The sequence below is a fragment of the Dermochelys coriacea genome, chromosome 13 (assembly GCF_009764565.3).
Source record: "Dermochelys coriacea isolate rDerCor1 chromosome 13, rDerCor1.pri.v4, whole genome shotgun sequence".
Lineage (NCBI taxonomy): Eukaryota > Metazoa > Chordata > Testudines > Dermochelyidae > Dermochelys > Dermochelys coriacea.
Window position 1 is genome coordinate 34,580,693 of NC_050080.1, and position 71,657 is coordinate 34,652,349.

General features: G+C 47.2%; 4 protein-coding genes across 4 annotated transcripts; 2 read left to right on the forward strand and 2 right to left on the reverse strand.

The window, feature by feature from the left end:
• Positions 1-9,432: 9,432 nt before the first annotated feature.
• LOC119842324 (olfactory receptor 5V1-like) lies at positions 9,433-10,171 on the forward strand. The gene is given in 2 exon segments (XM_038370289.1): positions 9,433-10,098; positions 10,100-10,171. Coding segments are annotated over 2 exon segments (738 nt in total).
• A 2,582-nt stretch (positions 10,172-12,753) lies between these two features.
• On the reverse strand, positions 12,754-18,863 carry LOC119842219 (olfactory receptor 10A4-like). Its single transcript, XM_038370119.2, is given in 7 exon segments — positions 12,754-12,761; positions 13,408-13,662; positions 13,665-13,914; positions 15,472-15,487; positions 18,118-18,238; positions 18,241-18,718; positions 18,720-18,863. Coding segments are annotated over 7 exon segments (1,272 nt in total).
• Positions 18,864-25,059: 6,196 nt separating this feature from the next.
• On the reverse strand, positions 25,060-26,001 carry LOC119842322 (olfactory receptor 6N1-like). Its single transcript, XM_038370286.1, has one exon. The coding sequence runs from the start codon at positions 25,999-26,001 to the stop codon at positions 25,060-25,062; it is 942 nt and encodes a 313-aa protein (XP_038226214.1).
• Positions 26,002-53,775: 27,774 nt separating this feature from the next.
• On the forward strand, positions 53,776-54,677 carry LOC119842323 (olfactory receptor 11L1-like). The gene is given in 2 exon segments (XM_038370287.1): positions 53,776-54,592; positions 54,595-54,677. Coding segments are annotated over 2 exon segments (900 nt in total).
• Positions 54,678-71,657: the final 16,980 nt, after the last annotated feature.

Genomic DNA, 71,657 nt, shown 5'->3' on the forward strand with positions numbered 1-71,657 from the left:
TCCCTGGCTTTTAACAAACTTACCATGACTGCTGCCCTGTGATTCTGGATAAAAAATACCATGACAAATCTGCAGCCCTAATTATTAATAGTGTGCCTGGCTGTGCCACAGGTGAGGTTTGTCTGTTCCCAAGAATGGATCGGATGTTTCACTCTGGGGGCCTGTCTGCCCACGTAGCCACAGAGGGTACAGCTACCGAGCAAATAATCCCCCCTGGCACCGAGTCTCAGAGCCTGGGACATCTGACTGGGTAATGCAGGGCTCACACTAAGAGGGGGAATAGGACAATATAGACTTTATTGGGCTGTACCCTCGCACCCACTCTGGGTTTCCGAGCCTGGGTCCCTGCCGGAGTGGGAACTTCTACACTGATGTTTTTAATCCTGCAACGTGAGCTCTGTCATCCCGAATCAGTGGACCCAGGCTCTGACGCTCGGTGCTGCAGGCTTTTTATGTGTGTTGAGTTACTCGGAGAGAGGAAACCATTTCCGAGAGCTGCCTAGAAGCTTCCACTTTAGGACCATGAAAAGAGAAGTCCAGAGCCTGTGGCTTTAATGGCTCCTGCCAATTCTTGTGGGGAGCACCCAAACCAGTTTCAGCAAACCCAAACCAGTTTCAATATTTTCAGCCAAAAATTGAGAAAAAATTAGCATTTTTTTTGTGTAAAGCCTCTGGAAATTAGTAGCCCCCATCCCCGTGAAAAATCAAAACAATTACAGGAAAGCAGATACTTCCCATGAATATTTTCATTGTTTTTGAAAACCCAGATTTTCATTATTTTTTTTAAAGGGTCAGTGAACATTTTTCAACCAGTCCTACCCATAATGTACTAATAAGTCTAGTGATATTTGCTAATGGGTAAAGGAATATAATGGGGCAGAACCCCAGCTCACGTAAATCAGTGTAGCTCTGTTGAATTTGATGGATCAGATCCATAGCTGGTGTAAATGCAGCTACACTGGTCCTGGCTCCATTTGTGAGTCTGCTGGGTTTTCTGTTGTACATGTATCTACTTGAACATCTCTGTACTTGTGTGTTTCTATTTGAGTCTCTGTATGGAGAATGTGTTTGAGCGGAATTTTTTTTTTGTGACTAAAAGGGCTTCACTGAGAATATGGGTTTTGTGTAGATGTCACTCTCTAGGTTTGTTGTGTGTGTATATGTGTATTTTTATGTATTTTGTGCTTGCATCTGTGTGGATACAATGGAATAAATTCTGTTCTCAACTGCACTAGGTATCTTGATAATTTGTTTCAGTGTAAATGAAAATTATGCAACGTAAATAGAAATTTGTGGCCTGACCAGTTGCACAACAACAACAAAAAATTAACAAGGAAGTGCACATTTTGTAAACAGATACACACCAAAGTACACACATTGTCAAATGAAACATAATTTTCCATTAACCCTACACAACAAACACTGCACCCACAGTAATAATACAATCACACAAAAATTTACAAACACACAAACCCTACTCAAGTATACATGGTACACTGAACTTTTAATGACAGGTTTCAGAGTAGCAGCCGTGTTAGTCTGTATTCGCAAAAAGAAAAGCAGTACTTGTGGCACCTTAGAGACTAACAAATTTATTAGAGCATAAGCTTTCGTGAGCTACAGCTCACTTCATCGGATGCATTTGGTGGAAAAAACAGAGGAGAGATTTATATACACACACAGAGAACATGAAACAATGGGTTTATCATACACACTGTAAGGAGAGTGATCACTTAAGATAAGCCATCACCAGTAGCAGGGGGGGGAAGGAGGAAAACCTTTCATGGTGACAAGCAAGGTAGGCTAATTCCAGCAGTTAACAAGAATATCAGAGGAACAGTGGGGGGTGGGGTGGGGGGGGAGAAATAACATGGGGAAATAGTTTTACTTTGTGTAATGACTCATCCATTCCCAGTCTCTATTCAAGCCTAAGTTAATTGTATCCAGTTTGCAAATTAATTCCAATTCAGCAGTCTCTCGTTGGAGTCTGTTTTTGAAGCTTTTTTGTTGAAGGATAGCCACTCTTAGGTCTGTAATCGAGTGACCAGAGAGATTGAAGTGTTCTCCAACTGGTTTTTGAATGTTATAATTCTTGACGTCTGATTTGTGTCCATTCATTCTTTTACGTAGAGACTGTCCAGTTTGACCAATGTACATGGCAGAAGGGCATTGCTGGCACATGATGGCATCTATCACATTGGTAGATGCGCAGGTGAACGAGCCTCTGATAGTGTGGCTGATGTGATTAGGCCCTATGATGGTATCCCCTGAATAGATATGTGGACAGAGTTGGCAACGGGCTTTGTTGCAAGGATAGGTTCCTGGGTTAGTGGTTCTGTTGTGTGGTGTGTGGTTGCTGATGAGTATTTGCTTCAGATTGGGGGCTGTCTGTAAGCAAGGACTGGCCTGTCTCCCAAGATCTGTGAGAGTGATGGGTCGTCCTTCAGGATAGGTTGTAGATCCTTGATGATGCGTTGGAGAGGTTTTAGTTGGGGGCTGAAGGTGATGGCTAGTGGCGTTCTGTTATTTTCTTTGTTGGGCCTGTCTTGTAGTATGGCTGACTTAGAACAACGCTTCCTCAGCTCTCGTCCCCTAATGCCCCTACTCTACTTGCGCTAAATTGATGACATCTTCATCATCTGGACCCATGGAAAAGAAGCCCTTGAGGAATTCCACCAGGATTTCAACAATTTCCATCCCACCATCAACCTCAGTCTGGACCAGTCCACACAAGAGATCCACTTCCTGGACACTCCAGTGCTAATAAGCGATGGTCACATAAACACCACCCTATATCGGAAACCTACTGACCGCTATTCCTACCTACATGCCTCTAGCTTTCATCCGGATCATACCACTCAATCCATTGTCTACAGCCAAGCTCTACGATATAACCGCATTTGCTCCAACCCCTCAGACAAACACCTACAAGATCTCTATCATGCATTCCTACAACTACAATACCCACCTGCTGAAGTGAAGAAACAGATTGACAGAGCCAGAAGAGTACCCAGAAGTCACCTACTACAGGACAGGCCCAACAAAGAAAATAACAGAACGCCACTAGCATCACCTTCAGCCCCCAACTAAAACCTCTCCAACGCATCATCAAGGATCTACAACCTATCCTGAAGGACGACCCATCACTCTCACAGATCTTGGGAGACAGGCCAGTCCTTGCTTACAGACAGCCCCCCAACCTAAAGCAAATACTCACCAGCAACCACACACCACACAACAGAACCACTAACCCAGGAACCTATCCTTGCAACAAAGCCCATTGCCAACTCCATCCACATATCTATTCAGGGGATACCATCATAGGGCCTAATCACATCAGCCACACTATCAGAGGCTCGTTCACCTGCACATCTACCAATGTGATAGATGCCATCATGTACCAGCAATGCCCCTCTGCCATGTACATTGGTCAAACTGGACAGTCTCTACGTAAAAGAATAAATGGACACAAATCAGATGTCAAGAATTATAACATTCAAAAACCAGTTGGAGAATACTTCAATCTCTCTGGTCACTCTATTACAGACTTAAGAGTGGCTATTCTTCAACAAAAAAAGTCAAAAACAGACTCCAACGAGAGACTGTTGAATTGGAATTAATTTGCAAACTGGATACAATTAATTTAGGCTTGAATAGAGACTGGGAGTGGATGGGTCATTACACAAAGTAAAACTATTTCCCCATGTTATCCCCCCCCAATCCCCACTGTTCCTCAGACGTTCTTGTCAACTGCTGGAAATGGCCCACCTTGATTATCACTACAAAAGGTTTTCTTCCTCCCCCTCCCCGCTCTCCTGCTGGTAATAGCTCATCTTAAGTGATCACTCTCCTTACAGTGTGTATGGTAACACCCATTGTTTCATGTTCTCTGTGTATATAAATCTCTCCACTGTATTTTCCATTGAATGCGTCCGATGAAGTGAGCTGTAGTTCACGAAAGCTTATGCTCAAATAAATTTGTTAGTCTCTAAGGTGCCACAAGTACTCCTTTTCTTTTAATTTTTTTAGTTCCTACCTTTGCTATTTATTTTTTCTCTCTGTTCCTTTTCTATTTGTTTTATTTCTCCCCTTTCCATTTTCCTCTTTTCTAATTTATTTTCTTTTTCTCTTAATTTTGTTCTTCACTTTTTTGCTTTATTTTTCCTTCTTTCTTTTTTTTCTCTTTCTTCAGTTCTCTCCTTTCATTTTCACCCTCTCATATCCTTTACTTTTTTCTCTATTCCTGTTTTTAACTTTTACTTTCAGTTACTATTTTTTCTTTCTTTCCTTATTTTTAAGGCTAGTCCAAACATTTGTATCAAAGCTGGCTTCTGACAAAAGATTGGGTTTTCAAGTAATAAAAAATTGTGCTAAGTGTCTGCTTTCTGTGGACAATTTTTGACTTTTCATTGAGGAAATAAAATTTCCTCTCTCCCTCATACTCTCAAAACAATTAAACATTTCCACAGGGAAACAATTCCATCCAAGTTTGCTCTTTTTTAATTTTTTTGTCTAAAATTTTCTCTCTTCCACTTTCTTTCCTCTTCTCTACTCTTCCGTTTTTCTACTTTTCTTTTCTCCTGTTAATCTAACACATTGTTCCCTATTCCCACCATCTTCCCTCTGCCCCAACATAGATAGCTCCTATGTAACCAAGCAGAACCAAACCACCGTGACTGAATTCATCTTCATGGGCTTCCTCTACCCCCATCATCTGGAAATGCCTCATTGCTGTTGGCTTCCTGGCCTCTTACCTGCTGATCTTATCTGGCAATATCATGATCATCACCATCATCCTCTTAGAGCGTCACCTTTACAGCCCCATAAACTTCTTCCTCTGAAAACTCTGAATGTTCTCTGTGTGTGTATATAAATCTCTCCTCTGTTTTTTCCACCAAATGCATCCGATGAAGTGAGCTGTAGCTCACAAAAGCTTATGCTCTAATAAATTTGAACTTTTAATCTATCTATCTATCTATCTATCTATCTATCTATCTATCTAGTTGTGACATTCTATACCTTGGGTGAACACCCAGCGCCCCCACGTTCATCCTTATAATATGATTGTGTGGGTATCTAATGCAAAGTTTGTCATGTCGGGTGTCTTCAGAAGGCTCATGATGTACTGAGCATTGTTGTTATCATAATGTTATAATAATGTCATAGTAATGTTATAGGTTGTAATTTCATGTATATAGTTATGAGGCTGAGAATGTGTCCTCATGGCTTAAACCAAGCCCAGGTAAAAACTCTCCAGAATCAGAGGGGCAGTTCACACCTCATCAGTGCATGTATGGGACAAACCCAGCCCAGCTTCACAGGGACAAAGGACACTGGTCTAGGCAACAGCAAAGGATCTGTTGGACTCTCGAGTGAGACACCTCCCTTCCTTTGGTCAGTTTTGGACTGTGATGGAGGTAATGCTCACCTGACTCTGAAGGGGGGGGGAGGGCAAATCCAAGAGGGAAGAAAGAACATGATAAAAGGGAGAGACGTTTGCCATGCTCTTCCTCTCTCTTCCATCTCCATCTACAGACATCACCACCAAGCTACTGAAGCGCTGATCAAAGGGGAGACTCTAACTGAAGAGCAACCAACCAGTGTGTGGTGAGAAGTAGCCAAGTTTTTTAGGGCATTGAAAGTGTAAAGATCAGCTTAGAATGTGTTTTGCTTTTTATTTCATTTGACCAAATCTGACTTGTTATGCTTTGACTTATAATCTTGTAAAATCTATCTTTCATAATTAATAAATGTGTTTGTTTATTCTACCTGAAGCAGTGCATTTGGTTTGAAGCATGTCAGAGACTCCCCTTGGGATAACAAGCCTAGTACATATCAATTTTTTTGTTAAATTGATGAATTCATATAAGCTTGCAGCGCCCAGCGGGCAGAACTGGACAATGCAAGACAGAGGTTCCTAGGGTTGTGTCTGGGGCTGGAGATATTAGCTAGTGTCATTCAGTTGCAAGTAGCTGGGAGTGGCTTACATGCCAGGGGCTGTGCGTGAACAGCCCAGGAGTGTGTGTGTGGGGTGGGGGGTTCTCACAGCAGAGCAGGGTAAGGCTGGCTCCCAGAGTCAAGGATTGGAGTGACCTAGCAGATCACCGGTCCAGATAACACCAGAGGGAAACATCACACTATTATATTACTTTTTCTTTCTTCCTGTCTCTCTACATGGTTACCAGTGGCCTGATACAAAGCCCACTGAATCCTATGCAAGGATTGCCACTGAGTTGGATAAAGGCAGTGGAGAGCAGTGTGTCCTCGTGGAAGGGATGCGAGGCCTGCTCTGTGAGCTTGGTTATGTCAGGTCACCTCTTTATGCCTTAGTTTTCCCATTGGTAAAATAGGGATGATGTCTCCTACCTCTTTTGGAATGTACTTTGTGAGATTAGATGAAAGACACTCTATAAATTCCAGGTATTAATATACAAGTTTCATCACCAATGTATCTGAGTGACTCATATTCTGTAAAAACAATGAGGAGTCCGGTGGCACCTTAAAGACTAACAGATTTATTTGGGCATAAGCTTTCATGGGTAAAAAAACCCACTTCTTCAGATGCATGGAGTGGAAATTACAGATACAGGCATAAATATACTGGCACATGAAGAGAAGGGTTCTCCTTACAAGTGGAGAACCAGTGCTGACAAGGCCAATTCAGTCAGGGTGAATGTGGTCCACACCCAATAACTGATGAGAAAATGTCAATACCAAGAGAGGGAAAATTGCTTTTGTAGTGAGCCAGCCACTCCCAGTCCCTATTCAAGCTCAAATTAATGGTGTTAAGTTTGCAAATGAATTGTAGCTCTGCAGTTTCTATTTGAAGTCTGTTTTTGAAGTTTTTTTGTTGAAGGATGGCTACTTTTAAATCTCTTATTGAATGTCCAGGGAGATTGAAGTGTTCTCCTTCTGGCTTTTGTATGTTACCATTCCTGATGTTGGATTTGTGTCCATTTATTTTTTACATAGAGACTGTCCAGTTTGGCCAATGTACATGGCAGAGGGGCATTGCTGGCACATGATGGCATATATCACATTAGTAGATGTGCAGATGAATGAGCCCCTGATGGTGTGGCTGATGTGGTTGGGTCCTTTGATGGTGTCGCTAGAGTAGATATGGGGACAGAGAAGGCAACGGGGTTTGTTACAGGGATTGGTTCCTGGGTTAGTGTTTCTGTGGTGTGGTGTGTAGTTGCTGGTGAGTATTTGTTTCAGGTTGGGGGGCTATCTGTAAGTGAGGATTGGCCTGCCTCTCAAGATCTGTGAGAGTGAGGGACCGTTTTCTGGGATAGGTTGTAGATCGCTGATGATGTGCTCAACAGGTTTTAGCTGGGGGCTGTATGTGATGGCCAGTGGTGTTCTATTATTTTCCTTGTTGGGCCTCTTCTGTAGTAAGTGACTTCTAGGTACCATCTTGCTCTGTCAGTCTGTTTCCTCACTTCCCCAGGTGGGTACTGTAGTTTTAAGAATGCTTGATAAAGATCTTGCAGCTGTTTGTCTCTGTCTGAGGGACTGGAGCAAATGTGGTTGTATCTTAGGGCTTGGCTGTAGACAATGGATCGTGTGATGTGTCCTGGATGGAAGCTAGAGACATGTAGGTAAGTATAGTGGTCAGTAGATTTCCAATATAGGGTGGTGTTTATGTGACCTTCACTTATTTGCACTATAGTGTCCAGGAAGTAGATCTCTTGTGCGGACTGGTCCAGGCTGAGGTTGATGGTGGGGTGGAAATTGTTGAAATCATGGTGGAATTCTTTAAAGGCCTCCTTCCTGTGGGTCCATATGATGAAGATGTCAACAATATAGCACAAGTAGAGGAGGGATGCTAGGGGATGAGAGCTGAGGAAGCGTTGTTCTAAGTCAGCCTTAAAAATGTTGGCATACTGTGGGGCCATGTGGGTACCCACAGCAGTGCTGCTGACTTGAAGGTATAAGTTGTCCCCAAATCTGAAATGGCTGTGGGTGAGGACAAAGTCACAAAGTCACTCAGCCACCAGGTGTGCCGTGGCCTCATCAGGGATACTGTTCCTGACGGTTTGTAGTCCATCCTTGTGTGGAATATTGGTGTAAAGAGCTTCTACATCCATGGTGGCCAGGATGGTGTTTTTAGGAAGATCACCAATGCATTGTAGTTTCCTCAGGAAGTCAGTGGTGTCTCGAAGACAGCTAGGAGTGCTGGTAGCATAGGGTCTGAGGAGAGAGTACAAATATCCAGATAATCCTGCTGTAAGAGTATAAATCCCTGAGATAATGGGGCATCCAGGATTTCCAGATTTATGGATCTTGGGTAGCAGATAGAATACCTCTGGTTGGGGCTCTAGGGGTTTGTCTGTGTAGATTTGTTCCTGTGCCTGTAGCAGGGAGTTTCTTGAGCAGATGGTGTAGTTTCTTTTGGTAACCCTCAGTGGGATTGGAGTATAGTGGCCTTTAGAATGTGGTATTGGAGAGTTGCCTGGCAGCTTCGTGTTCATAATCTGACCTGTTCATGATGACTACAGCACCTCCTTTGTCAGCCCCTTTGATTATAATGTAAGAGTTGTTTTTGAGGCTGTGGATGGCGTTGAGTTCTATTCAGCTGAGCTTATGGGGCAAGTGATGCTGTTTCTTCACAATTTCAGGCTGTGCATATCTGTGGAAGCACTCTGTGTAGAAGTCCAGTCTGTCATTTCAACTATCAGGAGAATTCCATGAAGAATTTTTCTTCTTGTAGTGTTGGTAGGAGGGTTCCTGTGGGTCAGTGCGCTGTTCAGTGGTGTGTTGAAAATATTCCTTGAGTCGGAGATGGTGAAAGTAGGCTTCCAGATCACTGCAGAACTGTATCTTGTGTGGGAATGGTGGGGCAGAAAGAGAGTCCCTGAGATAGGACAGACTCTTCTATCGGGCTAAGTGTGTAGTTGGATAGATTAACAATATTGTTGGGTGAGTTAAGGGTACCACTCTTGTAGCCCCCTGTGGCACATAGGAGTTTAGATAGTTTACTGGTTTCAGAGTAGCAGCCGTGTTAGTCTGTATTCGCAAAAAGAAAAGGAGTACTTGTGGCACCTTAGAGACTAACAATTTTATTAGAGCACAAGCTTTCGTGAGCTACAGCTCACTTCATCGGATGCTAGTTTACTGTCCTTTTTCCTCTGTAGAGAAGTAAGTTGTGCATTGTAAATGGCTTGTCTCGTTTTTGTAAAGTCCAGCCATGTGGAAGTTTGTGTGGAAGGTTGGACTCCTTGTTGTTGGACTCCTTGTTGTTTTTGTGGATACAGACTAACACTGCTACCTCTCTGACACTTGGCATCTTATTCTGTAATGACTTTATCCCCCCAAAAATCTCTCAGGTACATTAATGTTTTCAAGTGGAACAATTGCATATCATATAACAAGATTACTCTTAAAATGTTATAACCATTTCTTGGCAGGAACACGATTGAATGTTGAAGCATGGAGAGAAGAAATCAAACTGTGTTGGAGGAGTTCATCATCCTGGGATTTTCCAGCCTCCGGGAGATGCGACTCTCACTCTTCAGTGGGTTTTTGTTTACTTACCTCCTTACCCTATTTGGGAACACCTGCATCATCATCCATGTTTTGGTGGACCAGAGACTCCACACTCCCATGTATTTCTTTCTTGGGAACCTGTCCTTTCGGGACCTCTGTTCTACCACCACCACCATCCCCTAGATGCTGGTTCATCTCCTCTCTGAGAGGAGCAACATCTCCTACAAGGGCTGTGTGCTGCAACTTTACTTCTTCTTCTCCTTCATGGGCACCGAGTGCCTCCTGCTGGCAGCCATGGCCTTTGACAGCTATGTTGCCATCTGTAACCTGCTGTGTTACACGCTGATTGTCAACAAAAGCATTTGCCTCCAGCTGGCAGCTGCCTCCTGGATAAGTGGCTTCCTTAACTGTGCAATACACACAGTCTTCACCTTCTGGTTACCCTTCTGTGGAGACAACCGTATTGATTACTTCTACTGTGTTATCCTGCCACTGCTGGAGCTGTCATGTGAGGACACCTCTCTCAACAAACTCCTGTTGCTCTGCATTGGCATCTTCATAGCCTGGACCCCCTTTGCCTGCATTCTTCTATCATACACTTATATCATCTCAACCATACTCAACTATACTGAAGATGCCTTCTTCCAAGGGGAAGAGGAAGGCATACTCCACCTGTTCGTGATGTTGACAATGTCTGTTTTAACTCTTACAAAGCTTAAAGTTTTTGCAATCAATGTCTAGTGTCAATAAATAGTTATTTTCTGACCTGCCCTGTAGTCGAACCCTCCTGTAATTTCCTGTAACTGGGAAAATTTAAATAGATAAAAATCAGAAGAGAAATCTGGCAGCTTGCACTTGTCTGTACCCAACGGTCCCGCACGGCTCCCGCACTCGGGGACTTCTGAGGTGCATAAATCGGCCCTAGCTCAGTTCCGAAGAAGAATTTGGGGGCAGCGGCACATAATTTCCAGTGTGTTCATTTGGCCATGACACTGGGGGGGGGGGAGGGGATATCTCAAAGTTTGAGCAAAAGAGCAACATTTGTTTAATCTCCACTGCTGGGATGTTGGGGAAGTAGGTGCCCAACTCAGGCTCTATGCCGTCAGGGTCTTGGCTTTCTCATGGTTTCAGGGCTGGCGAAAGCTCCCGCTCATGCCCCGGTCTCACTGAGTGCACCCCTGCAAGTCTCAGGCTTTGTGCCTCCCGCTGCAGGGAGCGGAACCCTGCGGTTCTCCCACGCTGAAACCGGGCTGCGGAACATTGTGTGTTGGCTGCGCTCGCCCCCCGGCTCTGACTGCTTGTCTCCCCTCCAGGAGCTGCGGCCCCCAGCGACGCATGCAGCGACCACATTTCTCAAGACAAAGTACCCGGTCATCCGCACGGTGGGAGCAAAGCGGAGAACGCAGCCGCGGTGCCCAAGCAGAGCTGGGGGCGCTCCAGGGCTCGGGGCTGTAGCCTCGGGGACCGCCCAGGGGCTGAAACCGGCGCTCCCCTCATAGCTAAAGACCCCGGCACCGGCGCCACCTGCGGGGCTGGCACCGGGAGGGAGCTGCAGGGCTGAAGACCTGAGCCCCAGCGCTCCCCCCTCCCCGGAGCCCGCCCCCTGTGGCTGGAGCCCGCCCCGCCCCCGCCCGCTAAAGCCCCGAGGCAGTCAAGTATTTGCTGGTGTGTGTCTCTGCCTGTGTGTGTCTCTGTGAGTGTGTGTGTCTGTCTGTGTGTGTCTCCGTGCATGTGTGTGTCTGTCTGTGCGTGTCTCTGTGCATGTGTGTCTGTCTGTGTGTGTCTCTCTGTGCATGTGTGTCTCTCTGTGCATGTCTCTCTGTGCATGTGTGTCTCTGCCTGTGTGTGTCTGTCTGTGCGTGTGTGTGTCTGTGTGTGTCTCTGTGCGTGTGTGTGTCTGTCTGTGCGTGTCTCTCTGTGCGTGTGTGTCTCTGCCTGTGTGTGTCTCTGTGCGTGTGTGTGTCTGTCTGTGCGTGTCTCTCTGTGCGTGTGTGTGTCTGTCTGTGCGTGTCTCTGTGCGTGTGTCTGTCTGTGCGTGTGTGTGTCTGTCTGTGTGTGTCTCTGTGCGTGTATGTGTCTGTGTGTGTGTGTCTCTCTGTGCGTGTGTGTGTCTGTCTGTGCATGTCTCTGTGCGTGTATGTGTCTCTGTGCATGTGTGTGTCTGTCTGCGTGTCTCTCTGTGCGTGTGTGTGTCTGTCTGTGCGTGTCTCTCTGTGCGTGTGTCTGTCTGTGTGTGTCTCTGTGCGTGTGTGTGTGTGTCTGTGCGTGTCTCTCTGTGAGTGTGTGTGTGTCTGTGCGTGTCTCTCTGTGCATGTGTGTGTCTCTCTGTGCGTGTGTGTGTCTGTCTGTGCGTGTCTCTGTGTGTGTGTGTGTCTGTGTGTGTCTCTCTGTGTGTGTGTGTGTCTCTCTATGCGTGTCTCTCTGTGCGTGTGTTTGGTTTTTTTTTCCACCAAATTCATCCGATGAAGTGAGCTGTAGCTCACGAAAGCTTATGCTCTAATAAATTTGTTAGTCTCTAAGGTGCCACAAGTCCTCCTTTTCTTTTTGCAATACAGACTAACACGGCTGTTCCTCTGAAACCTGTGCGTGTGTGTGTCTCTCTCTCTGCTGCTGTCTGATTACTTCTTGTTCCACATGGTGTCCGGGGTGGTTGACTGGTAAATCCGGAACTCTTGTGTTTGTAGCTTTGAGGTTTTACTGTAAATCTCTTTTCCCGGTTAGAATTTCAGATAGACTAATAATTCTGCCTCCACCTAGCTTGTTGCAATGTATAGTAATAAAGAGAGTCATATAAAGACTGCCAATTCACCTCAGTTTGTTCATGTGGGTGTATGTTTTTAGCTGCTTATGGATTCGTTTTAGGGATACACATGAATGCTCAGCGAGGTACAGAGGTTTTAAATGTGGTGTTTGTTATGTGTAAGTGAGGACATAGGTAGACAAGCACTCAAAAGAGTGACTCTACATCAGAATAGACACAGATAATTATTATACAAATCTGTACAGTATACACAGTTATTTAGTGCAATATTGTTAAACTCAGACCCTTAAGTAGTTTGTAGAAGAGTATGTAACACAGTCATTATTTTACATATCTAATAAACGGTATATTTGGTACATACTTGATGCAGGACTGAACAGAATTCTCTGGCCTGTGCTAGGCAGGACGTTAGACTAGATGGCCATAATGGTCTCCCATGGCTTTAAAATCAAGGAATCTATGAAGTACATGCTGATGGTAAAATCAGATCTGTTAGCATAGACTTATGCACCTGCAGAGAACATGATGGAAATTAAGATCTACCTCACAGAACCGTGGTGTAGCATAAGTAATTTAGGCTTGTAAAGTTCTATCAGAGTGTTAGATAGAAAGTCATTCACAAGTCCTTAGACTTAGGTCAGAGGGAAGTCTGGGGAAATGCATTCAAGAAACAGCCAAAAAATGTTGCACAGAGTGATAGAGCAGGAACAGAGGAAGCCTAATGGATTGTACCATAGACCTGGTAGGAATGTTTACGCTGTTGAAATATTGATGAAAATTTCGAGGTTTACACCCCCACACAAAGTGGAGATGTTCTGAAACACTTCTCATTTTCAACCACATATGTATATTTTTTCCTCTAACATTTCAAATTGTGAAGATATAATTTGGAGACAGCACTTTGACTAAATATTCTTATTTCTTTTTTAACCAACTTTCAATCTGGTCAAAAGATTTTGAATTTCAAAAGTTTGGTAAAAAAAATTCATTAAAATTTAGATTAGAAAAGTAGATAGTTTTAAAACACAATTTTCCCTACCCGTTTTCCTACAGAACAGGTCCCCCCCACCCATAGCAAAATGTCAATGAATAAATGAGAGCTGCGGGGGGAGATCCATAAAATGCTAGTGGATTTCTCCCATTCTGACTAACTCTACTTTTCTTTCTCAAATTTCTCCAGCTGTATGAAAAGATGCTTTTCTCTACCATTTTCCTAAAGGCTTCCTTCACCTCTTTGTTCCTCAGAGTGTATATTATGGGGTTCAACACTGGTGTCACAACTGTGTACATGAGGGAAATCATTTGGTCACTCTCTGGGCTGTAGCTGGACTTGGGCCTCAGATAGGCAATAAGGGCCATTCCATCGAACAAAGTTGCCACCATGAGGTGGGAGGAGCTGGTGCCAATGGCAGCTTCAGGATGGTGATGATAATGCAGACGTAGGACAGGATTATCAGCAGGAAAGGGCTCATGATGAACAGCCCTGACATGACCAAGAAAACAGTCTCGATCTTGGAGGTGTCTGTGCATGCCATCTTCACCACTGGTGGGATGTTGCAGAAGAAGTGGCGGATGTGGTTGGAGCCACAGAAGGGCAGGCTGAAGATCCACATGGTCTGAATCACTTCCACCCAGATGCCGATGACACACAAGGTGGCTGCTAGCTAAAGCCCAGCCCACTCACAATTGTTTAGTGCCTACATCGGGGCTGGAGGGAGGCACCTATCTCTGTTTGTGATCCACAGAAAAGAACCCTTCTCCTGTTGTCAAGCGGATTAGGCCTTGGTGCCTAAATACTTAAAAAAATTTGGCCTGTAGGCAACTAAATCTGGGGGTTCGGAACCTTTCTGGATCTGGGCCTATGGAAATATGGGGCCAGATCTCCATCTGGTGACTATTAGTTTATTTCTATTGAAGTCGAGCTGGGCAACAAAATATCAGATGAAATTCAATGCTAATAAATGCAAAGTAATGCACATTGGAAAACACAATCCCAACTAGACATATTAAATGATGGGGTCTAAATTAGCTGTTACCGCTCAAGGAAGAGATTTTGGCGTCATTGTGGATAGTTCTCTGAAAACATCCACTCAGTGTGCAGCAACAGTCAAAAAACCAAACAGAATGTTAGGAACCATTAGGAAATGGATAGATAATAAGACAGAAAATATTATAATGCCATTATAAAAAGCCATGGTACGCCAACTCCTTAAATACTGCATTAGTTCTGGTTTCCCCATCTCAAAAAAGATATGTTAGAATTGGAAAAGGTGCAGAGAAGGGCAACAAAAAAGATAAGGGGTATGGGACACCTTCCATGTGAGGAGAGATTAAAAAGACTGGACTGTTCTGCATGGAAAAGAGACGAATAAGGGGGGACATGGTAAAGGGTTATAAAATCATGACTGGCGTGGAGAAAGTGAAAAATGTTATTTACTCCTTCACATACCACACAAATCAGAGTCACCCAATGACATTAATAGGCAGCAGATTTAAAACAGTCAAAAGGAAGTATTTCTTCATACCATGCACTGTCAACCTGTGGAATTCTTTGCCAGGGGATGCAGTGAAAGCCAAAAGTTGAACTGGGTTCAAAAAAATAATTACGTAAGTTCCTGGAGGATAGGTCCAGCAATGGCTCTTAGCCAAGACAATCAGGGATGCAACCCCATGCTCTTGGTGTCCTAAGCCTCTAATTGCCAGAAGTTGGGGCTGGACTACAGGGGATGGATCACTCAGTAACTGCTCTGTTCTTTTCATTCCCTCTGAAGCACCTGGCATTGGCTAGATGAACCATTGGTCTGACCCAGTATGGCCATTCTTATGGTTTTAAGCTCAGAACCTGACACTTGATGACATGAGGAGAGAATGTTAGATGAGATGGAGAGAGAAAGATAAATAGATCAAGAGATGAATGGATATTCTAATAGACTGACAGAGGGATTTGACTAGGTAGATAGAAACACACACACCCAGATACAGATACACAAGCACGCACATGAATGCAAATACACTCATGTGCACACACACACACACACACATTTTCCACCGAATGCATCCGATGAAGTGAGCTGTAAAGGTGCCACAAGTACTCCTTTTCTTTTTATACACACACACACACACACACACACACACACACACACACACACACACACACACACACACACTAATGTTCTGTATACCTCTATGGATAATTCAAATGAAGAAACGAGTGGTCTGACCTCGGGCCATGACAGTCTGCAGCAGAATGCTCAATGGATGTCAGTGTGACAACAACTGGGGGCTTAAATAATTCATTCATAGCCTACATTTTAAAGAAGAGTGGGTTGCTATCCTAGCTTGAAAGGACTAAATGTGTGGAAGGGAAGAGAGATGTATTTATTCCATTCACTTGCTTGTGGGACATAATCCCTGAAGGAACCTTCTTCTAATATTCCTCGGAGAAGAACAATGCCACCTCCAATAAACGTGGCCAAAACAAAACAAAATTCACTCAGCCAACCACAGGACGTCTGATGATGATACTGATTGAGGATGATGATGATGTGCATTTTCTAGATGAGAGTAGCAATGGGATTGTACTAACTGTGATAAAATATATGGCTCTTATTATCCTGGGAACCAAATGTATAGAGAGCACTAATGATTTGTCCAAAGCCACACAAAGAAACAGTGTCAAAGCCAGGAACACCACCCAGACTCATGATGCCCATTTTCCACTCCTCTAAACTGTGCACTCCACTCCCCTCCCAAAGCCAGGGGTAGAACCCAGGAGTCCTGACTCCTAAACTCCATTGCTGTAAACACCAGCCTGTGACAGAGATGGCAACTTCTTGCACTATCCTGCACAAACTTTACTGAATTAAGTTAAAGTATCTTATAAATTCATTGGATTGGCAATATGCAGGTTTACATGTTATTGTGCAATTGAGTGTAACTTGTTTAGGAGACATGACTAATGTAATCTTGGGAAGTGTTATGAGCTTCGAAGGACTTTTTGAAACAATGGGCTGAGACAAAAACAAACTCTTAGTTAAGTAGGTTTCCTTGGGGAATGCAAACGACCCACCACCAGATCCATCCTTTGGAAGCTGCATCTTGAGCTAAACCCATAGTCTGGCTGATTGCCTATTCAGAGTGTCTGCAAAGAGCCAAACTGGATAAGGGAGTGACTCTCAGATCTATGGGGCACTTGTTCTGAGTAAAAAGGGTTATAAACTTGTAACCATGGATTTCAATGGAAGTTAGAAGCCAAAATAACTTTGATGGTCAGGGCCTTGTCTACACTAAAGGGTCCTTGAGACAGCAAGAATGGGACATGGCTGAAGACAAGGCAAATCTGCATTTCAGTATACACTGGGGAGAAGAAAGAATATGGAGCCACATTCACACCAGACTCATGTCGCCTTCTTTACTATTTGAATAATCTTTGCTTTGAGGGTTAATTCTTAGAAGAATCCACTTCAAAGGGTGACTGGGCTATAAAAGTAAGAGGCTAAAACACCTCAGGACATCTCTCCCTGTCTCTCTATCTCTCTCTTTTTCACCTAAGAAGACAAAGGAACCAGCCCTTTGACTTCGAGGGAGATTCTGACCTGTGCATTTGGTCAGCCACACTGCTGGGAACGTGTGGTAAGGATTTTACCTTGAACCAAGTGTAGCTTGTTAAGTTTAAGCTCCTAGAAAGTGTTTTATCTTTATTTATCTTGTAAACATTTCTGACTTAAATACCTGATGCTTGAATTCACTGAAAACTTGATCTTTTTATGTTAATAAATTTATTTTCTCCTTTGATCCAAACAACTCAAGTGCTGTGTTTAAACTGAGCTGTTTGGTAACTCCAGTTATAGTCATAGCCTGCTGAATATTGACCCTTCAAAGAGGCAATGAACCTTTAATACCTGAATTTTCCAGGAGAGGGCTGGACAGTGCAGAACACATGTTTATGTGAAAATTCGGGACCAGGAGTGTGTTGGGTTCACCCTGCAAGTAGTAACCCAGATAGGTGGAGGTCAGAGTGTGACTGGAGTGCGGCTCACAGACTGCAGGTGTCAGAATTGCTGGACCAGGACTGCAGATCCACCAGACACTCAAGGTGCTGTTAGGCTGTTTGTGAGCACCCCAGGTTGGGAGCTACAACGGCACAAGATTGTGAGGCAGCCAGTGTGGCTAGGCAGAGGGTGACACAACCCCTCATGGGTCTGGATTGCACCTTGGAATGTGAAACCTAGGCCTAACTCCATGTGAAATGGCTGGTGGAGCTCCTTCCTCGTTGTCTGAGGGGAAGAAGAGATTTCTCAGGTGACTGCCTTTACCGCTGGACTTTAGTATCTGATTATTCACTATTTGTGTGACTTACACTTCTACAGCGTGGATCTATTCCACCCTTCCCGCCCCAATCCATCTCTAGTGGCTGGACCACATTGAGGTATATGAAACTGATACTGACTTTTAGCTAACAGTGGAATATTTTTGCTCAGGCAGTAGGGACTCATGTTTTCAGATCCAGAGGTCTTTGGTTCAGTCCATGCTGCTGATGAGCCGCAAAGGAGATAATTTACACCAGTGACATGTAGTTCTTAAAATGGTGCCAGAATTATCCCTACTGGCCTCAGCATCAATTAATGTATAAAGGAGACTTTTGAAATCAAAGCATTGGACTGTAAATGTGTTAGGGCAGAGACTGCCTGTTACTATTTGTGTGTTTGTACAGTGGCTAGAACAATGGAGCCCTGATATCAGCTGAAGCTTCTTGGTGCTAAAATGATAATAAAGAGATTTGGTCCATTATTGTTCTGATGTTGACATGTACAAGGTGCTTAATAAAAATGTTCTTAGCAGTGAGGAACATCAGAGTTTGATTTCACCTCGGCTGAGGACAGTAGAAGGCTTTGTGATGGATCTCAGCAGAGGGCATCTTTAGGATAGTGGAGATGATATGGACATAGGAGACCAGAATCATCAGGAACGGCCCCATGATGAACAACATGAACACCCGAATAGTGCCATCTCATTCATGGAGGTGTCTGCACAGGCCAGCTTCACCATGGGTAGGATATTGCAAACGAAGTGGTGAATTTGTTGAGGGCCACAGAAGGGCAAAGTGAAGATCCAAGTGGTTTGTGCTGCTTCCACCAGGAAACCAGTGACCCAATAGGCAGTGGCCAGGCGGACACAGACCCTGCTGCTCATGATCTGAGAGTATTGCAAGAGATGGCATATGGCAACATAGCGGTCATAAGCCATGGTCGCCAGGAGGCAGCATTCTGTGAGGCCCAGGATGGTGAAGACATACATCTGGGCTGGACAACCCATGATGGAGATGCTTTTGTGCTCTATAAGAAGGTGCACCAACATTTGTGGGATCACACTGGTTGCGTAACACATTTCCAAGAAGGACAAGTTCACTAGGAAAAAATACATGGGGGTGTGGAGGGAGGAACTGAGTTTTATTAGTAGAATAATGACTGTCCTCCCCTCTACTGAGGAGGTAGATCAATAGAAACACCAGAAACAGAAGAACCTGCAGCTCCTGGAGGTAGGAGAAAGCCCCAAATGTGAATTCGGTGAGAACTGTTTGGCTTTCATTCCGTTCTTCTTTTTTATACGGCATCTGTACGGAAATTATGGACAGGAGGAAGAAAGAAGAAGTAGCAACAGATTTAGAAGAAGAAGTAGAAGAAGAACCTGTGGAAAATTCATGAAAGTGTACAATAAGCACCAAAAATCAGATGAAAGTTAGACACTGAATCTGTTTCTGCTGCCCACCTTTTCTATTTAGTTGCTATGGCTGTAAAATGTTTAGCATGAACAAATGACAGATTCAGAAGGAAATAACTCATCACTGATTGATTCTCTGCTATTTCAGTAACCCGTGCCATGTGACCATTGCACACAATATGTATTCAACAGCAAGGTCCAGACTAGAATATCCCAGTCCCTGGACCATTCATACCAATTAGTTGCTCTTTCACATTCCTTATGTGTCTAAGAAGCCTATCTAAGATGGATGAGGTTGTTTGTTCTTGTAACTGAGAAAGAGGTAGTTGCTAATTATATTTCCTTACTTATAAAATCGATACATCCTACTACAAGTACAGGGTGTACTCGGGTTATGTGGTTGCTGCTGTAACCCATGCTAGGAGAGTGTATATTGTCTTCGTCTTTCTGTAGTGGATAGTTCACATTAAAGCTTTATGAGTCTGCTGCTGCTCCTACTTTAATACCACAGGCTGTGATTTTTCAAAGGAGCTTAAGAGAGTGAAACCACCAAATCCCACTGAATTTCCCAGCCTGAGCATTAGGGGCCCATGCTTTGAGCTCTGCCCATGTGGTTCAGGTAGTAGATCATAAAATCTATGGCTTCCAAGGGAAGTTGTGTAATCCCTGTCATTGGAGGAAGCAGGCTAGACAAACACCAATCAGGGATGAGCTAGATTTACTTGGTGTTGCTTCACTGTGGGAGGCTGGATTTGGTAGATGATTCAGGAGGCGGGATAGCTCAGTGGTCTGAGATATTGGCCTGCTAAACCTAGGGTTGTGAGTTCAATCCTTGAGGGGGCCATTTAGGGATGTGGGCAAAAATTGGTCTTACTTTGAGCAGGGGGTTGGACTAGATATTCTATTATTACCTTCCCTTGCAAGCCTATATTTCTATGTTTCAATGAAAACCATTGACAGAGGAACTGTCTTTTATCCTGGATCAGTGCAATGCCTAGGACAGAGCCCTCATCTTGGTGGGATATTCGAAGCACTACAGTGATTCGAGCTCAGGGAAATTTCCAAAGTTACTGTGGGAAGCTAGTCTTCCAACTTCCGTGAATGTTCAAGAAGAATTGGGCAAGTAATTAATTTGTGTCTTTCAAAATCTTCCCCTCTTGGGTCATAAGCTGGTGTACCTCAGCGTATTGCACTGAGGTCAATGGAACTACTGCAGTATACACCAACTAAGGATCTTTCCCAATAGCTCAGGCCTGTAATTCCACCTGTATTGGTTTACTTTATGTTACTTCTCTTTCTTAACTGGAGTTCAGAGCAGTTTTCTAGGTACTATATATTTCACTATTGTGTAACATGTGTTGATACAGCCATATTTCCAATGGTAGCTTGACCCCTAAAGATACAGATAAGTCCTTAGTAGGATTTTAAAAAAAAATCCCAAGCAGGTAAGATGAGTAACTCTCATTTGATTTCAATGGGAGTTAGGTGCCTAATCTGTTTAGGTGTTTTTGACAACCTGACTGGGCACCTATCTGGATCTTTAGACCTTTTAAAATCTGGCCCATTACATATAAATATTTCACTTCTATGAAAGAGTTGAGTAAAAATAGAAGTTAGATGTGAATGAGCACACACAGGAGAAACAGGTCAGCAGAGCAAATTCCGGTGAACCTGCTGTGTGTGGAAGCTAGAAATGCTTAACCTACCTTCAAGTAGGAACAATGAAGCCTCCCTCTTCTCTTCCAAAGGGCTACTGTGTTGACAGAATGCTGAGTATATCCATGCTCTTGAGTAACCTTTGGGACTAGCTCCCTACAGAATAACAGATTCTTCATCTGAAGACTGTGTAGAGACAAGAAAATAAACAGTGAACCAGATCCCAAGCTGGTGTAAAACAGCAAAACTCTATTGACGTTAATGAGCCAGATTCTTAACTGGTGTAAATCAGAGTCAATGAAACCAGATCCCCATCAGCTGTAGCTCCATTGGAGTCAATGGGGCCAGAACCCCAACTACAGTAAATTGGTGTCACATCATTAGAGTCAATGGGCCAGCTTCCTAGCTCGTGAAAATCAGTGGTAGCCTCAATGATATCTCTGACATTCACCAGCTATGAAGTACTGTTAGACATTGATTCTGTAACCTTTCCTCCTAGGAGTAATCTTTAATCATGTTACTCACGTGATAACTGTATGGCTGTTCAGTACAATGGCATCTCTCTCTCTCTTTCCGTCACTGGCACAGAGGAACAATGGAGTAGGCAGTAGGTTCCAGAATGAACAGACCAATACAATGAATGGGAGGTAATTCGCAACATGATCAGTTACTTGCAAATGTCTGATAACAAAATGAACTTTATTTAGTGAAGTATGTTTCATACAAAGCTGGGTCAGTGTTGCCTGGCTGAGACCTCTTTACCAGGCCCATGGGATTCCATAGGAGATGGTCCAGCAGAGCAGCTCTTTGAACGATGTATTATATGGCAAAATGCTTTACAGAGTTAAACATTGGTTATTCAATTAACTGATGAATATCAGCATTCATAGATTTTAAGGCCAGAAGAGACTAGTCTGACCCCTTACATATCACAGGGCACAGAATTTCACCAAGTTACTCCTATATTGAGCCCATTAATTTGGGTTTGACTGAACGTATCCATTCTAGACCTGAAGGCTTCAGGAGATGGAGATCCACTACTTTCCTTGGGAGTTTATTCCAGCTGTTAACCACACTGACAGAGAAAAACGTTGGCCTTATTTCTAATCTGAATTTGTTTGGCTTTAACTTCCAGCCATTGGTTCTTGTTACTTCTTTCTCTGCTGGATTAAACAACCTTTTAATACTCAGTAGTCTCTCCCCATGAAGGTACACATGCACTTCAATCAAGTAACTTCTGGATCTTTGTTTTAGAAAGTGAAAGAGATTGAGATCTTTAATTCTCTTACTTTTTCTTTTCCAGCCCTCAAATCATTTCAGTGACTGATCTCTGCACTCCAGTTTTTTTTCTAGATCCTTTTTTAAAGTGGACACTAAAACTGGATGGAGTATTCCAGTTCTGGTCTCACTGCTGTTGTGTATAGAAGTGCTATCAGCTCATTAATCTTGTTCTCTTCTCCCCTTGTTCTACATCCAAATTTCTCCTTGACCATTTTAGTCACGTCACCATACTGAGTGCTCGTGTTGAGTGCCTTGTTCATGAAAACCCCAGATCCTCTGCAGAGTCTGTGCCTTGCAGAATACAGCCTTCTATTCTGTAAGAGTGGTCTCACTCTTTGTTCCTGTTTGTAGAGGAGGCTAAGGCCAGAATCCTAGGGAGGAAACATGTGTTTTTAGGTGGGATCAGCGTAGCAATGGAAACTGAAGGCCCCGTTCTGGAACTCCCTCTGTACACAGAGTTAACTAGGCAATGAGATGTGGGAAAAGAGTATCAGAGGGCAGGAGCTGGATAAAAGGAGAGATTGGAGAGCAGGGGGAGAAGGCAACTGCTGGATGAACAGGCAGAGGGTGTATGAAGCCAGAGGCACAGTTCTGTAAGGTGGGGGCTACAGAGGAAGGAGCGGGGGGAGAGGGGGAAAAGGGAATTGGGGAGTGGGATGGGAGGACACTTACTGGGTTGAGGTGAGGGCTGCTATGGAAGAAGGCTCTTACATGGCCAGTAGCCGGATTGGGTGATGGGACAGAAAGGAAGCTGGTGTAAAATATCTTGGTGAGAAAGTTGGGAGGGTAGATAGGTAGGTCCTCAGTTGATGTAAACTGACATCACTCCATTGAAATAATTTACATCAGGAGAGAATCTGGCCCAGAGAGAAACAGAGTCTGTCATGGTCAAAGGGGCCTAAGGGAATTAGGCACCAAGGGCCAGCACCACAAAAGGATTTAGGCACCTCACTGCCACATGAGCCTAAATCCCATAAGCAGGCCCCACTGAGATTGACAAAGCCCCCACTCAGCTATCCTTGAAATCTGTAGGATTCTAAACTCACTCAACATCTGATTTTTTGCAGTGAAAGTTCCCTTGGCACCTATGTTTCTGCCTCTGGGCATGTGCACTGCAACCCCTTGCTAGGTATCCAGCTGGCTGAGCCCCAGAGTGACAGGGTAATATAGCAGTTCCTTTCCCGATCCTGCAAGCATGCTCTGAGCTTGCCTGCTGGCTCAGGCTCCTCTGGGGAATCCCAGTGATTTTCTAGGCACCTAGAAGTTAGTTGGTGTGATTCTCAGCATCTCCACACCTAGGTCCCTCTGTGAAGCTAATCCCTAGTTCTTATGGCTGGTGCCAGGCAGACTGTTCGGGAGCCTGCCTTGCCCTAGGTGGCCCTATGGAGAAGCAGGGCATAGCATTAGCCCTTCCTGTGTCAGCACACCAGGATCTGGGTGCTTAACTTCCCTGAGAGTGAGAAAGTTTTCACTAATATCAACCTAAATCTCCCTTGCTGCAGATCCAGCCCAGTGGTTCTTGTCCTGCCTTCAGTGGACATGGAGAACCATGGATCTCTGTCCTCTGTAAAACAGCCTTTAGCATATTTGCAAACTGTTCTCAGGTCCCCCTCTCAGTTTTCTTTTCTCAACACTAAACATACCTAGTTGTTTTATCCTTTCCTCGCAGGTCAGGCTTTCTAAACCTTTGCTCATTTTTGCTGAGCTTCTCTGGACTCTCTCCAATTTATCCACATCTTCCCTTAAGTGAGGTACTCAGAACAGGACACAGAACTCCAGCTGAGGCATCACCTGTGCTGAGTAGAGCACAGGTAAGTCCCTCCCATGTATTATGTATGACACTCCTGTTAATACACCGCAGAATGATATTAGTCTTTTTTGTAACTGCCAGGACTGTGACATATGTTCATAATTGCGTTATGTCCCCCTCTGTGGGCTGGACCCAGAAGAGAATAAGGGATCTGCTGGTAGCTAAAGGAGCTAAATCTCCCACTTGAAAATAAAAAGCCATGATTATAGTTGTCCTCTCTCCTGAGACAGCCACTTTCCAGAGCCTTCACTTAGAACTGAGTGCATCATTCCATGGCCAAATATAAAAATATTGATTCATTTCAACCTGAAACTTATTTTTTTCTTGTCTATCTCCCTCTGTTTAACCCTCAAACGGGCTTTGCGAATCCCAGTGATTTTCTAGGATTCTAAAAGTTAGTTTCTTTGTGAATCCATCCCCCACCCCCAACTCCTATTTACGCTGTCAATGGGATTTAAGTGCCCATGTCCCTTAAGTCCCTTTGAAAGTTCCAGCCTGGGTTGCTACTGATATTTTAAACTAGTCACCACCAGAACGTAGGGGAAAACAAATGAAGAGACAAATTTTATTAACAGACTAACACCTGGGATGGGCTCTCTCTCTCTCTGTGTCTATATATATATATATATACGTACAGCTCTCTCTGTATATAGACCATATATGCACATATACAAGCAGAAATAGAAAAGAACCTTAGAATTAGATGTTAAAAATAACAAGAGGGTTATTTCAATATAGTTATATCTGGCTAAAGTATTTATCTGGCCCCTGTTACAGTATACCTGAGTGCCTCATAACATTCCTGGAAGGTAGGGAAGTGAGGCCCTGCAAAGGGCAGATTTTTAAAGGTATTTAGGCACTCAGTGGCATTTTCACTTATGTGCCTAACTCCCATTAGTCACCAGCAGCAGGAACTTGAAGCCAATTTTTACGTCATATCCTAGTGCCTGGGCAACCTGACTAGCCTTCCGTTCTTTGCTTTGTAGAATCACAGTGATGAAGGGTTGCAAGGGCCCTCAAGAAGTTGTCTAGCCCACCGTCTCATGCTGAGGCAGGACTAGTGCAAGGCACTGCTGTCATACTGTCTGAATGAACATTTCTACCAGGCAAGAAGGCTGGATATTCCATGGAGAAGAAGGGAGTTAAGTACCAAAATTCCATTGAAGCTAGTCTCCTAACTTTCTTAGGCTCCTTTTGAACACCCAGATTTTGGGGTGGGTCTGCAATCAGTTCGTCAAACCAAGGTGGATTCCCCATACAAAGCAGACATACCCTTCACTCCTTACTGGCAGGCTTGCCAATTTCCCCATCTTTGGTTCAGCCTTTTCTGCCTCTGTCGGTGTCATTTTAGGGCTCTCCCTTTGCCACACAGGGCTTTCCTCAGGGCCTCCTTCACCTCCTGGTTCCTGAGGCTGTATATGATGGGGCTGAGAAGTGGGGCGACCATGCAGTAGAAGACTGCGACCACCTTGTCCAGCTGGAAGGAGAATTTCCTTGTGGGCCGGGCGTACATGAAGGTCACTGTGCCATAGAAGATGGCCACCACTGTCTGGTGTGAGGCGCAGGTGGAGAAAGCTTTCTTGTGCCCGGTGGCTGAGGGGATGCCGAGGATAGTGGTGATGATGCTCCCATAGGAAGCCAAGGTCAACACGAAGGAGCCCAGAATGACCGAGGAGCAGAGGAAGAAGCTGAGCATCTTGTTGAGGTGGGTGTTGGCGCAGGCCAGCCTCAGCATGGGCAAGATGTCGCAGAAGAAGTGGTCCGCCATGTTAGGGCCGCAGAAGCGGAGCTGGGACATGAGGATCACTAGCACCAAGGGCAGGAGGAAGCTGGTGATCCAGGACCAGGCAGTGAGCCATACACACATCATGTCACTCATGAGAGCTGTGTACCTCAAGGGGTGGCATATAGCCATGTAGCGGTCATAAGCCATGGCTGCCAGGAGAAGACACTCCGTGACACCCAGTGACAGGAAGAAATAAAGTTGGGAGATACAGCCGTTGAAGGAGATCACCTTCCTTTCCACCAGCAGGTCAGCCAGCATCTTGGGCACTGTGACCGAGGTGAACCAGATCTCCAGGAAGGAGAAGTTGCCCAGAAAGTAGTACATGGGGGTGCAGAGGCTGAGATCAATCCTGGTGAGAAAGATAATGACCATGTTTCCCATCTTGGTCACCGTGTACATGAGCAAGACCAGCAAGAAAACCCAGACCCTGATCTTCTTGAGGCTGGGGAACCCAGCAGTAATGAATTCAGTCACAACAGACTGGTTTGCCCATTCCATCCTTTACCGACTCTGTCATCTGCAGGAGAAATTAAGAGAGTGGCTGGTGTAAATGTGGTTGTTTTTGTTAAAATGTTAATATTGTTCCAGGTCTGAAAAGGGAATGGGGTTGAGTCAGTTGGGGGTGAGTGGGAGCCAGGATTCCTGGGTTCTCTCCCCAGCTCTGGGAGGGAAGTGGGGTCTAGTGGGTTAGAGCTGGGGCGGGGGACTGAGAATCAGGACTCCTGGGTTCCATCACCAGCTTTGTGAGGGGAGGAGAATCTAGTGGATTACGATCTGTCAAAATTATTTTTAAACAATCTAATTCTGCCAAGCCTATTCATAAGATCAGGCCTTCCAAACACAACTTATTTATCACAACGTTTCAATGTGTGGACCAAAATGAATGACTCCATGGAACACAGTTTGAGAACTACTCCAATGTAGCTAGGCTGGGAGGATTAGATTTTTTAGGTAAACATCCATTTCACTGTATAAACAAAAACCAACAAAAATATTTCCATCTATAATAATAAAAATTTACAGACAGGAAAAGTAAAAAAAGAAAATGCTGCTTGAGAACTTAGCAGATTTTGATAGAAAGATATTTACTTCATACATTTTGACGTGATGTTGACAATTTGTGTTTTAATGATTATAAAGCTTTAACTTTTTGAATCTCAGCTTCTACTGCCATTCAATGATTATTGTCTGACCCACCCTAACTTCCCACAACTGTGAAAATTTAAATCAATAAAAACTGGTGGGGGGATGCTTAAAAATAAACATCAGTATTTCTTGTCACAGTTATACAAAAATAAAAATTGAATTCCTCTAAGCCTAAATATGTCACCTTCATTCTGGTCTTCTTAAGTGATTACCCTCACCCCCTCCACACCCACCCCCTCTACTTCACTCAAGATCTGATGCCGTATCCCTTACCCAAGGAAAAGTCCCCCAAATAATTTTACCTGGGTGAGGACCACAGTTCAAGGCTCTTAAATTTCTTCATAGGAATGTAGCAGTACTTACAGATTCTCATTCCACAACTGCTTCAAGATAGACAACTTGGATCTGGTGCTGTGCTTTGCAATCTGCCCTGGGAAACAAATGAAAACTCTTTAGGAACCGGCAGTGAGGGACTATCTAGGTGACCTCCTCAGGTGGGGAGAGGTGGACAGAAATGTAAAAGGAGAAAGCTTGGGATTTTTGCAACTTGTTCTTAGCAGTGTTCAGAAGCAAATGGCAACACTTTCACATAGGAATTGATATTCTATTGTCTGAGCAATTTATAGGGAGTGTGTTTATTTCAGATCAACAGCATCCCTGGAGACATAACCCCTAAAGCTTTGTATATGGAAGCTTAAATAAAATAAACAAGATGGCTTGATTCTGCCAGCTATATATTGGACAGAAAGCTCTTTGAGGCTTTTGCTTCTGTTTTTGTATAGCACCTAGTACAGTGGGGTCCTGGCCCAAGAAAAGGGCTCCTAGGGGCTAACATCGTCATCCAATTTTATGTCAGGCAACACCATAGTCTTCCAATTTCTTCTCCTTAGTGTGTGTGCAAATTTTGACTCTTGGAAGACATACAGGGTTGTTAGTGTTGGGTAATGCAAGGTTTGGGATGGAAGCAACTTTAGGAGAGAAAGAACTGCATGAGCAGGAGCAACTGCATTGCTCGGTGCATGGAGCACAGTCAGTTCCTGAGGTGGAGTTGCTCCCTGGGAATTGGATATTTCTCTTGGGCCAAGATTCCTGAGAGAAGGAATGGCCATGCATGCTGTTTCACCTCCTCTGTTACAGAACTAGTGTATGTGTGTAAATAAAGAATAGAATCATAAAAGATTAGGGTTGGAAGAGACCTCAGGAGGTCATCAAGTCCAACTCCCTGCTCAAAACAGGACCAACCCCAAATAAATCATCCCAGCCAGGGCTTTGTCAAGATGGGCCTTAAAAACCTCTAAGGATGGAAATTCCACCACTTCCCAAGGTAACCCATTCCAGTGCTTCATCAGCCTCCTAGTGAATTAGTTTTTCCTAATATCCAACCTGGACCTCCCACACTGCAACTTGAGACCATTGCTCCTTGTTCTGTCATCCGCCACCACTGAGAACAGCCTCTTTGGAGCCCCCCTTCTGTGTGTTTGCGTCAGGGAAGCCTGGCTGTTTGAAAATAGCCAGAGCCTCGCGAACCAGCTGAGCGGCAGCGAACCAGCGGAGCAGCGGGGACAGCAGAGCAGCTCACAGCAGGAGTTTGCCTGGGACTGGTAAGTATCCGAGTGTGTGTGTTTGCTTGCTGAGGAAGTATCCGAGCGTGTGTTTGCTGGGAGGGCAGGGAGAGAGCCTGAGTGAGTGTCTGATTGGCTGCTAGCCTGCAGGGGGCGGGCATTAGGGTGTCTGTGTGTTTGCGTCAGGGAAGCCTGGCTGTTTGAAAATAGCCAGAGCCTCGCGAACCAGCTGAGCGGCAGCGGAGCAGCGGGGACAGCAGAGCAGCTCACAGCAGGAGTTTGCCTGGGAGTTCGCCTGGAGTGAGCCCAGTGAGGCTTACATCTTGCCAACGTCTCTGAGGAAGCTCATAGTAGGTAGGTGATATGGAAGGGGGGGGTTCAGCTATTGTGACCTGCACTGGATGTGCCATGTTTGTCTTTCTTCCACAGGACAGAAGCGACTTTGTCTGTACAAAGTGCAAGCTGGTCTCCATATTGGAAGAGAAGATTGAAGGTCTGGAGCAACAGGTAACGACCCTGCGTTGTATACGAGAGACTGAGGATTTTCTGGACCAAACTCAGGATAGCCTTCTAGGGGCACAAAGCTCTAAAGATATAGAGCAGGTTGCACAGAGGAGCCAAGAGGCCAGTGAAGAAGCTTGGCAACATGTGACCTCCAGAAGAGGTAAGCGGAATGTCCGGGTTCCAGTAACACAGACACAGGTAACTAACCGCTTTCATGTTCTCTCCACAGGTACCATTGCGGAGAGTGGACCAGATGATATGTCTGGGGGGAGAAAGCAGAAGGAGACCCCGCTGGTTGGGAGGCATGAGATGCGATGTCCTGAGGTTGGGGGTTCCACGACCACCACTCCCAAGAGGAGAAGGCGGGTGGTGGTGGTCGGGGACTCTCTCCTCCGGGGGACTGAGTCATTTATCTGCCGCCCTGACCGGGAAAACCGAGAAGTCTGCTGCTTGCCAGGGGCTAAGATTCGTGATGTGACGGAGAGACTGCCGAGACTCATCAAGCCCTCGGATCGCTACCCCTTCCTGCTTCTCCACGTGGGCACCAATGATACTGCCAAGAATGACCTTGAGCGGATCACTGCGGACTACGTGGCTCTGGGAAGAAGGATAAAGGAGTTGGAGGCGCAAGTGGTGTTCTCGTCCATCCTCCCCGTGGAAGGAAAAGGCCTGGGTAGGGACCGTCGAATCGTGGAGGTCAACGAATGGCTACGCAGGTGGTGTCGGAGAGAAGGCTTTGGATTCTTTGACCATGGGATGGTGTTCCATGAAGGAGGAGTGCTGGGCAGAGACGGGCTCCATCTTACGAAGAGAGGGAAGAACATCTTTGCCAGCAGGCTGGCTAACCTAGTGAGGAGGGCTTTAAACTAGGTTCACCGGGGGAAGGAGACCAAAGCCCTGAGGTAAGTGGGAAAACGGGATACCGGGAGGAAGCACAGGCAGGAATGTCTGTGAGGGGAGGGCTCCTGCCTCATACTGGGAATGAGGGGCGATCAACAGGTTATCTCAAGTGCTTATATACAAATGCACAAAGCCTTGGAAACAAGCCGGGAGAACTGGAGGTCCTGGTGATGTCAAGGAATTATGATGTGATTGGAATAACAGAGACTTGGTGGGATAACTCACATGACTGGAGTACAGTCATGGATGGTTATAAACTGTTCAGGAAGGACAGGCAGGGCAGAAAAGGTGGGGGAGTAGCACTGTATGTAAGGGAGCAGTATGACTGCTCAGAGCTCCGGTACGAAACTGTGGAAAAACCTGAGTGTCTCTGGATTAAGTTTAGAAGTGTGTGCAACAAGAGTGATGTCATGGTGGGAGTCTGCTATAGACCACCGGAACAGGGGGATGAGGTGGATGAGGCTTTCTTCCGGCAACTCACGGAAGCTACTAGATCGCATGCCCTGATTCTCATGGGTGACTTTAATTTTCCTGATATCTGCTGGGAGAGCAATACAGCGGTGCATAGACAATCCAGGAAGTTTTTGGAAAGCGTAGGGGACAATTTCCTGGTGCAAGTGCTAGGGGAGCCAACTAGGGGGAGCGCTTTTCTTGACCTGCTGCTCACAAACCGGGTAGAATTAGTGGGGGAAGCAAAAGTGGATGGGAATCTGGGAGGCAGTAACCATGAGTTGGTTGAGTTCAGGATCCTGACGCAGGGAAGAAAGGTAAGCAGCAGGATACGGACCCTGGACTTCAGGAAAGCAGACTTTGACTCCCTCAGGGAACAGATGGCCAGGATCCCCTGGGGGACTAACATGAAAGGGAAGGGAGTCCAGGAGAGCTGGCTGTATTTCAAGGAATCCCTGTTGAGGTTACAGGGACAAACCATCCCGATGAGTCGAAAGAATAGTAAATATGGCAGGCGACCAGCTTGGCTTAATGGTGAAATCCTAGCGGATCTTAAACATAAAAAAGAAGCTTACAAGAAGTGGAAGGTTGGACATATGACCAGGGAAGAGTATAAAAATATTGCTCGGGCATGTAGGAAAGATATCAGGAGGGCCAAATCGCACCTGGAGCTGCAGCTAGCAAGAGATGTCAAGAGTAACAAGAAGGGTTTCTTCAGGTATGTTGGCAACAAGAAGAAAGCCAAGGAAAGTGTGGGCCCCTTACTGAATGAGGGAGGCAAGCTAGTGACAGAGGATGTGGAAAAAGCTAATGTACTCAATGCTTTTTTTGCCTCTGTTTTCACTAACAAGGTCAGCTCCCAGACTGCTGTGCTGGGCAACACAAAATGGGGAAGAGATGGCCAGCCCTCTGTAGAGATAGAGGTGGTTAGGGACTATTTAGAAAAGCTGGACGTGCACAAGTCCATGGGGCCGGACGAATTGCATCCGAGAGTGCTGAGGGAATTGGCGGCTGTGATTGCAGAGCCCTTGGCCATTATCTTTGAAAACTCGTGGCGAACGGGGGAAGTCCCGGATGACTGGAAAAAGGCTAATGTAGTGCCCATCTTTAAAAAAGGGAAGAAGGAGGATCCTGGGAACTACAGGCCGGTCAGCCTCACCTCAGTCCCTGGAAAAATCATGGAGCAGGTCCTCAAAGAATCAATCCTGAAGCACTTAGAGGAGAGGAAAGTGATCAGGAACAGTCAGCATGGATTCACCAAGGGAAGGTCATGCCTGACTAATCTAATCGCCTTTTATGATGAGATTACTAGTTCTGTGGATGAAGGGAAAGCAGTGGATGTATTGTTTCTTGACTTTAGCAAAGCTTTTGACACGGTCTCCCACAGCATTCTTGTCAGCAAGTTAAGGAAGTATGGGCTGGATGAATGCACTATAAGGTGGGTAGAAAGCTGGCTAGATTGTCGGGCTCAACGGGTAGTGATCAATGGCTCCATGTCTAGTTGGCAGCCGGTGTCAAGTGGAGTGCCCCAGGGGTCGGTCCTGGGGCCCGTTTTGTTCAATATCTTCATAAATGATCTGGAGGATGGTGTGGATTGCACTCTCAGCAAATTTACGGATGATACTAAACTGGGAGGAGTGGTAGATACGCTGGAGGGGAGGGATAGGATACAGAAGGACCTAGACAAATTGGAGGATTGGGCCAAAAGAAATCTAATGAGGTTCAATAAGGATAAGTGCAGGGTCCTGCACTTAGGATGGAAGAATCCAATGCACCGCTACAGACTAGGGACCGAATGGCTCGGCAGCAGTTCTGCGGAAAAGGACCTAGGGGTGACAGTGGACGAGAAGCTGGATATGAGTCAGCAGTGTGCCCTTGTTGCCAAGAAGGCCAATGGCATTTTGGGATGTATAAGTAGGGGCATAGCGAGCAGATCGAGGGACGTGATCGTTCCCCTCTATTCGACACTGGTGAGGCCTCATCTGGAGTACTGTGTCCAGTTTTGGGCCCCACACTACAGGAAGGATGTGGATAAATTGGAAAGAGTACAACGAAGGGCAACAAAAATGATTAGGGGTCTAGAGCACATGACTTATGAGGAGAGGCTGAGGGAGCTGGGATTGTTTAGTCTGCAGAAGAGAAGAATGAGGGGGGATTTGATAGCTGCTTTCAACTACCTGAAAGGGGGTTTCAAAGAGGATGGCTCTAGACTGTTCTCAATGGTAGCAGATGACAGAACGAGGAGTAATGGTCTCAAGTTGCAATGGGGGAGGTTTAGATTGGATATTAGGAAAAACTTTTTCACTAAGAGGGTGGTGAAACACTGGAATGCGTTACCTAGGGAGGTGGTAGAATCTCCTTCCTTAGAGGTCTTTAAGGTCAGGCTTGACAAAGCCCTGGCTGGGATGATTTAACTGGGACTTGGTCCTGCTTTGAGCAGGGGGTTGGACTAGATGACCTTCTGGGGTCCCTTCCAACCCTGATATTCTATGATTCTATGATTCTAGATGAAGGCTACTATCAAATCCCCCCTCACTCTTGGGGTGGAAAATCAACCATGCATTGTGTTTGGATCAGAACAAGCCTGAGGCCCACTTTATTACAAGCATGCAAGCATTCAGGGGACGACAGCCAGCCCAGCTGTCGACCCTTCCGAAAGGGAATACAGAAGCTTTTATAGCTCAAAACCACAATTAATTACACACACTTCCTTATTTAGCAATTTATCGCCTTATTAGGATTACATTACAAAATCAATGCAGGCCAAAAGCAAAAACAAGGGTCTCCTGTTATTCACTGTCTGTTCTTTTGCGGTCTGTGACCTTTCTTACACAACTGTTGTGGTTATATATTTTATAAGCTTTGACTATTACAAATTATTCTGCTTGGGGACTTTCCACTCTTGGCCCTTATTCACAGGAACAAGCCTGGCCAAAGATCAAGGCCTAACAAGCTTGTCCAATGTTAAGGCCTACCAAATTTTCCTTCACACTCTTCTCTTCTGCAGACTAAATAAGGCCAGTTGCCTCAGTCTCTCCCCATAGGTCATGTGCCCCAGTTCCCTAATTATTTTTGTTGCCCTCTGCTGACCTGTCCTCTCCAATTTGTCCAAGTCCTTTCTGAAGTGCGGGGCCCAAAACTGGACGCAATATTCCAGTTGTGGCCTCATCAGTGCCAAATAGAGGGGAATAATCACTTCCCTCGATCTGCTGGCAATGCTCCTACTAATGCAGCCCAATATGCCGTTAGCCTTCTTGACAACAAGGGCACACTGTTGACTCATATACAGCTTCTCATCCACTGTAATCCCCATGTCCTTTTCTGCAGAACCTCTGCTTAGCCAGTCAGTCCCCAGCCTGTAGCAGTGTGTGGGATTCTTCCATCTTAAGTGCAGAATTCTGGACTTGTCCTTGTTGAATCTCATCAGATTACTTTTGGCTCAATCCTCCAATTTGTCTAGGTCACTCTGGACCCTATCCCTACCCTCGGGCATATCTACCTCTCCCCCCAGTTTAGTGTCATCTGCGAACTTGCTGAGGATACAATCCATTCCATCATCCAGATCATTAATGAAGATGTTGAACAAAACCGGCTCCAGGACTGACCCCTGGGGCACTCCGCTTGATACCGGCTGCCAACTAGACATCGAGCCATTGATCATTACCCGTTGAGCCCAGTGATCTAGCCAGCTTTTTATCCACCCGATAGTCCATTCATCCAATCCAGCTCTCCTGGCCTCCTTTCCCACTCATATTAGCCTCCCAGGGGATCCTGCCCATCAGTTCCCTGAGGGAATCAAAGTCTGCTTTTCTGAAGTCCAGGGTCCGATTCTGCTGCTCTCCTTTCTTTCTTTTGTGAGGATCCTGAACTCGACCATCTCATAGTCACTGCTGCCCAGGTTGCCACCCACTTTTACTTCCCCTCCGAATTTTTCCCTGTTTGTGAGCAGCAGGTCAAGAGGAGCATGGCCCCTAGTTGGTTTCTCCAGCACTTGCACCAGTAAGTTGTTCCCAACACTCTCCAAAAACTTCCTGGATTGTCTGTGCACTGCTGTATTGCTCTCCCAGCAGATGTCAGGGTGATTGAAGTCCTCCATGAGAACCAGGGCCTGCGATCTGGAAACTTCTGTTGTCCAAAGAAAGCCTCGTCTATCTCATCCTCCTGGTCTGGTTGTTTATAGCAGATGCCCACCCGACATTACCCTTGTTGCTCTCACCTCTAAACTGCTCTCCCAGCAGATGTCAGGGTGATTCAAGTCCCCAAGAGAACCGGGGCCTGTGATCTGGAAACTTCAGTTAGTTGTCCAAAGAAAGCCTTGTCTACCTCAACCTCCTGGTCTGGTGGTCTATAGCAGACTCCCACCATGACATCACCCTTGTTTCTCTTGCCTCTAAACTTAACTCAAAGACTCTCAACAGGCTTTTCTCCAGTTTCACACTGAAGCACTGAGCAGTCAAACTGCTCTCTTACATATAGTGCAAGTCCTCCACCTTTCCTCCCTCACCTGTCCTTCCTGAACAGTTTATACCCATCCATGACAGTGCTCCAGTCATGTGAGTTATCCCACCAAGTCTCTGTTATTCCAATCACATCATAGTTTCTTGACTGTGCCAGGACTTCCAGTTCTTCCTGCTTGTTTCCCAGACTTCTTGTGTTCGTGTACAGGCACTTAAGATAACTAGCCAATTGTCCTACTCCTCAGTATGAATCAGGAGGTATTCCCTGTTGCACCCTTTTCCTTGTGTTTCCTCCTGGTATCCCCTTCCCCACTTACCTCAGGGCTTTGGTCTCCATCCCCCGGTGAACCTGATTTAAAGCCCTCCTCACTAGGTAAGCAAGCCTGACTGCGAAGATGCTCTTCCCTCTCTTCATTAGGTGGATCCCATCTCTTCCTAGTCATCCTTTTTCCTTGAACAACATCCCATCGTCAAAGAATCCAAAGTCCCCTCTCTGACACCAGCTGTGTGACCATGCATTTACTTCCACAATTTGATGGTCCCTACCTGGGGCTTTTCCTTCAACAGGGAGGATGGACCAGAACACAACTTGCACCTCAAACTCCTTTATCCTTCTTCTCAGAGCAACATAGTCTGCAGTGACCCCCTCAAGGTCATTCTTGGCAATATTGGTGCCCATGTGGAGAAGTAGGAAGAGTTAGCATTCTGAAGGCTTGATCAGTGTAGGCAGACACTCCATCTAATCCTGAATTCTAGCTCCAGGCAAGCAGCACACTTCTCGAGTTTCCCAGTCTGAATTGCAGATGAATGACTCCATCCTCCTTAGGAGTGAGTCCCTGACCACCACCACCTGTCTGCTCCTCTTGGGAGTGGTGGTTGTGGAACCCTCATACCTAGGACAATGCATCCCATGCCTTCTGGTTGATGGGGTCTCCTTCTGATCCGTTCCCTCAGATGACTCTTCCAAACCATTCTCCTCCGTAGAGACCCTGAAAATGGTTTCTTATCTCTATCTGCATTGGGGGCACATGGGTTCTCCTCTTTCTTCTTCTGGAGGTCACATGCTGCAAATTTTTTTCCCCGTTCTGTACTGCCTTCTCTGATTCTTCAGCATGCTGTTCCTGGAATACCAAATGCTAACTTCTATCCAGAAAGTCTTCATTTTCTCTGATGCAACTCAGGATTGATACTTGAGTCCTTTAACCTTCTCTTCCAATATGGAGACCAGCTTGCACTTCGTACAGACAAGGTCACTTCTATCCTCTGGGAGAAAGACAGACATGGCACATCCTGTGCAGGTCACAACAGCTGATCGCTCACTATCCATATTCTCTTCCTTCTAAGAATCTCTTCAGATGTTGTATTTACTGCTCACAGAAGCATGAAAGGCAAAAACTCTTTGGGAACTCACCCTCCGTAGTAGTAGGATTTTATGTTTGTATTAATATAATTTAAAATGAAGAATAAAGAATAATAATGTAGCATGTATTAAATGTATTAGTGTATGATTTGATCATATCCTGCAGCCACCCTTTTTAAATAACAAAAAGAAATGGCCTAATGGGCCATTGGTAAAGATACATCAGCCAGAATCTGTGTCTGGACTGATTTCAAAACAGTGACAGACCTTTAAGGGTCACCAATTTGTTGTAGGTTTAGCATTTTAAAATAAGTAAAAGAATGCCATGATTGTCTTTCTTTTGCATTGCACTTTAATGTTCCTGTTCAAAATGTTCTATGCAAATTAATGCTGTTTTGTGTGTAAATAAGAAATGTCTGTGTTAAAAGATAAGCATGAAGGCCATCGCTGAACCAGATGTACAAGGGAGAAACCAAAGCCAAATGCAAGAGTGCCAGGAGGCTGCAACATGCTGCTATTGAAATGTCAGAGGAGGGCAGATTGACGACTCTTAAAATAAGACAGGCACCTATCAATGGGGATAAGATGGTGATAAAAAATAAAAAAGACAATTTAAAAAAAAAGCACTCATCAAACAACAATTAATTACAGAACGATAGAGCAAAACTCACTGGTCCCAATGAAGGAAAATCACTATATAAACAGGGGCCTTTGCTATGAAACTTTGGGTTCGTCCTGCCAAGACTTCCCTGGAGCATCGTGTTGCAACTGACGGAACCCAGCTCCTCCCAACCTGGCCACTAGGTTGATCCGGACTGGTAACTATAACATCAGCTGGCAGGACAGTGTGCATGGTGTGTATATGTGTGACTGAAAAGCATATGCTAACTGCTATTTTCTCAATAAATGCGGCGTGTTGCCTTCTCTCCTATAAATGATCTCATGTGCTTTGTATAAGCATAACACTTCTTCTGTTTGCTTTCCTCTGTTCACAGTATGCTACTCTCAGGACATGTCCAGACTCTGTGTTGCTGATTTCTACTCCAATGGAAAGTTGATCTTCAAAGCCTGGATATCTGCTACTGCTCTACAGAGGGGTGACACTGGGGTCAGAAGAAGGAGCAGCACTGTTTTGTTCCACTGCTAGCCTCATTTATCTCAATGAGACTGTACGAGAAGGATGAATGTGTCAGAGTGTGACACATTTACTCATGTCTGGTGGTAACTTATTCCACCCATATTCTAACTGACTCCAATAGGACTTCCCATGTTACCATTGCATGTCAGTAAAAGTATGGCCCCAATTAAGTAAATCGATTGGAATCAGGCCAGTAATCTATTGAGGCTGGTATTATCAAAGGAACCTATGGGGAGTTAGGCACCCAAGTGCCAATGACATGATGGTGACAATGGTCCTTTGAAATCTATGGAAGGGCCACATAAGCACTAACCCTGGGGTTTTGAAAAGAATGTACTGAAATTCAATGGGATCTGGGCACCAAACTCCCTTAGTTTCCTTAGAAAAGCCAAGCCTGAAGTCAGCATCCAGATTCTGCTCCATTTACTCCCACTGGGTAGCACCCTGCTCTGCAGGGAATGCCTTTGATTTCAATGGGACAGATTCCAATTTTCCTATGCAAAGTGAATAGCAAACCCCGCCCAGAGTGCTACTTGCAGAGTAAGGGATTATGCTATCTGCATAAGAGGATCAGACCCCGGGCCCAGCTAAAGGGATATGGTCACTCTAGATTGACACCAGTGTATCTGAACTCAGCATCTGCTCCATTCCCCTTGATTATCTCTGAGGAACTCTCTTCTAGACAGAGACAGGAGTCGGGACTAAATCGTGACCTTGGCCACCCAGACTGAAGGTGTGTCTACACCATGGGGGAGGTGTTAATCCAAAGCTTTTTGATGAGCATCAGGTAATACACTAAATGAGAGTTGCCCCAGTAGCATGCACATGGACACCTGTTCCATTTTCAATCTACTTTGTGAGAACACATGGCAGCAGTTTGCCTGAAGCTGAGGGTGTAGCATTTTCCAAGGGTATCCCATGGTCTTTTGCTTTTCTGCTGATCCACGTGCATCATGGAACTGCATTTGCTGTGAACTGTGGGAAATCAGGTGCATTCCAATCCCCCCCCTACCCCCACTGTCTCTGTCCCATTCTTCCTTTCTGGATGAGCTTGCATCATTTTTGAATTGCTGTCAGCCAGCATGGACTGACCAATGCTGTTGGAACAAGTGGACCAGTTCCTGGGTCACCTACACAGTGTTCAGCGTCATTGCTTGGCACAGGAAACCAACATGGATTGAGGAGAGAGGATCGTTTTGCAGAGCTGGCATGACTGGGCCTTGGGATAGTGTTTCATGATGAGGAGGGCTACCCATTTTGAGAGCTATGCACAGCTGACCCCGGAGCTTCAGTCAGAGATGCGCCTATGGATGTTCACTGGTGAACGGAGAAGAAAGGGTGGGTTTTTGAAAGAAGACTAAGGGAGTTAGGTGCCCAAATCCCACTGAATTTCAGTGGAAGTTGGTTGCCTAAATCTCCTTTGAACATATCAGACAGACATAACTGAGCCAAATTAATTCTTCCCCTAGTTCCAATGGTATAAACGCAGGGTACCTCCACCAAAGGCAAGGGAGTGTATGGGAGAGAGTCAGACCTCATGAAGTCATGGCATGGGATAGTTATGATTTTCAGAGGAGGTGCATGTCTCTGAGGGCTGCCATTAAATCAGTGAGAGTTGTTGGGGGTTGAGCACCTCTGAAAATCAATTGTCCAATTATTAGGGCAATTATTTTGGGCTGTGATTTTCAAAGGGGTCTAATGAAGTTGGGCATCCATATTCTATTGGACAGCTAACTCCTCTAGGCTCCAATGAAAGTCTTAGCCCAGAGGTCTAAATATGGATTTTAGGGTAGGTTTTTCAATAGAGCCAAAGACATATTGGAACACAAGCCAATGAGAGTTTTGCTCCTAAATCAAATAGGTGCTTTTGAAAATTACACTCTAAGGCAGGGGTCCCCAACACAGTGCCCGCAGGTGCCAAGGCTTTTTTATGAGCCCGCAGGACACCCCACCACCATTCTTTGGTGACATTTTGGTGGTGACTCTTCTTGCCGCTGCCACCTTTTGGCAGTGGCATTTCGGCGGTGGGGTGTCCGGCACCTGCCACAGTCTTCTGGGAATAGCAATATGCTATTCCCACAAGAAAGGTTGGGGACCACTGCTCTAAGGGCCTAAAGAAGAAGATGATAGATTCATAGTGAGGGTTTCAAAAGTCCCTAAGTCCCTAAAATTTCCATTGTTTTAAATGGAAGTCAGCAGCCTACAAATCTTTGCAAATTCAGGACCTACTCCATCGTTAGAGTCAGCATTGGCCGCAGATGATCCAGTGTGCCACCAGGGGGTGCTGTGCTACAGGAAGTGGGGTCCATGCCCACCTAGTGAGGCAGTCGCGGGCTCTGCAGAGCTTGGCGCATGTATGTGGTTCGATGGAGCTCTCCTTTGGAGTCAGTGGTAATCCCACGCCCTGGGCAGTGTGAGGGGATTCTGAGGTGAAGGGAGTGGGGTGGAGGCTCATTTGGGGGCACTCTCCTGTCTTGGGGCATGCTGAATTCAGCGTCCCAGGACCATTCTAGGCAGTGCAGCACTGTAGGGAACGGGGGCGGAGGGTTCAGTTTGGAACATGCTGGTCCATGCTGTCACAGTGCTATTTCTGGAGGAAGTTATATAGCTTAGATGCAATACCATAATGCAAAACCATCTATTGCCACCAAGTTTTCTGTTGTGCTGTTCACAGGTGTAGTGGTGTGCATTGGCTAGTGGCAGTATTTTGTAATAGTTTCCTCCAGCAGGGGGCTGCAGTGGTGCATATGTGTGTGTGCGCGTGTACACACATGGTACGTCTACACTGGAATAAAAGCCCTGCAGGATAGTCACAGCTGGCCTGGGTCAGCTGACTCAGGCTCCCGGGACCTGGCTTGGTGAGGGGCTAAAAATTGTGGTGTAGGTGTTTGGGCTGGGGCTGGGGTTGGGGTTGGAGCCTGGGCTCTGGAACCCTCTCAATTTGTAGACATCCCAGAACCCGAACATCTACACAGAAATTTTACAGCTCCCCAGTCTAAGCTCCACAAGCCTGAGTCAGCTGAGCTGGGCCAGCCATGCGTGTTCAGTGTAGACGTAGACAGAGTTCCCATTTTGCATCAGGTATTCTCACCTTCCTGCCTTAATCATCTTTTTAATAGTGTTGTGTTGGTTTGCCTAGGGTTGCCAACCCTCCAGCATTGTCCTGGAATCTCCAGGAATTACAGATTAATCATAGAATCATAGAATATTAGGGTTGGAAGAGACCTCAGGAGGTCATCTAGTCCAATCCCCTGCTCAAAGCAGAACCAATCCCAACTAAATCAATCTAGCGAGGGCTTTGTCAAGCCGGGCCTTAAAAACCTCTAAGGATGGAGATTCTACCACCTCCCTAAATAACCCATTCCACTGCTTCACCACCCTCCTAGTGAAATAGTATTTCCTGATATCCAATCTAGACCTCCCCCACTGCAACTTGAGACCACTGCTCCTTTTTCTGTCATCTGCCACCACTGAGAACAGCCAAGCTCCATCCTCTTTGGAACCCCCCTTCAGGTAGTTGAAGGCTGCTGTCAAATCTCCCCTCACTCTTCTCTTCTGCAGACTAAACAAGCCCAGTTCCCTCAGCCTCTCCTCGTAAGTCATGCGCCCCAACCGCCTGATAATTTTCGTTGCCCTCCTTTAATTTAAAGATCTTGCCGTGGGGTGAAACCTCCAGGAATACATCCAACCCAAATTGGCAATCCTACCTTTGCCTGTAAGAGGTAGCTGCATTTTAGGGCTTGGTTCCAGAGACCACTAAGTACATTTCTATTTCACATTCAGTTTGATGCATTGCTAAAGCACTTTGTGGTCCTGTGTGATGGAACCCAAAGCAATATTAACCATACCAATGAGACATGACTGTAGTGTTTAGGGTGAAGCAAGTACAGATATGGTCATTTCAAAGACAAACGGACACAATCTCTGTATGCCAAATAGGCCCAGAAGAGCAGGGAGGGGATTATCTGCTGTTTTTTGGAGACACAAAGTACAGCAACTCAGCAGGAAAATGTTGACTGGCGACAGCTAAAGGACATTGCATCATCTTTATTGCTCTACATGAAACGTCTCGGGAGTACCGTGGGAAGGGAAAGGTTCTGCTCCCCCAAGGGAATTATTCATACCCTTCTTTTCCAGATGAACAGCTGCAGCTCCAGATGAACAGCTGCAGCGAGCAGATCAAGGGACGTGATCGTTCCCCTCTATTCGACACTGGTAAGGCCTCATCTGGAGTACTGTGTCCAGTTTTGGGCCCCACACTACAAGAAGGATGTGGATAAGTTGGAAAGAGTACAGCGAAGGGCAACAAAAATGATTAGGGGTCTAGAGCACATGACTTATGAGGAGAGGCTGAGGGAGCTGGGATTGTTTAGTCTGCAGAAGAGAAGAATGAGGGGGGATTTGATAGCTGCTTTCAACTACCTGAAAGGGGGTTTCAAAGAGGATGGCTCTAGACTGTTCTCAATGGTAGCAGATGACAGAACGAGGAGTAATGGTCTCAAGTTGCAATGGGGGAGGTTTAGATTGGATATTAGGAAAAACTTTTTCACTAAGAGGGTGGTGAAACACTGGAATGCGTTACCTAGGGAGGTGGTAGAATCTCCTTCCTTAGAGGTTTTTAAGGTCAGGCTTGACAAAGCCCTGGCTAGGATGATTTAACTGGCACTTGGTCCTGCTTTGAGCAGGGGGTTGGACTAGATGACCTTCTGGGGTCCCTTCCAACCCTGATATTCTATGATTCTATGATTCTATGATTCTCCCATTGAAGTTAATGAGGCCTCAGCGCCAGGGCCTATATGAACACTGGGCCAATGACCAGGGACCATGCCAGGTCCAGGAATGTCTCTTGCCCTGGCCACACTCACAAATGCAGGGCAAACAGCTCAGCAAAATACACTGGGAGATTTTTTCATTCACAGCAGTGAATGGCTACGTTTTTGGAATAATTAATTCTCTTGATATTAATTACTCTTAGCTGTTCTGAAGCTGGTCATCGCCTCTGCCAACAGCGATTTACGCTGCTCTGTGCTAACAATGGCAGGAACTGAAGGATTCAATTCCTTGACACCGTTTATGACCATCCCTTGACTGCCCCTCCTCCATCTCCACCTTCCTCCCAAAGGAAAGTGAGGCACTCAAGGGATAAGTAGCCTCAATGGGTGGCTGATGTGAAAATATATGTCCAGCTCCTGAGACTTACAGACTCAAAGCCTCTTGGGCATTAATTAGATGTCAATCATACTGAGCTAGGTAATGCAGTCTGGTGTAGCTCCATTTAACTGAATAGAATCATTTCGACCAAAGAGCAGTGGCTGAAAACATGGATGGTAATGCTGAAATAATGAAACTATGATAATACTGTTCTTAGGGAAATATTGCAAGATGAAATTAGAGGAGCACCCCCACCCTCTGCTGCCTCCCCCAGATGCTTAGTATACAGTAGAGCCGCCCCTTCCCGATCCCACCCTCAGATGCCCCTTAGTGCCCATTATACAGTATAGCCTCCCCTTCCCCACCCCCCATGCTCTGCTGCCCCCCTAGTGCCCATTTTACAGTATAGCCACCCCTTATACAGTATAGCTGCTTCTTCCCATCTTTTCCCCTTTGCTTCCTCATATTGTTCCTTATATAGTGTATCTGCCCCTTTCTGCTCCCCAGTCATGTGGGTCTCACAGCCCTGGCTCCATCCCCCATCCTAACAGCTATACCGCTATTTTATTGCCCCGCAGCCTGAGCTCTGAGAGCCTGAGCCAGCTTACCTGAGCCAGCTGCAGACTTGTCACAAGTCTTTTATTGCAGTGTAGACATATCCACAAAATCAAGATGCAGGATTTGTTGTCTCTAAACCATCCAAGACAGACAGCTGTCCAGCCTCCTTTTGAAAACCTCCAGTGAAGGAGCTTCCATGACCTCCCTAGCTGTCTGTTCCATTGTCCTCCTGTTCTTACAGTTAGGAAATTTTTCCTGAGATTTAACTAAATCTGCTGTGCTGTAGTTTGAACTGATTGCCGCTTGTCCTGCCTTCCATATCAAGAGAGAACAACTTTTCTCCATCTTTTTATGACAGCCTTTCAAGTATTTGAAGACTGCTATCATGTCCACCCTTACTCTCCTCTTTTCCAAATTAAACATACAGTTCCTTCAGCCTTTGCTCATATGGCTTGCATTCCATCCCTTTGATCATCTTTGTCACTCGCCTCTGGATCCTTTCCAGTTTCTCTACATCCTTTCTATACATTCGTGACCAAAACTGGGCAGAGTGCTCCAGCTGAGGCTTGGCAAGCACCAAGTAGAGCGGTACTATCACCTCCCATAATTTGCATGCTATGACTCTGTTAATGCAACCCAAAATTGCATTTTCTTTTTTTGGAACAGCATCACATTGCTGACTTGTTTTGAGGTTGTGATCCACCAGAGCTTAGATCCTTCTCAGCAGTGCTGCTGCCAAGCCAGTAACCCCCCAGTCTGTATTTGGGCATTTGTTTTTGTCTTCCCTAAGTGCAGCACCTTACACTTGTCTTTGTTAAATTTCATTTTGTTGTCTAGAGGCCAGTTCTACAATTTACCAAGATCCCTTTGAATTTTAGCTCTATCCTCCAAAGTGTTTGCACCCTTCCCCACCAGCTTTGTGTCATATGCAAATTTGATCGGTATATTCTCTATTCCTACATCCTGGTCATTAATAAAGATGGTAAACAACACCGGACCCAGAATAGATCCCTGTGGAACCCCACTTGAGACCTCCCTCCAATCTGACACAATTCCATTAATAGCTTCTCTTTGTTTACAGTTTTTTAACCAATTATCTATCCACTTATCTATCCCAAGACCACCTTTCTCAAGATTACTTATGAGAATATCATGTGGGACTGTGTCAAAAACCAAAAGTTAGACCCAGAGCATGTGAGCAAGAACCAGCCAGCCCAGCACCTGTGCTCTCGTGCGATCTCAGAGCCCTGGGTTTCTCCATCCAATGTCCCATGTCCAGCCCTTGGCCATCCCTGATGTTTCAAAGGAAGGAGACTAAAAATAAAATCGCTTCATGACCCCTGCAGGTGGCTGGCTGAAACCCTGAAGCATGAGCTTTTAGGAACATAATACATACATTGGAACTAAGCCATAGTGTATTGGTAAGTTTATTGGATAGAATGTCTCCATGCTCACATCCACTAACATGCCCCTTCACACAAGGAGAGATCCACCTCTGCCTTCATTCCCATTAGCTCATACATCATCCTCGGGGTGAAGAGAAGGCTCTAAACCCTGTGAAAGTATCAGGGTATCTGAGATGACATCCCACCAATCTCTGCACAGCTTTCCTACTTTAAGATGGTTTGTTTGACTGTGGGAAAAGGTCCACAAGTCAGCCCAGGAGGCAGAAATCTAGCAGGAGAATACCATGATGTCTCATTCCCCTCTCACTCACCCCAATGTAAATCAGGAGTTTCTCCACTAAGGTCAATAGTGATATTGAATCACTGTAAGCGAGAAGAAAATCTGGCCCTTAGTTGCCACCCACCCACCCCTAGTGAGCCCTTGCACACTTGCATAAATCTGGAGTAATTACAGTGAGATTAGCACAGCTATTCTTGATTTTGGGATTGTTCCAACACCCATTGATTTAAATGGACTGATGAGCTTTGGTTTCAGCAGACACTGGACTGGGTCTTCACAGAGCAACTGAGCTCAGAATCCGCCCTCTGTGTTCTCCACTGGTTTTACAGCTAATTAACTGTTTGGTGAGCTCATCCTATGATGATTGGATGGTTCTTTAGGGACGAGGGACCCAAGGGGAAGTTAGAAGAAAAAGTGTTTTATGCTCCCCATTTCTGTCACTTCGAGTTAGGTGTAGCAAGGTCTGTATCTCTTAAGCCTCCTGCTTAATTAGCTCTGAAATTCAACATTGTATGGATACATGTTTTTTCCCCTAAACTATCTGATTTGTTACTGATGATATTGCATGTTTCTTGAAGAAATTCCTTGCTCTGAACTATTTTTATAGATGTATCTTTGTGAGACATAAAACACTGACTCAAAATAACTGATCTGTTAAATTGTCAAAAAAGTAAATATTCAGTTGCTCCACTTAAATCATGCCAGCATACTGTAACTCTAAGTGAGGCAAAGTGATGTCCATTGATTCTCTCTGAAGTTCACCATTGTGAGAATGCAAGACTTTTTCCTAAGCTTTCTGATCAATTCCTGATGTTATTACATGCTTCTTGAAGTTAAAACTCCTTATTGCCTTTGAATTATTATTATTGTTGTTATTATTATTATTATTATTATTTAGGTGCATCTTTGGGAGACAGACAACACTGCAGCAAGATAGCTGATTTGTAGAAATTGTGGAAAGCATAAGTGTTCACTGGACCTCATTTCCTAGATGCCTTCTTCTTTGGTCCAATCCAGTGGCCATTGAAGTAAATGGACAATTTCTTTTTGATTTGAATGGGAAAATTAGACTTTGTCTACTTCGGTATAATTAGAGAAGTTCAACTCCAAGTGTGGATGCAGTTATAGCAGTATAAATGTGCTTACACCATTATTGTATATATTGTATGTATACCTGCTATTGCCATGCAGGAAGGGGAATAAGATTTACTGGTATCAGTCAACATTATTCTGGCATAGCTGCACCTATTCCAGGGGCTGTACAGCTATGACTGTATTAGTTAAAAATAGACTTCTAATCAATATACTTATACTAGCCCTATAATTTTGTGTAGATCAGGTTTTAAAGAATATTGATTATTGGAGCGAGTGAAAGAGAGAGACAGAAGGTGGGTGAGGTTGGACCAACTTCTTTTGGTGGAAAGGACATGCTTTTGAGCTTTACATAGTTCTTCCTCAGGTCTGGAAAAGGTAACTAGAGTTTCCAAGCTAAATTAAAGGTGAGACAGATTGTTAAATGCAAGACGTTCACACAAGCTTTAGAGATCAATTGAACGAAAGAGGGCAATTAATAGGTAGCAGGCACTGGAGTGTGCTACAAATTGTTGTAAAGAGCCATAAAGCCAGCGTCTCTGTTCATCCCATGGCTTTTAGTGTGAAGCAGAGTTATGAATGTAGGTTCCTAGGCTCAACACCCCACATGACACATCTTTCAAGATCCATGGGTCCTACACATGCCTATCATAACATGTGGTGTATTCTTCTGGTGCATCAAATGCCCAATAAAAACTATGTGGGTGAAACCAGGCAATCGCTAAGCTCTTGAATGAACTCACACAGGAAAATGATAAAAGACAAAACCACCACATCGCCTGTGGGGGAGCACTTTTCATAAAGGGATCACTCCATTTTCAGCCCATCGGTCCTCATCCTCAAAGGAAATCTGCACAACACCTACAAAAGACGTGCCTGGGTATTTAAATTAGCAACTATGCTTTTTGATATTTCTAGTTCTGTTTTATCAAAACTGTGGTGCAATGTGTGTTTTATCTCTCTATAAAGACTTATGGCTACTTTTTAAAAGGTATTTAGGGACCTAATTTTCAAAGGCATCTAGGACAGGTGCTAGGCACCAAGGTGTTTTTTAAAAATCCCACAAGGCACCTAAATACTTTTAAAAAATTTGCCTTCAGCCAATGAAGGTTGCGATTTTTGAAGCAGTTTCAGCGAGTTAGGCACTGAAATATCATTGAAAGAAAAGGAGTACTTGTGGCACCTTAGAAACGAACAAACTTATTTGAGCATAAGCTTTCGTGAGCTACAGCTCACTTCATTGGATGCATGTGGTGGAAAATACAGTGGGGAGATTTTATATACACAGAGAACATGAAACAATGGGTGTTACCATACACACTGTAACCAGAGTGATCACTTAAGGTGAGCTATTACCAGCAGGAAAAAAAAACTTTAAAAACAGACTCCAACGAGAGACTGCTGAATTGGAATTAATTTGCAAACTGGACACCATTACATTAGGCTTGAATAAAGACAGGGAGTGGATGGGTCATTACACAAAATAAAACTATTTCCCCATGTTTATTTCCCTACCACCCTGCTGTTCCTCACACATTCTTGTCAACTGCTGGAAATGGCCCACCTTGATTATCACTACAAAAGGTTTTTTTTCTCTCCTGCTGGTAATAGCTCCTGATCGCTTTCCTTATAGTGTGTATGGTAACACCCATTGTTTCATGTTGTCTATGTATATAAAATCTCCCCACTGTATTTTCCACTGCATGAATCCGATGAAGTGAGCTGTAGCTCACGAAAGCTTATGCTCAAATAAATTTGTTAGTCTCTAAGGTACCACAAGTATTCCATTTCTTTTTGCTGATACAGACAGAGGTGAAAGTAAGCCAGTACGCCCCGTACCAGGACCGGCTTTCCAAGAGGGCAGTTTAAAGCCCTGGGGTTGCGGCGGTGGGGCTCTGGCGGGGATTTAAAGAGCCCTGGAGCTCGAGCCGCCACTACTGCCCTGGGGACTTTTAAATCCCCGCCTGAGCCCTGCTGCCCGAGCCCTGGGGTAACGGTGGTGGGGCTCTGGTGGGGATTTAAAGGGCCCCGGAGCTCCAGCTGCTGCTACTGCCCCGGGGCCCTTTAAATCCCCGCCTGAGCCCTGCTGCCCGCCCCGGGGTAGTGGTGGCAGGGCTCAGGTGGGGATTTAAAGGGCCCTGGAGCTCCAGCCTCCGCTACTGCCCCGGGGCCCTTTAAAGCCCCACCGGAGCCCCGCCGCCGCCACCCCAGGGCTAGGGCAGCAGGGCTCTGGTGGGGATTTAAAGGGCCCCGGAGCTCCAGCCGCCACTACCCTCCCAGGACCCTTTAAATTCCTACCTGAGCCCTGCTGCCTGAGCCCTGGGGTAGCAGCGGCGGGGCTCCGGAGGGGATTTAAAGGGCTGGGGTGGTAGCAGCGGCTGGAGCCCCAAGCCCTTTAAATCCCCACCAGAGCCCTGCCACTGCTACCCTAGGGCTCGGGCAGCGGGGCTCAGGCCAGGATTTAAAGGGCCCCAGGGCAGTAGCAGCGGCAGGAGCTCCAGGGCCCTTTAAATCCGCACCTGAGCCCCGCTGCCCTAGGGGTAGAGGCGGGGGGCTCTGGCGGGGATTTAAAGAGCCCCGGAGCTCCAGCCACTGCTACTGCCCCGGCCCTTTAAATCCCTGCCGGAGTCCTGCTGTCAAAGCCCTGGGGTAGCGGCGGTGGGGCTCTGACGGGCATTTAAAGGGCTGGGGTAGTAGCGGCGGCTGGAGCCCTAGGGCTCTTTAATTCCCCGATGGAGCCCGGCCACTGCTACCCCAGGGCTCGGGCAGCAGGGCTCAGGCAGGGATTTAAAGGGCTCACGGCTCCGGCAGCTGCTACCACAGCGGAGCCCCAGGCCCTATAAAGCTCTGCCAGAGCCCAGACCCCCGGGGTAGCAGTGGCAGCTGGGAGCTCCCAGGGCTCCTCAGTGATTTAAAGGGCCCAGGGCTCCACTGCGGTAGCTGGAGCCCTGGGCCCTTTAAATTGCCCCCGAGCCCCGGGGCTCCCAGCTGCCTCTTCAGCTGGTAGCTCGGGGGTGATTTAAAGGGCCCTGGGCTCCCAGCCGCCACTACCGCAGCTGAAGCCCTGGCCCTTTAAATCAAGATTTAAAGGGCCCGGGGATTTAAGGCCCTGCCTCTTCCGGTTGAGGCCACGCCCTCTGCTCAGGACTCCAGTGTACTGGTAAGTCCTCTAACTTACTTTCACCCCTGGATACAGACTAACATGGCTGCTACTCTGAAATCTCATTGAGAGGTTCCTTCGACAGTCCCAAAGTAAACCAGGGTAATTAAAATGGAATCAGTCCTATGAAGCATTCCTGAATTCCTGATCATGATTTTATTAGCACTTTTCTCTCCCTTTGCAGTGTCTAAGCAGAACTGAACTGTAGATGGTTGGATGTAATGTTAGAAGATATAACAAAAAGATATTTACTGTGATTTCCCATAAATTAGAAAAAAGAAAAGGAGTACTTGTGGCACCTTAGAGACTAACAAATTTATTTGAACATAAGCTTTCGTGAGCTACAGCTCACTTCATTGGATGATGCGGTGGAAAATACAGTGGGGAGATTTTATATACACAGAGAACATGAAACAATGGGTGTTACCATACACACTGTAATCAGAGTGATCACTTAACTAGTAAATAGTAAATAGTAAAACTATTTCCCCATATTTATCCCACCCCCACCCCCCACGGTTCCTCAGATGTTCTTCTCAACTACTGGAAATGGCCCACCTTGATGATCACTACAAAAGGTTCCACACCCCCCCCCCCCGCTCTCCTGCTGGTAATAGCTCACCTTAAGTGATCACTCTGGTTACAATGTGTATGGTAACACCCATTGTTTCATGTTCTCTATGTATATAAATCTCCCCACTGTATTTTCCACTGAATGCATCCGATGAAGTGAGCTGTAGCTCACGAAAACTTATGCTCAAATGAATTTGTTAGTCTCTAAGGTGCCAAAAGTACTCTTTTCTTTTTGCGAATACAGACTAACACGGCTGCTACTCTGAAACCATAAATTAGAAGTGTCTGAAAATGAAATCTCCAAATACAAATGTTCCCAACCCCAACTCTGTCACAAAGGACTTGATCCAGCACTCCACTATTGCAATTTTGCACTGGGGATTTCAATGGAATTACAGGGATATTCAGCCGAAGAGGTTCAGCACTCCATCACATTGCCGTAGTACCGACATCTGTGAATAGTTCAGCTGCAATCAATGGGTTACTCAAAGGCAAACGTACTGTGAGAGAAAGAATCTGGACTTCAGGGAAAGATGTGGTATCAGATTCTAGCCACAGTCAAACCAGTGTAGGAGTAATTCCACTGAAATTGATAGTGTTCCTCCAGATTTATCTGATATACCTGAGGGCAGAGTTTGATGCCTTAGAGAATTTAACCTATTTTCCAAGCAGATAACTTTGTTCATGAGTAGTTTTGTTATTCAGAATTTTTCTTCATATAATTGTTATCAATCATTCAGAGCACATGAATCTGCTCTTATTTACACTGCTATAAATCAGGAATATCTTCATTGAAGTCACTGAAGTAAATGAGACCACCACTGTTGTGGATAAAAGCCCAATTCTAGTCTTATACCAAATTAAGTTTGCAGCAATCTGTCTATCTAGGTACTCATTATAAAGAATCAGATGTGTTGATTGGTTTTGATTGGACAGAGTGATATACATTCTTTCCCTTACCTAACTGAAAAAGTGTAATGCTTCAAATCTAATCTATCTATCTATCTATCTATCTATCTATCTATCTATCTATCTATCTATCTCTATACACACACCCCTCTCTTTCTTTCTCTCTCTCTGTGTTGTTAGATGTTTGGCTGTGTGTGTGTGGCTTTTTGTGTGTGCTGCCCCAGCTATGCACAGACAGCCGGCAGAGCATACGTCGAACGAACCGCCCAATGACCACAAGATTTGTTAAGGTACGAAAGCACCAGGCCAGGTTTATTCTCTCCAAAGCACAGTAATAGCACCTGGCAGACTGTATGAGGATACTAAGAAATGTATGCTCATGACAATGGACACAGCTCAGTGAATGGAGGGACTTTCCATTTCCCCCTCGGCTGGACAAAACAATCAGATTAGTTACTGCCCCCTGACCTGGCTAGTTATTACTCATCACCTTATACATGTTGGGTCAATTAAAATATTTTTATTACATACTGTTATCCTGACCTTGTCTTTTAGGAGGGGTCAGTGTGTTCCTGTTATCCTTGGGGAATGTTTTTGTACCATTCTTGATATCAGAATGTTCTGGTACCACTTAATATTGGAATGTGTTTGTGTAAGTACTCTGTGCTTAGCACTTCTTAGAAATATGTATTTCTGCAACATCAGCCCTATTCTTGCCAAATTCTGTAAGCAGCTCCTGCAACATACCAGGACTCTAATACAAGGGCTTATAAGTTTAAGAGTAGCAGCCGTGTTAGTCTGTATTCGCAAAAAGAAAAGGAGTACTTGTGGCACCTTAGAGACTAACAAATTTATTAGAGCATAAGCTTTCGTGAGCTACAGCTCACTTCATCGGATGCATTTGGTGGAAAAAACAGAGGAGAGATTTATATACACACACACAGAGAACATGAAACAATGGGCTTATCATACACACTGTAAGGAGAGTGATCACTTAAGATAAGCCATCACCAGCAGCAGGGGGGGGGAAAGGAGGAAAACCTTTCATGGTGACAAGAAAGGTAGGCTAATTCCAGCTGTTAACAAGAATATCAGAGGAACAATGGGGGGTGGGGTGGGAGGGAGAAATACCATGGGGAAATAGTTTTACTTTGTGTAATGACTCATCCATTCCCAGTCTCTATTCAAGCGTAAGTTAATTGTATCCAGTTTGCAAATTAATTCCAATTCAGCAGTCTCTCATTGGAGTCTGTTTTTGAAGCTTTTTTGTTGAAGTATAGCCACTCTTAGGTCTGTGATCGAGTGACCAGAGAGATTGAAGTGTTCTCCAACTGGTTTTTGAATGTTATAATTCTTGACGTCTGATTTGTGTCCATTCATTCTTTTACGTAGAGACTGTCCAGTTTGTCCAATGTACATGGCAGAGGGGCATTGCTGGCACATGATGGCATATATCACATTGGTAGATGCGCAGGTGAACGAGCCTCTGATAGTGTGGCTGATGTGATTAGGCCCTATGATGGTATCCCCTGAATAGATATGTGGACAGAGTTGGCAACGGGCTTTGTTGCAAGGATAGGTTCCTGGGTTAGTGGTTCTGTTGTGTGGTGTGTGGTTGCTGGTGAGTATTTGCTTCAGATTGGGGGGCTGTCTGTAAGCAAGGACTGGTCTGTCTCCCAAGATCTGTGAGAGTGATGGGTCGTCCTTCAGGATAGGTTGTAGATCCTTGATGATGCGTTGGAGAGGTTTTAGTTGGGGGCTGAAGGTGATGGCTAATGGCGTTCTGTTGTTTTCTTTGTTGGGCCTGTCCTGTAGTAGGTGACTTCTGGGTACTCTTCTGGCTCTGTCAATCTGTTTCTTCACTTCAGCAGGTGGGTATTGTAGTCGTAGGAATGCATGATAGAGATCTTGTAGGTGTTTGTTTCTGTCTGAGGGGTTGGAGCAAATGCGGTTATATCGTAGCGCTTGGCTGTAGACAATGGATCGAGTGATATGATCTGGATGAAAGCTAGAGGCATGTAGGTAGGAATAGCGGTAGGTTTCCGATATAGGGTGGTGTTTATGTGACCATCGCTTATTAGCACCGTAGTGTCCAGGAAGTGGATCTCTTGTGTGGACTGATCCAGGCTGAGGTTGATGGTGGGATGGAAATTGTTGAAATCATGGTGGAATTCCTCAAGAGCTTCTTTTCCATGGGTCCAGATGATGAAGATGTCATCAATGTAGCACAAGTAGAGTAGGGGCATTAGGGGACGAGAGCTGAGGAAGCGTTGTTCTAAGTCAGCCATAAAAATGTTGGCATACTGTGGGGCCATGCGGGTACCCATCGCAGTGCCGCTGATTTGAAGGTATACATTGTCACCAAATGTGAAATAGTTATGGGTCAGGACAAAGTCACAAAGTTCAGCCATCAGGTTAGCCGTGACATTATCGGGGATACTGTTCCTGACGGCTTGTAGCCCATCTTTGTGTGGAATGTTGGTGTAGAGGGCTTCTACATCCATAGTGGCTAGGATGGTGTTTTTAGGAAGATCACCAATGGACTGTGCATCATCAAGGATCTACAACCTATCCTGAAGGACGACCCATCACTCTCACAGATCTTGGGAGACAGACCAGTCCTTGCTTACAGACAGCCCCCCAATCTGAAGCAAATACTCACCAGCAACCACACACCACACAACAGAACCACTAACCCAGGAACCTATCCTTGCAACAAAGCCCGTTGCCAACTCTGTCCACATATCTATTCAGGGGATACCATCATAGGGCCTAATCACATCAGCCACACTATCAGAGGCTCGTTCACCTGCGCATCTACCAATGTGATATATGCCATCATGTGCCAGCAATGCCCCTCTGCCATGTACATTGGACAAACTGGACAGTCTCTACGTAAAAGAATGAATGGACACAAATCAGACGTCAAGAATTATAACATTCAAAAACCAGTTGGAGAACACTTCAATCTCTCTGGTCACTCGATCACAGACCTAAGAGTGGCTATACTTCAACAAAAAAGCTTCAAAAACAGACTCCAATGAGAGACTGCTGAATTGGAATTAATTTGCAAACTGGATACAATTAACTTACGCTTGAATAGAGACTGGGAATGGATGAGTCATTACACAAAGTAAAACTATTTCCCCATGGTATTTCTCCCTCCCACCCCACCCCCCATTGTTCCTCTGATATTCTTGTTAACAGCTGGAATTAGCCTACCTTTCTTGTCACCATGAAAGGTTTTCCTCCTTTCCCCCCCCCTGCTGCTGGTGATGGCTTATCTTAAGTGATCACTCTCCTTACAGTGTGTATGATAAGCCCATTGTTTCATGTTCTCTGTGTGTGTGTATATAAATCTCTCCTCTGTTTTTTCCACCAAATGCATCTGATGAAGTGAGCTGTAGCTCACGAAAGCTTATGCTCTAATAAATTTGTTAGTCTCTAAGGTGCCACAAGTACTCCTTTTCTTTTTAAGGGCTTATAAGGCTCTCTTCCTCCTCCTCCTCCTCTCTCTCTCTCTCCACCCTACTTTCCTTCCAATTTAATTAATCATGTGTTTAATTCTATTAAGACATCGTGTATTTTTCTTTGTATTAACCCCACAGATCTGACACTATGTAGCTATGGAGGTTTGGAACACAACAATTGTAACCCACTTCATCATCCTGGGCTTCCCAAGGCTCCAGAAGCTGCATCTCTTGCTCTTTTTTGTGGGCTTGATCATCTACCTCATGACCTTGTCTGGACATATTGTCATCATCACGATAGTATGTCTTGACCTCCGCCTCCACACCCCCATATACTTCTTGCTCAGCAACTTCTCCTTCCTGGAAATCTGGTACACCTCGAACATTGTTCCCAAGATGCTGCAGGTCTTCCTGGCCACAGACAGGTCCATCTCATAGGCTGGTTGCATCGCCCAGCTGTACTTCTTCATCATCTTGGGTACTGCCGAATGCTTCATCCTGGCCATCATGGCCTATGATCGCTACTTAGCCATCTGCAACCCACTGCGCTACCCGATCCTCATGAACAACAAGGTTTGTTTTCGACTGGCCATACGCTCTTGGGTAGGTGCCTTTGTTGTCAATGTTCCACCTCCAATCTCCCTCTGCAAGCTGCCATTCTGTGGGCCCCACGAGATCAACCATTTCTTCTGCGATGCCCCACCCTTGCTGAAACTCTCCTGCAGGGACCCCCGCAAAGCCGAAACAGTCAATTTCATTGTGGCCACCAGTGTCATCATCAGCTCCTTCCTTCTAATCATGGTCTCGTACGTTATCATCATCGTGACGATCCTGCAGATCCCTTCGGTCCCGGGGCGCCAGAAAGCTTTCTCCACCTGCGGCTCCCACTTGGCTGTGGTGGCCATCTTCTTTGGCACCCTGATGTTCATGTATGTGCGGCCGACCTCCAGCTACTGCAAAGACTCAGTCAACTTCACAAGCTGGTGTCCATGTTCTACACGGTGGTGACGCCCATGCTCAACCCCATTATATACTGTCTGAGGAACAAGGAGGTTTAAAGAAGCTCTAGGAAAGCAGTGATGGGAAGGTGTGTGATGCTGCCCAAGGCTAGGAACATTCCTAACGGGGGCTGGTAATAGAGGGGAAGGTGAAGCTGAGTATGGCAGGGAGTACGTGTGTGTGTGTGATGTTAAATAAGTATTCCTCTAAGTCAATATGTTTCATTCCTTTTAACTTAACTAATTTTACTATAGGCTTTCTCTCTCTCTCTCTCTCTCTCTCTCTCACTTTCTCTCATATGCAGGAAGCCAGACTAGATGATCATAAATGATTATCTGGCATTAAAAATCTATCTATCTATCTGTCTATCATCACCAAGCAAACATCCCCCCCCCCACACTCTCTCTTTCTAACCTGTTTCTATAGTGTCCAAGGGACATATCTTTAAAGGTATTTAGGCAAATAGTGGGATATTCAAAAGCACTTCGGTGCCTAAAAGTCATTGATTTTAATTAGGCCTTGTCTACTGTACAGGGTAAGTTGATGTTTGTTACGTAACTTGCGTAACTTAAGTCTACATAGTTTACATCGACTCGCTGAAGTGTCTACCCCGCGCTATGTCGGTGGGAGAGGCTCTCCTATTGACATAGCTTCCACTTCTCATTGAGGTCATGTACTGAAGCTGATGGGAGAGCGCTCTCCCAGCGACTTTTTGCATCTTCACCAGACCCGCTAAATCAACACCGCTGCATCAATCAGAGCACCGCCAATTTAGCCCCATAGTGAAGATAAGTCCTTAGTGTTAGATGCCTAGGTGCATTTGGAAATCCCATGAGTTCCTAAATTTCTTTAAAAATCTGGCCTTGTATCTATTTGATTGTCTGTCAGTCCATAGTTTGCCACTATAATCTATCCACTATCCTTTCATAGACAGTGACTCTCTCTCTCTCTCTCTCTCTCTCTCTCTTTCTCTCAGTCCATCCAGGGTCTTGTACTGCACTCATGATATCTGAACACCTCTCTGCTGGATCATCCTTTTCTCCTCCAGTATTATACCATATTGCATAGTTTAAACAGTTATGTATGCAAGCAGATGTTTTAACTATTGTAAAAGTCATTTGCAATTATAAATTTAAATGAATAAATATATGTGTCATCTAGCCAATCTCTCTCTCTCTCTTTCTAATGTGTCTGTGAATGTATCATCTGGGAATCCTGAGTGAAATCCTGGCCCCATTAAGTCCTATTGGTGCATGATTTCACCTGGACTAAGTTATTCTCTTTGGGTAGATCTGCTATCTGAGCTGGGAGTGTGGTTCCCCTAGTGGGAGTACAAAGAGCAATATAGCCATAGTAGCACTGCTAGTGGCAGGAGGGGCACGGCTGAGCTGTTCCAAGTACAAAACCTGCCTGTGGAACAGCTTCAACAAGAGAGACAGAGGGAAACCCACAGCAGAATATCCCATAGGCCTCTGGCTGGACACCCACCCCAGAGGTGGGGGGTTCCTTCTCTACTCCTTTCTCCCCTCAGACAGAGGGTGGACTTCACTTGATCCAGAGGCACCTCCTATCCCCTCCTTGGCATCTCCCATTGGCTAGGTTAGATGGCTCCCCGCCTACCATGCTGGCTAGTGTGAATCCCGTTCTGAGACAACTATCTCTCCTCATTCATTGGAGAGGGAGCTGAGGTGCCTAACCCAGGCTTTGGGGATCCCAGTGATTTCCTAGGTCCCTACAAGCTAGGTGCTGTCAAGCTCAGTATCAAAACACCTAAGTCCCTTTGGAAATCTATCCCCAGGTATCACTATCAGAGCAGCAGCCTCTAACCCCAGTATAATTCAACTGCAGCATGAGAGTACACATTTCAGAGAGCAGCTCTTCAGACCCATTGCTGTGAGTGGCTGTAACTCTATTGAGTTCCAAAGAGTTGTGTCTGTTTACAGCAGAGTTAAATGTGCCCCTTCTTGCCCTCCAGAAAGCACCCTAGATCTACAAGTCTTGTCTTAAACAGAGAAAAAACATCTATCTGTTTTCTTTTATTGAGCAGGTTTGTAACTGGCTGAAGTTTTCAATTTCTTTATTAATTGCTGCTGGTGAAGAATGAGTAGCAAGCCATGTGATGAACTAGCTGGCACAGAGTGATCCAGACACATGACTGGATTGCAGACAGCCTCCCAGCAATAACTTTTGAGTGATGCATGTTGCATTTTTTTTCCTAACTGCAAGGTGTAACTAATGTGTTTATGAACATTCAGTGACCTTAACTATTTGAGTCACAAGCAGGGAAAAAACTGGTCTTGTAAAGAGTGCAGTGTATTGGGGATCATGGATTCTGGGTTCAATTCTCATCTCCAGCACAGAGTCACGGTGTTACCTTAATAGGTCACTTCAGGCCCAGTTTATAAAGATATTTAGGCACCTAGTGGGAATTTCAAAAGCATTTCAATGGCAATTAGGTGCCTAGGTGCTTTAGAAAACACCATGAGGTGCCTAAATAGCTGCAAAATATCTGGCCCTTTGTGCCTCAGTTTACCCTTGAAAAATGAGGATGAAGGTGACAATAATATTTCCACTGTCTAGAGGTGATGGGAGGCGTAGAGCTTGTCTACACTTGAAATGTTACAGTGGCACATTTGCAGTGCTGTAGCTGTGCTGCTGAAGTTCTTCAGTGTAGACATTACCTACGCCAACCCTGAGAGGTGGGAGCTATGTTGACGGAAGAATTCTTCCCTCTGCCTAGCACTGTCTCTACGAGGACTCAGATTGGCTTAACTACGCCACTCAGAGGTGTGTTTATATACTTTAAATAATAATAATTCAAGTACATAAAAGGTTGTTACAAGGAGGACAGAGAAAATTCTTAGCCTCTGAGAATAGGACAAGAAGCAATGGACTTAAATTGCAGCAAGGGAGGTTTAGATTGGATATTAGGAAAAACTTCCTAACTGTCAGGGTGGTTAGGCACTGGAGTAAATTGCCTAGGGACGTTGTGGAATCTCCATCATTGGAGATTTTTAGAGCAGGTTAGACAAACACCTGTCAGGGATGGGTCTAGATAATACTTAGTCCTTCCATGAGTGCAGGGGACTGGACTAGATGACCTCTCGAGCTCCCTTCCAGACCTATGATTCTGTGATTCTATATCAGGACAATATGACAGTATTTTTCAAAGTACAAAACACTTGAACAGATGAACTTGAAATTAAGTAGGGAAGATAGGAAGGGCACCAAAACTTATATATATATATATATTTATTTTATATATATATATATATATATATTAAAGTGTTGCTTGCAGTGGTGCTGTAACCAGGTTGGTCCTAGGATATGAATGAGAGAAGGTGGGTGAGGCAATAGCTTGAATGGAACCAACTTCAATGGAATAGATGAGCTCTGGAGCTAAAAAGAGCTCTTCTTCAGGTCTGGACAAAATAATCAGAGTGTCCCAGCTAAATACAAGGTGGGACAAACTGATAAAGTTAAGGGGTTATCGTATTGCAGGAAACTAGTTAGAGTGAAGTGGACAATTAGCACCTCTGCAGGCATTGGACAAAAGAGGTTACAACTCAGGACACTCTGATTGCTTTTTCCAGACAAGAAGGGTGTTGTGTAGCTGGAGAGCTCACTCACCTTGTATCTCTCATTTAAAAAAAAACATTTGAAATAAAATCTGTTGCTTCTCATCAAAATTTGTAAAATTCTCACCTACCCTTAATCTGAATGATATTGGTCATCTCAGGAATATTATTAACACCCAAGACTGTTTTACTGACATTTTATTTTTGCTTAGATTTTTTTTTTTAAATCAAATGCTCCTTGCAAAACTCTCTTTGTTTGGTTTTTCTACTGGTGTTGCTCTGATACATGCTCCAAGGTGCTTCGTGCCAATGTTATGGTATAAGAACATAGACAGAGAGATGTTTGAAGCATAAACAGTCCTTCTGGTCAGGTGCCAACTAGGTTAATTGAACTGATTAACCCGTTACAGCTAAGGCAATTCAGGATAGCTGCCCTGTGTATATTTATGACACCCCCCGCCCCAAATCACAGACAGTGCTGGACAGCCTGTTCCACACTGGCTGTGATTTCTTCCTGCAGCTCTGTGTCATTGGAGTGGTATGCCTGTTTGGTCAGTTCTGGGGTGGCTGAGAACATTGGCGCGAAGCTAGTGCACAGTTTCTTGATCTGCTGTTGCTGCATGGGTCCAAGGATCATGAAGAGGTTCACCTCTTCCACGCCACCTTCACTTTTTCCTTCCTAGTAGACACCTTCAGCCACTTAGCATCAGCTCCTCCCTGGTCTGTAAACTGAAGAACTTTTAACTATCTGGAATAGAAGGGCTTTAGAGAATTAACATGGTATACTTTAGGCTTTAGGTTTGAGGTGGGGGATGCTATGAGATAGTTAGCAGCTCCCAGGCACTCTTGGACCGTAAATGGATCTTCCCACGATGCATCTTATGGGCCTGGAGCGCCTTCAAGACCATGACCTGGTCCTCTACTTTGAAGGAACTCTCTCTGGCATGTTTATCATACCAGGCCTTTTTTTCTTTCTGAGCATCTTTTAGGTTATCTTTAGCAAGGGCTAAAGAGTTTTGGAGGGTGTTTTGTAGGTTGTTCACAAAGTCCAGAATGTTAGTTCCTGGAGTAGGTGTAAACCCCTCCCATTGCTGCTTCACCAACTGTAATGGCCCCTTAACCTTGCAGCCATACACAAGTTCAAATGGTGAAAAGCCCAAACTGGGATGTGGTACAGCCCTGTAGGCAAAAAGCAACTGCTGCAACACTAGGTCCCAAATATTGGAGTGCTCATTTACAAATTTACGTATTATGGCTGTCGATTGGGCTACAGCAGGCCAGAGTGGCTGTACAGACAGGCAGCCAATCAGAGAGGGCCTGCGGGGAGCCAATCAGGGCTGAGCAAGAGGCAGCCAATCAGGGCCAGGCTATGCTCTATATAAAGGCTGCCCAGGTGAGAGGCAGGCAGTCTCTCCAAGGCCCTCAGAGTGTGAAGGTCTGTCTCCTGTGTCAGGAGACTAGCACCAGGGACATTGCAGTACTAGGCAGGTGGGGGGAGCATAAGGGAACTGCAGCCCGGTACCTGCCAGGCTGCAGGTCCTGAGGAAAGGGCCTAGCTGGTGCAAAGGGGCCGAAGGGGAGAGACAGACAAAGGGAGAGAAGGAGGGCAGGCAAGAAGGCTGCCACCAAAGGGTCCCTCGGTCTGGACCCAGAGTAAGGGTGGACCTGGGGCCTCCTTTCCCCCTTGCACTTACACCTGGCAGTTAGGAGTGGCCATCGCAGACTGCACCAGACCGCTGCCAAAAGGGGTTAGACTTTGGGGTGTGGTTGGCCATTGTGGCTGGGGTGAAGAGAAGAACTGCTGATAACACCCCCCCCCGGAACGGGGTGAGCGTGGACTAGGGGGCACTGCTGGAGGGCAGTGTCCTGAAGAGGACCCCGCAAGAAGGGAGCAACACGGGTCCAGATGCCAGAGGGCGAGAGATAGATGGGACACCACCAGCGGAGGGTGCCCCACATGGACTGAGTTAATTCCCAGAATGACCAACAGGAGGAGCCGTGGTGGTGAGTCCCAACTCCGTCACAATGGCCTTGTAGTGTGGTCTTATTGGCAAACCCAGGAGGTGGGCAGGCGCAAGCCTACCCACTTCTAAAGGCCCCTCACCCAGCTTAGCGGGAGGGACCACTGGACCCAGGGACCAAGTAAATGTGGGGGACAACTAATGAAAAATGGGTCAGAATGAAGGTCATAGGTTCAAAACGAAGATACCGGATAGGGACACCAAGCAGAGAACCCCGACAGTGCCACTGCTCCTCAAAGCTCTCAAGGGAACCAGTGGATGCTGCCCAGTGGAACTCTGCCCGGATGCACGAAACTAGGGAGGAATGGAAATAGGCCCCACAGTCGTAGAGCACCCCCTCGTCCAACATCCTCCTCCTGGTATTATAGATGGAAACTTTGGCCAGGGCCAGGAGGAGGCTGATGAGGAGGTCTCGTGAATTCATGGGGCCATGGATAGGGTGTGCAAAGAGGAACAAGTGTGGGGAGAAGTGCAGCCAGAACCTCAACAAGAGGTTCTGGCAGAGTCGGAATAGGGGCTGCAACCTGGCGCATTCGAGATAGGTGTGCACCAGGTTCTCCCTCCTGCCGCAAAAGGGGGAGGCCCCGGGTGTAGGGGTGAACCGCGCCAGGTGCACGCCCATGCTCATGGATCCATGAAGGAACCACCAACCGATGTCCCCTGTGCGCCATGGTGGAATAAAGGCTGGCCCACTGGGGCTCCTCACCCTCTTGAGGTGGAAGATAGTCCTGCCATTTGGTGTCGTGGAAGAACGCAAGGGTGAGGAAGTGCAGTGTGTGGAGTACAAGCGTGTACAGATGGTTTCTGGGCGTGATTCAAAACTGGACCAACTGCAGGGTATGCAGCCGGCTTGGAGTGTGGAAGCGGGGAGGCCGGGGGGGGGGGGGCTCGCGGAACAGGGGCCCAAGAAAGATGTCCAGAGGGCAGGGGTGAGGGGTGGGTGGGGAGTGCTCTCTCGTAGGGCTCACTGCAGGAAAATGAGAGAATCGGGTGACAAGGCGGCCTTCACCTCCTTCGACTCCTGGAGTACACGCCTAGGGGTCGGAAGGGTGGAAAGCCCCATGCGTCGTCCGAGCACGCGGGACTCCACCCAGTCCCCCCTGGGAGGTCTCCGACTCTGATGGTTTCTGCCAGGACCAACCTCTGACACACCGAGGGAGACTCCGCCACCTGCACACGGAGATTGAGGTTCTGAGGTTCAGGGGCTCTGCAAGGAGGTCTGCCTCCTTGGTGGCCACAAAGGACCTGGTTGCTGAAAAAGCTTCCAGGTCCGGAGGAGATCCTGGTAGAAGACCGGCAGCTCAGAGAGGTCTTGTGGAAGATCTCTCTGATGGAGAAAAAAGAGCTGCCGATTATAATGGAGCCCTCGGAGGTGGCGGAGGAAGGCGTATGCCAATGTGCTCCACGCCAGACTACCTGTACCATAAAGAAGCCTTTGCAGGGCCTGGAGGTGGAAAACATGGACCTGGCTGCGCAAGGAAGCCAGGCCCTGTCCTGCCTCCTCAAGGGGAAGACTCAGGACCCCTGCAAAGACCCAGTGCAGTCCCTGCCAGAAAAACTCCAAAGCCATGCTCTGGAGTCTGGCCACGATCCTCGGGGCCAGGCTCAGGGTGTTGAGCCAGTGCCAGAACATGGACAGGACTAGCTGGTTCAGCACCAGCGCCCTCCCTCACAGGAAGAGACACCAGAACAGTCCTGTCCATCTCCGCAGCCGCTCACCCACCCTGGCCTCCAAATCCTGCTAGTTCTCCGGTGGAAAAGGATGCATGGCAGATAGATAAACGCCAAGATAGAGCAGCGGACCTATGCTCCACCAGGTGAGAGCTCTTGACCCAGTTGACCCAGGTGGAGGAGGCCACCAAATAAATGGCCTGGCAGGCTTCCACCCACACTAGATTGTCCAGGTCCTGGACCATGAGGAGCACATCGTCGGTGTACGCCGACTGGACCAGCTGCAGCTCCAGCTCCTGAAGCACCAACTCCATCAACCTCCGGCAGAGGAGACGGCAGAGCGTACAGCTGGCCCAATAGGGGGAACCCCTGCCATACTCCCCACCCAAAGCTGACCGGCTCGGTCAGGATCCAGTTGATCCTGACCAGACACTCCGTGTCAGCGTACAGCAACTGGAGAAAGCCCACAAACTGGGGCCCAAAGCCAAACACCCACAGGGTGCCCAAGAGATACCCGTGGTCCACCCTGTCGAACGCCTTCTCCTGGTCCAGGGACAGGAGGGTGAACGACAGACCATCCCTACATCCCAGCTCCAAGAGGTCCCGGACCAAATACAAGTTATCAAATATGGTCCAGCCTGGGATGATGTAGGTCTGGTCAGGATGGACCACATTCTCCAGTATGGACCCCAGCTGCAGTGAGATGGCCTTCGCTACGACCTTGTAGTCCACGCTGAGGAGCGAGACGGGACGCCAATTCCATAGGTCGTGGAGGTCTCCCCTGTTCGGCAATAAGGTGAGCACAGCTCACCGGCATGAGAGAGGGAGGACCCTGCTTTGCAAGGACTCGGCCCAGACGATGACAAGGTCCGGGCCAAGGACGTCCCAGAACATGCAGTAGAACTCCACGGTCAGCTTATCCATGCCCAGAGATTTATTGGTGGGCATGCAACAGAAGGCTTCCGGGAGCTTGGCCAGAGAGAGAGGCAGCTCCAGCCAGTCTTGGTTGACCACGCTGACCATCGGGAGTTCGGTCCAGAGCACCCTGCGGGCTTCAGCGTCGGTCGGATCCGAGGAGAAAAGGATAGCGTAGAAGGCCCTGACCCTTCCACGCATCTCCTCCCGATCTGTGAGGAGGGTACCGTCCTCCTCCAGGAGGCAGGTGATGTGATTTTTGGCCCCTCTCCTTTTCTCCAGGGCATAGAAGAAGCGGGAGCCGCGATCCATCTCCTGAAGGAGATGGATGCAGGATCGAACAAAAGCACCCTGGGCTCGATGGTCTTCCAGCGAGCTCCTCCTGCTTCTCCCGGTATGCTGCATGGAGGGGTGGATCCTCAGGGCTGGAGGCCAGACGCCTCTCTAGTTCTAAGACCTCCCGCTCCAACTGCCCTATCACTGCATCCCTCTGCTGTGTGGTGCCCCGGGTGTAGTTGCGGCAGAAGAGCCATGCGCACACCTTCCCCACAACCCACCACCTCCTGGCTGAGCGAAAGGCATGCCGCTGCCCACGCCAGGCCAGCTAAAACTCCTGGAAGGACGCCACGAAGCCCACATCCTCCAGCAAGCTGTTGTTAAAATGCCGATAGGCTGGTCCCGGCCTCTCCGAACTGAGAGAGGCCATCAAGGCCACCAAGTGGTGATCCGAGAACAAGGCAAGCCGGATGCCAGAGGCATGGACTCATGCCAGATGGAAGCATGAGAAATAAATGCAGTCCAACTGGGAGTGGCGCAACCAATCCTCCTCCACTCAGACATAGGTAAAGGTGACATCATCGTCCAGGTGGTGGTCGCGCCAGACATCCACTAGGTAGTGATGCTCCTCGATCTCCCTGAAGATGCCCATGGCTGCCTGGGATGTCTCGATTCCTGAGCGGTCCCAGTCCTTGAGGGTGGCGTTGAAGTCCCCCCCAGGACTGAGCACTCATGAGGATCCAGGGTGCCGAGGAAGGCCGATGCTTGCCGATAGAAACCCACTCAGTCCAGGCCCATGTTTGGGGCATAAACATTGACCAGGTTTAGTATCAGCCCCTCCACACGGGCCTGGACGTGCAGCAGGTGACCTGGCACAACCTCGGGACCCCCAGTACCTCAGGCCATAGCTCGGGGGAGAACAGAGTAGCCACCCGAGCTGAACAAGCGCCGAGGTGGCTAAAATAAACCTCATCCCCCCCACTCCAGCCACCAGCTAGCCTCGAAGGCTGAGCCGTGTGGGTCTCCTGCAGGAAGATCACAGAGTATCCCCTCTCCTGAAGGAAGGAGAGCACCTGGCTTCTGCAGAGACCCATGCTACAGCCCCTGGTATTCAATGTAGCAAAGATGGTGTCCTTCATAGGGAGGGCTGGGGTGAATCCTCACGGGCAGGGGAATCGACGGCCTCCAGCGGGCCCCACAACAACCATGTTCAACCCCAAAGGTCATCAAGGAGTTGCAGAAGTTGCGGGCCTGCTGGTAGACCACAAGGCCCTGCCTTCCGGTCCCTCTCCCCTCCCTCAGGAGGATCTTCATGGCCCGGAGGATGTGGTGGAAGTCCCCCCAGCACTGGAGGGCAAGCTGCACCTTGCCCTTTGAGCCATGAGTGTACAGCAGGAAACTGCAGTTCTTCCCTCAGCCCAGAGGGGGATGTGGCAGCCAACCCGCTGCTGTCCTCCAATGGGCCCCCGAAAGATCCTTGCGGCCAGCGGAGACGGGCAAGCAAGGGGTGGAGCCCCAGCGCGGTTGCACCAGACAGCCCATCCCCATCTCCAGTATGGGAGGGAGTGACGGAGGGAACAGTGCAGCCCGCATAGTGTTGGAAAGAGGGGACACGAAAACCACCCCCTGAGGATTGTCCGTGAGTAACGGGAATGAGACAACCTCGGAGGCAGCAATAGCATGAGAGGTGGCGGGGAAGGGGGCAAGCACACTTTGGGAATGGAAATGGGATCAGGGGTGGGAACAGGGCCAGGAACTAGGACAGAAGAAGGGACAGAAGCAGGGACAAGGGTTGATACTGGGACCGGGACAGAAGAGGGGTCGGGAGCAGAGATAGGAACAGGAGCGGAGACAGCAGTAGGTTTACGGTCCCCAGCAGCTGGGCTGCCAGGGTGCGGCTCCTCTCAGCCGGGAGTGGGAGTCAAGGGCATGGGGGAGCCTTCACCAACACCGGACACGGGAGCTGTGATAAACACGTCACCCACAGCTACGGTGTCAGGCACTACGGAAACTGCAATGGGTCCCCCCCTCCAGAGGGGAGGTTAACCACTCTGTCAGGGTGGTGGAGGGCACACCCAGAGGCTCGGGGCCTGACTTCTTGGCATTGGCCATCACCCCTAGGGGCTTGGTGGCCTCGAGTGAGGTGCCATCTGCGGCCGGGCAGATAGCAAGGGCCAGGTGCACCCCAAGGACCAGAGCGGGGGCTACAACTGGGAGTGAGGTGCAGGGAGAAGGAGGAGGGGGCAGTGGAACTGAGTCGCTGCCCAGATCGAGGTCCGCTGGCAGGGGGTTGTCCTCCCCCTGGGTGACCAGGGTAAGACCCAGGGCCTCGATCTCCTCAAATATGGGTGTAAATTCAGTCTCCACAGCCCCAGAGTCCTCCCTGCCAGCAACTGGGGCAGTAATAGCCCCCGTATCGAAAGCAGCGGGGGGCACAGATGGCAAAGGGGCCAGGGGAACTCCTAGAGGCCTCCTCGGGAGGGAAATCAACAAGGGGGGGTGGTGGCATCTCCATCCGTTTCCATGGCTCTCATGGCTAGTGCCTCCTGCCAGGCTCCTTCCGGGGGTGCAGTGGAAGATGGGGTGAAATCAGCCTCCCACAGCATCTTTCAGGGAGCCTCCTCTCCCTCCTCATCAGAGTGGAGGGATCGAGCCCATGATTTGTGGGTGGAGGTGGAGGGCTGGTCGGCAGGGCAAGGGCCAGGGGGCAAGCGATCTGGGGTATGGGACAGCAAGAGCAGGACAATGGGGGGAGGGGAACCTCCCCCTGGAGCAGGCCCTCCCCCTCAGCTGGCAAAGGTCTTGCCGCCCTCTCCTTCACGGGAGGAGGGGCAGCCGCAGCAGCAGCCAGGCTGTCAGGGTCACCGGCGGTGACAGGGCTGGCTCCCTCCCAGGTTTCAGGGGTCCCAGACGCTCCTCCGGCCGGGCCAGGGGGTAGTCCCTCCGGACATACCCTGTCACCTGGCAGAGAAAGCACTGGGCCTCCCCCGTCAAATAATGGGCCCCCTGATAGGGCACCAAGAAAGACTCCTCAAGCACCACCCCGCCACACGTCGCTGGTGGCACTTGGATCTGCACCTGCCAGTGGAAGGACAGAACGTGGTGGAGGGTGGGGTCCTTGCAGCCCAGCGGGAGAGAGCTGATGATGGAAATAGGCTTCCCCAGGGTGGAGAGGGCAAGCAACAGGGCAACTTTGGGCAGGAAGTGTGGGACCGAGGTCAATACCACCCGTGCACCCAAGTCCTCCAGGGGTTCCAGAGGGACAAAAACACCCCCACCACCAGGCCCTTCTCTACTGCCTCCTGAGCGGCGGCCTCCAATGCTAGGAAGGACACAACCTTACCATACATCTTGGAGGCTGCCAAGATGGCCATGGGCCCTACCACCCTCGCCAGCACCCACATGTACATTTCAACGTGGGGCGAGGCGGACACGAGGAGGCAGCGGACGCCATGCCTCCTGGTCAGTGAGGGGAAGGGGCCCCGGCCGCCAGGAATGGTACCGGAGGTGGCAGTCGGGGCAGATGGCGCGGCGGCATGCGGGGGGGCGGCGGCCACCTGGGCGTACGCTCTAGGGGCTAGGGATGAAGTGCCCCCAGAACTGGTGGAGGGAACTGCTGGGGAGTAAGGGGCCGTGGCAGATATCGGGGCTGCGGCAGGGAGGGCAGCCCCGCCAACAGGAGGTTTTGTTTTCTGGGCGGTGCCTTTGCCCTTTTTATTCCCCTGGCCCTTTTCGCCGGTGAAAGGGGCAGCCATGGCAGTGGCAGAGTCTAGGCTAATGGTGGCTGAGAGGGTAGCCACTGGGGTGGCAAGAGTGGTGGTAAGGGAGGAAATATGGGAGCAATAGGAGCAAGAGCAGGGGCAGGGCTGGGGCCAGGGTCCTCCTCCATAGTGGAAAGAGGCAGGAGGAGGCCCTAAATCGGGGGTGGGACAATGGACAACTACTCCTCCCAACTAGACATCAGGAGGAGAGGAGGGGCTAGCAAACAGGGTATTGGGAATAGGGAAGGTGGGACAGGGCCAACCACTCCTCCCTGCTAGACTGTATGCAGGAAGGAGGGTACCAGCATGAGCGGGGGGGGGGAACAGTAGGGGGGTACCGGGGGAAGAGAAGAAGCAACCACTCCTCCCTGCTAGGCTGCAGGCAGGGGAGGAGGGTGCTAACAACAGAAGGACACGGGGACAATCACGGGCACAGGGTGGGGCGCTGGCTCCTCTGGCTGCACTCGCATGGGGAAGGACTACAATTGCATCAGGGGAAGTGCAGTGATCAGGGTAAACAACTTAAAAAAGAGGGGGGCACAAGTGCTCTGAAAGGGGACATGGGCACACCAAACTGTGGGTTGGGCGGGGCAGGGGTCAATCGGAATCAGGGGGAACAGCAAACAACTGAGGACGCGGCAAGTAGAGCACAAAGGAGGGAACCAAACTCCTGGGGAAGGGCGGGGCAGGCACAGCAACAAACTTGCAAGGGTTGGGGCAGGGCAGGCACACTAACAAACCCAGGAACCTAGGATGGGGTGAGGGTGGGACAGGCAAACAACCAGGGAAAAATCTTCTGGAGAACCACAGGAGGAAGGGAGGAAAAAAACTGGGCTGGGGGGTAATGGGGAGGCCCCCCATTCAAATGCAACTGAGGGAGGGGGGCCACGTCCAAATAAAGGAGGGGGGAGTGCACCCACAAGTGCTTGTGGGGCTCACTCCAGTCCTTGCTCGCTGCTGGAAACAGTCCCAGATGGTAGTGGGCGAAGAAGCAAGCAGCCCTGTCGAGGGGCGAGCAGCAGGTGTGGATGGTCAGCTGGGTTGGTGGAGGGGGCGGTGGCAAAAAGGGATGGTGGTGGTGGTGAAGGAAGATGTGGCAGGGGGCAGGAGGACTGGCGGAGGGCTCCACGCCTCTCCCCTGGCCCCCCACAGAAGCAAAAGGCTACCACCACCCCAGGAGCACAGCTGTTCAAGTCACTCAGTCCAATAACCGACCCCCTCCACAATTCCTCGCAGCGGCCTTCCTCCTCCTCGACGAGGCAGCAAGCAGGCAGCGGCCAGCCAGGTGAGGACCCTGGCAGAAGGGGTGACAATGGTGGTGGTGCGGTCCTCGCTTCTCCTCCCTCCAGAGGAGTGGGGATGGCGGGGGCAGGCCGGCAAGTCTCCCCTTCCCCACAGCAGCAGCAAGAGCAGTGGCAACGGCTCCCAGAAGGGGTCCTAGCCAGCAGCGGCCCTCCAGGAGGGAGAGAGCTCCAGCCAACAGCAACAGCCCAGGGAGGGAGCTCCAAACAGCAGCAGCAGCCCAGGGATGGAGAAAGCTCCAGCCAGCAGGGCAGCCCGAGCAGACAGATCTCTCCCTTCTGTAGCGGGGTGGTCACCCTGCTCTGGCCCTGAAGGAGTTAAAATAGTCCTGGGAGAGGGCTGCCTAGGGGATCCAATAATAAAAGCAGCTCTGGAGAGGACTGTGGCTGGGAAAAGGGATTAAGAACAGCTGGAGAAGCTGACTGAGTGACTGACCACAGCTGTGGCCAGCTCAGTCAGGGCCCAACTGGCCCTTATAAGAGGGCTGGGGGGCAAGAGCTGGAGGAGTCTCACTCTAGCCCTGTAGTAGGAAGGGCTAGCTGCCTGAGAGTGAGGTACCTTAAGTGGAGCAGTGCTGGGGAAAGATAAAGGAAGCTGGAGAGCTCCAGCCTGGTAAATCCCCAGTCTGTAGGCCTTGGTAAAGGACCAGAAAGGTACTGGGACTGCAGAGGGGCAGCCTCGGAATAGGCAGAGGTAGCTGGTTCTAACTGCTTGCCAATGATGAGTGGCCATTACACAGCAGTCTGCCCCAGTGAGCGAGGCTTAGATGATGACTGGCAGTAGCCATTGAGGCAAGGTGGGTTTAGAGGGTTGGGGGAGACCCAGAGTGTGGGGGATACTGTTGGGGCAGAACTCCTTATGCTGGAGAGCTAATTCCTGAGATGACCAGCAGGAGGCATCGTGCTGGTGAGTTGTCGCCTCACTACAGGCCCCCAAAGTTCCATTAAACTTCTTCACTAGGCCATTTGTTTGATGGTGGTAAGGGGTGGCAACCAAGTGGTTTACCTCATGAGTTTCCCACAGGCTTTTCATGGTTCCTGCCAGGAAATTAGTTCCCAAATCCAAAAGGATGTCAGGAGCCAAGCTACCCCGGCAAAAATGTCTGTTAATGCCTGGTGTACACTTTTAGCCCAGGTGTTGCTTAGAGCTACTGCTTCTGGTCATCTGGTGGCAAAATCCATGAACATCAGTATGTACTGCTTTCCTCTGGGGGTCTTTTTTTGGAAAAGGACCCAGAATATCCATAGCTACTTGTTGAAATGGAACCTCAATGATGGGGAGTGGCTGGAGAGGGGCTTTGACCTGGTCTTGGGGTTTTCCCACTCTTTGGCATACCTCACAACACCAGACATAGGTAGAAACGTCCTTGCCCATTCCCTCCCAGTGGAACGACTTCCCTAAATGGTCCTTCATCCTGTTCACCCGAGCATGGTCACTAGGATGATCGTGGGCTAAGCTTAAGAGCTTTACCTGGTACTTGGTTGGAACTACCAACTGCCTTTGAGGATACCAGTTGTCCTGGTGCCCACCAAAAAGAGTTTTCTTGAGTAAAAGTCCTCTTTCTACAACAAACTAGGATTGATTAGAAGAGCTGAGAGGTGGTGGGTTGCTCCGTGCAGCTGTCCAAGCTCCCTGGAGGCTTTCATCTGCTTCCTGCTTGGCCTGGAACTGTTCCCTTGATGCTGGAGACATCAGTTTCTCACTGGATTATGTACTTGAGTTTGGTCCCTCTGGAAGCGATGTAGGTGATGGGGCTGTTTCTGTTGACTGTGAACTGCTCTCTGCTGGTGCACTATGTTGTATTTCAAGCTCTGACAGAGCCTCTTAAGCAGGTTTAGCTGATGCTGCCAGTGCAGGTTCGGTGGTGCCCTCTGGCATTGGAGTTGTAGGTGGGGTTGCAAGCACAAGATTCAATTTTGGTTTTGGTGCTGGTTTCTCCACCAGTTCTGGCTCTCGGACTGTGTCTGGTTGGGTTTCTGGGACTGGATTTACTATTGTTGCTGCAGTCATTGGCATGGGGTCCAGTTCCACCACCTCAGTCTGGGTCTCTGGTAATACAGATGGGGCCCTGATAGAAGGCTCAGAAACAGGGATAGGTGTGAAGGCTTGCTTAGCCTGGCTGTGGGTGACCATTCCCACCTTCTTAGCTAGCTTCACATGATTGGCCACATCTTCCCCCAGCAGCATGGGAATGGGATAATCATCATAGACTGCAAAAGTCCATATTCCTGACCAGCCCTTGTATTGGACAGGCAATGTGGCTGTAGGCAAGTCAAAAGAGTTTGACTTGAAGAGTTGAATCATCATTTGGGCCTCTGCGTTGATGAATATGGGGTCCACTAAGGATTGGTGGATAGCTGACACCTGTGCTCCAGTGTCCATCCACAGTATAACCTTCTTCCCGCCTATACTCAGTTTCCCTTCACTCTGAGGGTATCTGGGAGGCATCTGGACCTGAGGACCTTTGATGTGACCCCGGTGCAATGAACTGTAATTTGTTGGGGTTCATGGGGCAGTTGGCCTTTACATGCCCTAGCTCTTTACATTTAAAACATCGCCCAGCTGACCGGTCACTGGGGCGAGGTGGTTTTCTGGAGAATGGTGTGGTGGGAAAATAAGGTGTCTGGGGTTTTCCTTGGGGTGTAGGTGGGGCCTTGAGCTGCCCTTGGTGCTATGGTGTGGTCTTGCGGTATCCCTTCTGGCATCCACTCAAACTGTGACCAGGGTTGTTCCTCTCTGCTACCTCCATCCAGTTTGCTCCGATTTGCCCCGCCTCTCTGATGGTCTGGAACTGCTCGTATTGATCAGCATAAGAAGCAAGACTTTCTGCTGAGTAAATTTTCTTATCCCATAAACACTGTTTTATTCATCATTGGTCATAGTCAGGAACTGCTCCTGTACAACCAAATCACACGTTCCTTCAAAGCTAGTTACAACCTTTCCTTTTGCCCATTTATCTAACAGATCCTTTCATCTGGTTTACATAAGCCACATTAGTTAATCCAGCCCCTCTTTTAAGGGCTCTAAATTTTACTCTGTAAGTTTCAGGTGTAATTTGAAATTGTTTCAAAACCAAATCCTTAAATTTACCATAGTCAGAAGCATCCTCAATAGGCATCTTGTTGAATATGTCCATAGCTCTTCCAGTCAATTTTGCTACCAATGTGGTCATCTTGTGATTTTCAGGAGTTGCATGGAGGGTGCACAGTCTCTCAAAGGTGATGAAATAGTCAGCAATATCACTGGATTCATCATACTGTGGACATAGTCTCTCCCATTTGTGGATTTTTGGTGAAGTGAAGCCAGCTGTTGAAGGGTTCCAACTTTTCAACTCCATAACAGCCAGTTCATGCTTCTGTGCCACAATCTGGGCCTCAATCTGGGCCTGTATTTTTTTGTCTTTTAACTCCAGGGCTCTTTTATGGGCAGCCTCCTCCCTGGCTGCCTCTGCCTCCATAGCTCTCTTGTGGGCAGCCTCCTCTCTGGCTGTTTCTGCCTCCTTAGCCCTTCTGTGT

Coding starts and splice junctions, on each gene's coding strand:
- LOC119842322 (XM_038370286.1), bottom strand. CDS start 26,001: ATGGAATGGGCAAACCAGTCTGTTGTGACTGAATTCATTACTGCTGGG.